The sequence below is a fragment of the Taudactylus pleione genome, unplaced genomic scaffold (genome assembly GCF_031769625.1).
Source record: "Taudactylus pleione unplaced genomic scaffold, aTauple2 ptg000161l, whole genome shotgun sequence".
Taxonomy (NCBI): domain Eukaryota; kingdom Metazoa; phylum Chordata; class Amphibia; order Anura; family Myobatrachidae; genus Taudactylus; species Taudactylus pleione.
Window position 1 is genome coordinate 803,572 of NW_028284563.1, and position 60,948 is coordinate 864,519.

Consider the following 60,948-nt stretch of genomic DNA (forward strand, 5'->3'; position numbering starts at 1 on the left):
TGCATGCAGACAGGCTATAGATAGATGAAGGCAGCACCTGATGGTCTGACATGGAGCTCTCCACTAGTGTATGGTGGCTTCTCAGGTGACGGGAAGGGGTGCCATGTATTGGGCGGGTGTGACGGTACACTCCGGGTACATAGTTACAGCCCTAAGTGGGGTGAATATGTTGTGGACAAGGTGCCCCTTCAGAACCAGACCTCGGCAGCAGGTGCCTCCATTGTCTCCCATAGTTCTGCCCCTGTTCCCGGTAGGCCCTTCATGCCTCAGTCCGACACTGGATACGCCTATGAGTTGGACTTTATAAGTAATGCTTATCCTAAATGTAGGTGAGACCCATTTGTATGAGCCAAACAGACTTGAAAATAAAAGGAAATATGGGGAAGTGCTATGAATAGCTCAGAGGTAAAAGGTACAAGAAGCACAAACAGAGATAGAAGAAAAGAACTAATAAATGTGTTAAATACTTGCCAACATACTGGGTCAGCACAGCAGGGGGAAGTGAGGGGACCCCCCCGCTATACAATGGCGATATTAACATTGTTATTCAGCGGGGAAGGGGCTATGATGACGCAATTCAGCATAGGTTGCGCCGTCAGCCACCCTAGACTGCCCACTTGTGCTTCATAAGTGTCCTGCTATGGGGGGCAGGTGTGGGTGTGGGTGGCTGCATGGGTGGCTCTAGGAGACTTGCCTATTCTTATGGGTGGCAGGTAGCACCACAAGATTTTCGGGAGCCTCCCGGCCGTTCCGGGGGAGTAGGTAAGTATGACGTGTTATATATGAAGTAATAAATTGATTTTGATTTTTCAATGTCTAGTCATAATCAATGATTTCTACTCATATCTTCTTTGCGCACAGAGGACATAGCGATGGTGATTGACTAATTTTTGGTCAGTCAGTTCAGGTGAATCAATAAATGTTTCTTGTGCTTACAAATCAATGTTTTGTCACCAATATTTTAGTGTAAGCAATATTTTGTTTCCATTGATGGGAAAATTGGAACAGTAAATTTTTCCCATTGCATTCCCTTCCCTAGATTGAGCAGTTAAGAGTCCTTTCATCTTGTGCTCCTGTTATTTTCCAATGTACCACTTTCCCTCGGGTTCTTTATGTCCACTCTCTGTACCTGATCGTGCTTGGTCTCATATAACCCATGGACTTAGTCACGGAGCTACCATCTTGCCATGGCCTTAATACAATCTGGGTAGTGGTGGACAGGTTCTCCAAGGTTGCTCACTTTGTTCCATTGAAAGGTCTACCTTCAGCTCCAAAATTGGCTGATGTGTTTATAAAAGAAAGCTGCATGGGTTTCCCAAGGATATTGTTTCAGACCATGGGGTGCAATTTCAAAGTTCTGGAGGTCGTTATGTAAGTGCTTTGTTATCAACTGAAGTTTATCATCTGCTTATCACCCTCAGGGTAGTAGACGGAGCATTTAAACCAAGATGTATGTCTCTGCCAATCAAGAAGACGGGATTGCACTGTTGCCATGAGCCAAATTGCTCACAATAATTTGTATCATGAGGCGTCGGGGTACTCTCCTTTCTTCATTCAATATGGACTGTAACCTGTGATACCAGCCCTAAAGTGGTGGCCGACAGGTAGAGGAGGAAGGGTCCTGTACTGAACTCTTGTGACAAAGGCCCTGATTCAGAGGCGCTCGCTATTTGCGACGGGACCCTTGTGGTAGGGTCTCGTCCACGCAAACCCCAGTGAACGTCCTGCTCTAATAGAGCAGGAAGTTCACTACTGACATCACTGGTGATGTCAGTAGGGCCGACCCACGAATGGCAGGCGTTCCTTCAGGAACGCCTCCGTTTGTCCAGCCACCCCCCCTGCACGCCTTCAAAACGGGGCGAGCTGTCAATCACAATCGACAGCCGCCCCGTCTTGTAGTGAGTCCCGCAGCGAGTGAAAATTCACTCGCTACGGGGCTCGCGCATGTGCAGTGCACATGCTGCGCGTACGATCTGCCCGGCCATCGACCCGCTTGTGAGCGCTATGCGTTTGCGAGCGTGTCTGAATCAGGCCCAAAGTTTGGTTGCCCACTAAGCACTTGCAATTAAAAGTTCCCACAATGAAGTTTGCTCCCAGATTCATTGATCCTTCCAGATCCTCCAGGTAAATAATCCGGTGGCAGTTTGCCTGAAACCTCCTCGTACTCTTAGGATTCCCAACGTATTTCATATTTCTCTCTTCAAACCCTTGGTGCTCAATAGATATTCTATACATTGCAACCCTACCTCTACGATTCCAGTGGACAATCAAGAGGAGTATGAAGTAAATCAGATTATAGATTCCAGAATGTCCCGAGGTACAGTTCAATTCTTGGTGGATTGGAAAGGATATGGTCCAGAGGAACGTTGTTGGGTCAAGGCCACTGATATTCATGCATCTCAACTCCTCCAAAAGTTTAATCAAAAGTTCCCTGGCAGGCCATTTGTGGGGTGTAATGTCACAGCGTAGCCGAACCTGGCAGTCACTTACCGGGTCCGGCTACTGCATGCAGACTGTCGCGGCTCCCATAGGGCACACACCCCACTCTCTTTTACATTTGAAGGGCCAGACACTGCGATTGGGGGAAATTGATTGGTGCCAGAATTGAACCTTGACCTATATAAGGAATTTCCTGGGAGCACTCCCATACCTTGCTCCAGCATAACTTGACCTTGTACTATTGTCTACCTGTCCTCGACCTCGGCCTATCCTAGTGACCCATTTTTGTCTGATCCCTTGTTACTGCATTTGGTGATTCCTGGTTTGATATCGGGTTACGCATGACCAGATTCTGCCTTCTCCCTGGTACTTTGCTATCCGGTTGGTTCTGACCCGGCTATGCCTCAGTACATACTTACAGCAGCTCTCCAGAGCATGCTAGCACCTGTAAGAGGGAACCTGGGCAGAGGGCCGCAACCAGCGTGTCGGGTGTAGCCAAGTCCATGCCTCCTTGCGTGGTTCCCTGGTTAGTACCACCGGCACGTTAGACTCCGCGTCTCTGTTTTGGGTCTTCACCAACATCCAGTACCCATCCGTGAGCTGTTACAAGAATATTTCTACCCTTGTATCACTTGTTTAGCATCCTTTTGATTGGGAGCAATGATCCATTCACTATTTTCAAATTCAGAGGTATCCTTCCTCTCTTGAGTAATAGCTACATAAGCATAGCACACACCCAGTTGTGTCAGCTCTGTTCTACCTCATTGACAACCCATTCAGGTACAGCATAGTATGCAAATGATCCTTTATGACCTCATTGCTGATTGGCCACCAGGGCACTCCAGATTTTCTTTTTATCCTTCTCTGTTTCTTGATTTGCAGGATGGTTAATCTAATTTACGATAAGTCATCATTTGGGCCTTCTCCATAGTTTGGATAAGAGTGGTGGGCTCTGCAGTGCATCTGTAATCACCGGCAGTTTTAACAGACACCCTTATCTTCCAAAGATTCCGCTAGCCGCATCAGGGTTTGCCAGTTGAAGGATGTATTAGGTCCCAGGAGTGGAGCAACCTCTGTTAATATCTTCCTTTTATTCCCTGGCACCTCTGCTACTGGTGCTTGATTTACCATACTTGGTGGCCCAGCCTTTGGCTTCTCCATCGGCGCATTTTTCCTTATTGCTCTATTATTTCCTCAATAACTATAGTCACACTTCAGCCCAGGTATTCGGCTGTCACTTATCGGACGTGGCGGGCAGGGCTCTCCCCCCCTTGTCACTGCCACTTAATATGTTGCCGCCTGCTCTGCCTTTTAGAGTTGTGCATGAAGCACTAACGATTTCATGTAAGCTACAGCAAGCTGACTACAAATATCACCTACGTACTTTGTGCCTGATTCAGACACGCTTGCAAGCGGGTCAATGGTGGGGCATTTCACACGCGCGAGCCCGGAGTGAGTGAGAAAATGGCTCGCTACCAACAGGGCGGCTGTCGATGTTGATCGACAGCTTGCCCCGTTTTGTAGGCGGGGAGGGGGTGGCTGGACAAACTGAGGCGTTCCTGAAGTAACGCCTGCCATTTGTGGGCGGCCCTACTGACATCACTCATGATGTCAGTAGTGAGCTTCCTGCTCTATTAAACCAGGAAGCTCACTGGGGCTTGCGGGAACGAGACCCTACCGCAAAGGGTCTTGTTGCAAGCCCGATGGTCGCGACCATCGTGACCATCACCTGGCCGCTTGCAAAAGCTGTGGGTGGTCACCCATAGCTTAGCAAGCGGCCAGGAGGCCGGTTCAAAAAAAAAAAAGCGTCCGCCCTGATTCAGAGCGAGCGCTCGCTTTCTGTGAGCGCCTCTGAATCAGGCCCTGTATCTGATTCAAATAAGGCATTGCCTATATTTGCTCGACTCTGAGCATGTTTAGTGCCAGAGTATTAGGTCTCCTAGTTCCAGTGTTTCCTGCTTCCCAGTATATTGTGCCTTCCTGTGTTACAAACCCCGGATTTCTTTCAAGACTCCTGATTTGTTCCCTTGTGTGACCTCATTTTTTTTTCACTCCTCCTGACTTCCAACTTGAGATTTCCCAGCATGTCTCAGTGTACCAGACATTGGGGAAGATTTATCAAAGTTTGGATAGGGATAAAGTGCTAACCAATCAGTACGTAACTGTCACTTTACAGGCTGATTGGTTGGCACTTCATCTCTCTCCAAACTTTGATAAATCCCTCCCCATATTGTCCTGCGTGACTTTCCTTCCACCTGCTGATTAGGTACCATGCTTTCCACAGTTAACAACCATTCACATCATTATTAACTTGCTCTATGTATCAAAACTGATTTAATGATCCCCAAGCATGTTCCTCTCACCACCATAAGACAGCTGCAGGCATGTATAGGAAAGGGTCCTAGACTGCACACCCTGAATATTTAATAGGAGGTGCTACCTTTTGAGACTATTTATTTATTTTATTTATTACCAGTTATTTATATAGCGCACATATTCCGCAGCGCTTTACAGAGAATGTTTGGCCATTCACATCAGTCCCTGCCCCAGTGGAGCTTACAATCTATGGGCCTGATTCAGACCCACTCGCGAGCGGCTGTCCGCTCGCAAGTGGGTCGATGTTATGCACTGAGCATGTGCACGACGGAGGGAGCTCCGTCGTGCGCATGCGCCAGACGCGACGAGCGAAGGAAAGTCCTTCGCTCGTTGTGTCCGATCAAAGGGGGCGTGCTGTCAATGTTGATTGACAGCACGCCCCCTTTGGTGGGCGTGCCGGGGGCGTGCCTCCCTGACGGGGGCGTTCCCACGGGAACGCCTCCCGTCAGAAGCCGGCCCACTGACATCACTAGTGATGTCAGTGGGAGTGATTTTGGCTCTGATAGAGCCAAAATAACTCAGGAGCTTGCGGTTGAAAACCTCAACCGCAGGCTCCGGCTCGCAATTTTGATGGTCGCGATGGTCTCGACCATCGCGGCCATCACAAAGCACGCTCGTATAGCCTGTGGGTGGTGACCCAGAGCTATACGAGCGTCCAGGAGGACGCTCCATGAAAATGGAGCCCGGCCCTCATTCAGAGCGTGCGCTCTGCTCAGAGCGTACGGCTCTGAATGAGGGCCTATGTTCCCTATCACATGTACACACACATACACACTAGGGTTAATTTTTTTTTGTTGGGAGCCAATTTACCAGTATATTTTTGGAGTGTGGGAGGAAACCGGAGTACCTGGAGGAAACCCACACAAGTACAGGGAGAATATACAAACTCCACACAGTTAGGGCCGTGGTGGGAATTGAACCCACAACCTCTGTGCTGCCCATAACTATAAATGCAGGCACAGAAAAAGACAAATCACAGATGCTCAACATGGAGTTGAGCACCTGTGATTTGTTTTTTTCTGTGCCTAAAATCTGTGGCAATAAGTAAATAAATGGTATTATCCTGGTGTGCAAAACCAGCTGCCTATGTTTAGCAAAAGAACAGGAGCCACAAACCTGCTCCTACAATATACATGTAACAAATAAATCCATTGTAAGCCATGGCAAAAGGCAATAAAATACAAAAAAAAATTAAAAATCAACCAGACTTCCCTTCAATCTTTAGGAGAAGTTTTCTATCTTCAACCAGAGAGAAAAGGAAACAGATGAAGGGCGCCAAAATGATATTGATATTAATAAATGTAAGTCCCGTAGGACTGCTGCTTCTGGAGAGGTGCTGAACCCCACAGAATAACCCTAATAAAGGCAAAGAAAAGAGAAGGAAGAGCAGTACAACTGACAGGATATATATATATATATATATATATATATATAAATAAGCTATTTAACAATAAATAAATAATAAACTGTAGGAGTCAAGTTCAGAAATAAATAATCCACAGTAATTTGATAAATGAGTATAGAAATAAATAAGTGAAGTCAGAAATTGAGCCAAAAATAAGCAGCTGTATATGCCAAGGATCAGATCCTTACAAAGGAAAATAAGTCATTTATAGTTGCAATCACAATAAAGATCTGATAAAAAACAGTAAACAACGGTGGATACAATGTATCATGGAGTCTCATGAATGAGACTTTGGAGAGTGTATCCACTTGTTGCTATATTCGGATGTAATCCAAGGCACTGAGGACCTCATTCAGAGTCGGCCGAAGCGGCCTCACGGCCGTACGGAAAAAGGGGCCGGATATTCAAATGATTCCCTCGCAAGTTGCGTCCCTAAGTTCGGATCGGTAGTTGGCCGACCAAGGGGAGGAAGCGGTCGGAAGACAAAAAAATACGCCCCCTTCTCGTACGCATTGCACGTCATCTCCGGGCATATAAGGATTAATCGAGACCATCGGCAACCATCGGAACTGGTCGTAGAGCTTAAGGTTGACCATACCCTCTCTTAAGCTCTATGATCATGTCAGTGTAAAAACCTCCCATGTCACATGTGTCATGACGCTACTTTGTTAATTATGCACTCCCATAATCCGTATGCACTCCCATAAAACGCCGTTCGCATAATGAGGCACGCCTGCGTTCGGATCTCCACTCCCCCGTTTTCAAGCACCTTCCACTGTTACCACCCACAAACGCCTCCGTCTGTCACTCAAACTACCGACCTGGCTGTGTTCAAGGAGAGAGAAATTTCTAATCATAGCGGCTAGTTTGCGCACGTGCATTGCGAACTTTACGCATGCGCAGTATAGTGAACATCGGTGGCGTACGACCGTGCGGCCGCTTCGTCCGACTCTGAATGAGGTCCTGAATGTGGTAGATAAATTTGTATATATATCCGTTTTGCACTGATACACCAGTAATTATGAACTCCCAAACCATTAATGAGCAGACAGATTTCCTCTCAATAAAGTCATAATGGTAATGTTAATGAGGGACAAGGACTCACTTGGTCATTCATGAGACCCCATGATACATTGTATCCATCGTTTACTGTTTTTTTTTAAATCAGATCTTTATTGTGATTGCAACTATTACTATAAATGACTTCTTTACCTTTGTAAGGATCTGATCCTTGGCATATACAGCTGCTTATTTTTGGCTCAATTTCTGACCACTTATGTACTGCTCTTCCTTCTCTTTTCTTTTGCTATCTTTAGTCTGGGGCAGTCTGGAAAAGTGTGAAGATGACTCTACCCAGGAGGAAGGGGTGGACCTGTTACGGAGTGAAACTGGGCCCCTTGTACATCTTTTCTGCTACAATCCCTCCATACTCTGGTAGGAGTCACCCCACAACTGAGCTAAAGAATTTGGGTGTTTTCTGCTTTAGGTCAAGTGTGCAAAAAAAAGTTTTTACACTATGGACCTTTTAATGTGGAATCTATCTCCTGAACATGGTGTGAGAGAAGGTGAATCCAAAGCTCTTATTGATCAAGAACAAGGAGAGGAAGGAGGTTCATAACAGGACTGTCCATTATCTCTCATTGGTGAGTGTATAGCAAAGGGAGCATCCCCTTCATCTTTTATACTAGGTAGTGGACTACACACTTGTTTCATTATATATCGCCATATTATATAATGGAAATTGAAGACTCTATTACACTAATATGCATTGTGTTCATTTTACATGCATGTACATCCACTAAGGCTGAAGACAGAAATATTCTCCTATAGATAGCCGGGAAGTCTGGGTGGTGCATAAAACCTGCAGCAGCCTCTGCTGTACCACATCCCTTAGCCACAACCATTTTCAGTTCATGTGCTCGCACTCAGTGAGGGGAAGTGCTACTGTACAGTCACTCAAAGAGTTAGAGGAGATGAGAACTGAGTATATAAATCAGGGAATTGGTATAATAGGCGTCAGCATGGGGAAAAAGAAAAGTGTTCACTGCAACTGTCTATAAGTGGGCCCCCATTTATTAATGAGCGCAATTGCAATGCGATCTGGGCATGACATTACCACCCTATAATCGCATTACAATATGCGATCATAGCACCCGGATGTATTATCCGGCACATGCAGGGAGAGGGGCTCCGAAAGGATGTGCCCAGAGAGCTGCTGGGACTGCTGCCCAATCCCACTGACTGCACATGCACAGCCGCCATTGCTGCGAACTCCCCACCATCTAATTATGCGCAGTGTTGCCCATAGGCTACAGTGGTTAACCACTTGCCTGGCACGGTCGTATCAGATACGACCACACCAGGCTGGGCTTTCCCTGACATGTTTGTATCTGATACGACCAGTCAGAAAAGCCCTGTTAGCTTCCAGCAGCCGCCCTTCTCAGAGAGACCTGTTGGTCCCTCTACACCTGCGGCTCCCCCTCCTTTGTGTCCCGATCACTGCTGGTCACAGTGATCGGGCACCGGCGGCACACCCCACCCGGTGGACTTCCATAGAAGCAGCAGCCATGGCTCATGTAGCCGCGGCTGCTGCTGTGACCCGATCACTGTGGCCAGCAGAGATCAGGCAGCCGGCCCCACCCCCTTCAGTAAGAAGCAGTAATGGTGGCTCTGGTAGCTGCCGCTGCTGCTGCTATGTATCCGGGCCACCAGCAGGACACCCTCCCGCTGCGGCTCCAGAACAACAGTGATCAGTGTGGAGAAGCAGCAGCAACTCATCGGGTTTGCGTACAACAATGAATCAGGGGCCTGATTCAGACGCACTCACTAGGCTGCGTTCGCTCGTAGCTGCCATTGTTTCGCAATGTACGCATGTGTATGCATCGCAGTGCACATGTGCGAACTAGTCCAGGTGATCGGGAAGCATTCACTCGCTGTGCATAGACAGCCCAGCAGAATGAGTGACAAGACAAGCCGGTTGTGGGTGGTGACAGGGATTAGTCGATGAAAATGGGGGAGTGGTGGTGCGAACGCAGGCGTGTCTGAGCATCCTAACGCCGTTTCAGAGGCGTGCATAATTAAGATGGAGCGTCATAGTACACGTCACATGGCTGGTTTTTACACTGAAGTACTCGCAGTGCTTGCAGTAGGGTATGGTCAACCACAAGCGCTGCGTTTGCTTCCGATGGTACTCGATGTTACCGATGGTCGCTTACACTTCGTGGAGATGATGTGCATAAGTGGGCATCTTAAGACAGGCTGGTGGGCATCTTAATACACACAGCGATTGCACGCCAAGACATAGTGGGCATGCTATTGCCTTGGCATGCGATCGCCGGATTTGCATTCTTTGGCAGTGTGCATACGCATCTAGCTAGCGGGTCTGAATCGAGCCCCAGGTAACTTAGGACTTCCTATGTCAGAATGTCCTCAGACCAATCTGTCTCCAAATGGCAAAGCCTTATCAACGAAATATATTAAAATACTTTTCACAATTGCGCACAGCACCAACATTAACTTTCCTTCTCTGCTGCAGAACTGGTCATTAACCATTACATTTAAATAAAACATTATTAAACTTGCATACTGTATACACTGTACTTAAACTAGAGATGAGTGGTTCGGGTTTACCCTGTTAAGTTCGAATCTCAAAAACTGCATCTTATTGGTTAGCCGGCTCTCATGTGTTTTGGATAGCCAATAAGATACATCTAAACCTGAGCTAATTTGGCAAAAAGACCTGAACTGCTCATTTCTAACTTAAAAACACTTTGTATATTCTCAGCTATACATTCCCAGGTTAGATAGAAATTGGAAAGGAACTGTGGAAGCTGCACCGCACTCCTTAGCTAAGTTAATATACATTTATTTAAGGAGAGTTGCAGGGTAACCCTAAACCCAAAAATGTGGGGTCTGCTAATGAGCCCTTTGCATTAGGCCCACTAATTATTTAAAATGCTCTGAACACACAAGTATCATCCTTACACAGTGAAGCCTAACAACATGTGGTTTCACTTTAGGATGATGGTTTTAAGTAGAGATGAGCAGGTTCGGATTTACTCGGTTTTACTCAGATGTACTCGGATCTCAAAATGGCATTTTATTGGCTATCGGCTATCACGTGTTTTGGATAGCCAATAAAATAAATCCGAACTAATCCGAACTTGCGGTAAAATGGCGATAAGAAGCGAGTAAATCTGAACCCGCACATCTCTAGTTTTAAGCCACTTCAGATACAGATATCTGTATATTCCAAATTTGCCAAAAAAATTCACCTGTAATGTCAACATTTAATTTTAAAATAGAATTAACTTGTTCACTAATATTTTTTTTCCTACTATAAAATAGACTTACCTTAGGCTGAGTGATCAAAAGTGGTCAAATCTAGCAGATATACTCACAGAAACACACGCTAACACAGCTGATAACTGACTGCTCGCTGCCAAGCATTGACCTCTCTACCCAAGCTGAGTGACATCACAGAGGCTCTTTGTGACATCAGTCACATGGTCAGCCCAGTCAGTGCTGGAAAATCTCAACTTGGCTGCATTGTGAACAGGCAAACATTATATGTAACTGCCCATAGCATTTTAAGGACACTAGTGATGATTTAAATATCTCATATATGTATATATTTCTATAGATTATTTTACACAGTTCTTACAAGAGACAATGCAGAGTATTACTGTATTATATATTACAGTAAGTGCAATACACAAACTCTACAGTAATTATACAATGTATGCAATACAATACATAAGAAATAAATAAGTATACGAGGTATGTCTATAAAATAACGAGACTGTGATTCCACCTAGCAAACAAAGCAGTCAGAACCGGTTCTAACTGCATACGTAGTAACCTTGAACTTGCATGACAAGCAGCAACTCGCTATGACGTTCAGTTGATGGTGAGTCGTCATTTAATTTGGTCGTGTTTTCTGTAGAGTGCCGAAAAAATGCTAAGTTTAAAAGTTGAACAACGTGTCAATTTGAAATTTTTAGTAAAATTTTTTCGATATCAAGGGTGTAATTTTGCAAGAATGGGTTCCAGAAGGCACAACAGGTAACCAGCATTATTATAAGGATGTTTTGAAAAAGCTGAGAGAAAGAGTCAGAAAGAAACGGCCGCAACTGTGGAAAAATGGTTTCGTTCTTCACCAGGACAATGCGCCTGCTCACCAGGACAATGCGCCTGCTCACCAGGACAATGCGCCTGCTCACCAGGACAATGCGCCTCCTCACAAAGCACTTTCTGGGCAGCAGTTTATGACCGACAATCACATTACTACACTTATACATCCTCCATATTCACCCGATTTAGCACCTTGCGAATTTTATCTTTTCCCAAAAGTTAAATCAGTGCTTAAAGGGACACATTTTGAATCAGTTGATGCTGTAAAGAAGAATATGGCAGATATGTTGAAACAACTAACAGAAATCGATTTGCTCCATGCCTTCCACCAGTGGAAAACAAGACTACAGCGATGTATTAATGCAAATGGGGACAAACATTAAATTTGTAATACCAATAAATAAAGATGAGTTATTTAATGAGTCTCGTTATTTAATAGACACCTCGTAAAAAGTAGAATCAGACAATAAGCGATGAGGTCCCTGTTCTAAAGAGCTTACATTCTAATTATTAGCTGGGATGCACACAGATACAGAAGTTAGAGGAATTTTTGTATGTGACCATAGTAGTTTTATGTCTGATCCTGACTAGTTGAAGGCTAGTTTTTAGGTTAGACTTAGAAGTCAGGAGACGTATTCCAAGGTAGAAAATATTGCATAGATAAGGGGCATAGATGTAGAAGACTGTAAGGTGAGAGACATTAGCGGTAACATTTAGATTAGGGAAATAGCGAAAAATGAAAACAGATATATAGGGAGGAGGAGTAGTGGATCTAGGTTGTAGGTAGGATAGGCAGCCTGGGATCAAAAGTGGAAATGATGGGACATGGAATGAAATTGCTGCAGAATTTGCAGTAGAGAAGATGTGAGGCAGACAGGCCTGTTTGTATGTAATACTTATTGAAACCGTAGAGATTATTATTGTTGGTGATGGACTGGCAGTTGGCCCCCATCTAGACCTTGAGTTATTGGTGATAGGCTGGCAGTTGGACCATACCGAGACCTTCAGTTATTGGTGATAGGCTGGCAACTTGCTCCCATCTAGACCTTGAGTTATTGGTGATAGGCTGGCAGTTTGCTCTCATCTAGACCTTGAGATATTGGTGATAACCTGGCAGTTGGACCCCACCTAGACCTTGAGTTATTGGTGATAGGCTGGCAGTTTGCTCCCATCTAGACCTTGAGTTATTGATGAGAGGTTGGCAGCTTGCTCTCATCTAGACCTTGACTTATTGGTGATAGGTTGGCAGTAGGCTCCCATCTAGGCCAGTTTGGTTTGAGTTTGCAGATGGTCTCAATGAATTCTCAACATTTTTAATTTGCCACCAATTGGCATATTCAATATGGGAGCGAAAAGTCTGTGCTGGACTTTTCGCTCCACATCGGAGGTTTGAGGGGGGATAAAGTATCGGGCCCGTGCTCGCTTATCCCTAATCACTATAGGTACCCCCGATTTGGCCTTCTGCATATTGTCAGGATTTTTAAATAGCCGCAGCAGGTGTTTTTTCCTGACTTTGAAGAAATGATGAAGAATAGCACTTAGGTTTTTTTAGGGACAAAAATTAACTATGCCCATCAAATTTGGGGTACATGAAAATGAGTGCAAGCATATTTTTAAGTCCCTAAAGTGCATTTTGAAAATTCTTCAAAAATGCACATGCTGCTACCACCCGCATTCTTTTAAACACCTGCCGCATACTTGGGAACTCCCCTGAATTAATTTAGTTATTTACAAAATTGTTTCCCTTATTTTTTTTTTTAACCCCAAAATTTAAATAATTTTTTTGGGGTGTCCCTATTTTTTTTTTTACTTTTTTTGACACAGTTAATTTTTAGGGGCTATTCCCAGGGGTACAGGTTATTTTTTTTAAGCCTGCACCCCTAAACCCCAATTCTGCACTTTTTTTTGCCATGTAAAACATGGTGAAAACTTATCCCCGTTATTTTTCAAAGACTTTTCCCACCGGCGACAAGTCTTTGAAATTGAATATGGGGATAATTAAAACAGGCGAAAATGACATCATCGGTGATAAATTATCGCTAATTAAATTATTGCAGATTCCGACATTTCGCTTCAAATTGAATAATGCCCCATACCTTATTTGAATTTGCAAAAATAAAGCTGACCCTTTTCTCTTGCCATTTAAGTCTCCTTTGTCTTAATTTTAGATAAGTTGGGGTTCTGATAAATGCTGGGATGGGCAGGCTGACTTCAGCTGTTACGGTGTTTAACGATAAAATGCCACACAAAAGACCAAAAGTAGCTGAGGACAATGTGAATTGTTTGCTGAGTCTGGTTCTTCCATCAAAAGAACAACTTCTGCAGAAGAAAAGTAACTGGTGAGACATTGAACCTCCTGTTTAATGGGCAACAGAAGTGGCAAACGTAGGATTTCTAGAGGCGGGTTTCTAAATGCTTGATTTTAGAGTGAGTGTGGCCAGTCGATGAGGAGGGCATAATTAGCAGTTATCCAGGTTTAATATGCGTCATACAAAGTGTATTGTGTGTCATAATTCCAGCATATACAGGACCAGCGATCACAGTAAGCCATTAGGTGCGGCAGTAGGTCCATCCTGCCTGAGCTGAATGTTTTTTATTTTAAATGTGGGCACCATTCCAAGAACATGCATATTACTATTTCTATTGTGTTAATGGTGTGGGCTGGGGAGGGGGGTTTCCAGGCAGACGGAAACCCCCCCTGCGTTTGCCTATGAACATGGAACCAAACAGCAAATACCAGCTAGAATGTCGCTGTTCCGTGGTTTTCACATACAATTTACATTAAAAGCACATATTTACCTGAGAATATTTTTGTCCCAGTTGTTAGAATATTTTTCTTTGTAAAACAAATCACAGGGAGTTTTCTCGTCTTTGGTTGTTACATTATTCATGCTGCCTCTGTCAGATTTCTCTTTCTCTCTAACAATGTCATTTGTCAAAGGTACACTTTAATGATAGGATGTTTTTAGCATTTTGTATTTTGAAGTATAGCCTATTGTTCTGTAATTAATATTACAAGACAAACAAGTCCTCTTTAGAAAGTTTGATAAACGTTCCCTGAACAGCCTTTTATGGTACAAAGCTCAAAATCTACTTGGTGATTTCTTTTTTGTTCAGCTCTGTAAGCCTGGCCCAGGTAGCTAGGCGTTAATTAGCTAAATCAGATAATTAATGCTAATGCAGCTATACGTTACCAGCCATTGTGCAATGGGTAAATTGTAAATACTCAAATCCACCTTCCTGTAAATGCAATGTGCCTAAATTGTAATAATAAATTTAGCTCACACCACACAAATATTCCAAGGACTTTCAGAACTTTCTTCAACAAATTCCATATGTTTAGAAAGGGTTTCCCTGAGTAGTTAGACATTTGGAAAGAAACATTAGAAGCGTAAAGGAAAATATGTGTTTTTTTTTACTATACTGCTCTCCTGAGCAAAAATAATAACATTGCTTTTGGGACAGTTACAGGGTATCCCAAAGATGCAAAAACATTTTCATTGTAATGTCAGCATTACTTTGTAAAATGTGAGTAACTTGTTCTTGTACAATTTTTATGTAATATAAAATAAACTTACCTTACACCAGGTGATCCCTTGTGGTCAAATCCAGAAGATATAGTCACAGAAATAAACATTGAATACTCACACACTCACTCACTCACTCACTCACTCACTCACTCACTCACTCACTCACTCACAGACAGCTGCTCTCTGCCAAGCACTGACCTCTATACCCAAGCTGAGTGACATCACAGATTTTTTTGTGACATCAGTCACATGGTCAGCCTAGTCCAGGCCTGGCCAATCTGTGGCTCTCCAACTGTTGTGAAACTACAGTTACATGATCAACCTGCTGGTAAATCTCAACCTGCCTGCACTGCAAACTGGCAAACATACAGTATGTAACACTTATAACATGCTAACATTGAATTTAGTATGTTATATATGTATGTATATCTATACTAATATAATAAGAATGTTGTGCTAGTATGTTTGTTCTAAGTTAAGAGATAAGTGTGGCACTATGCATGCGGCCGGTAAGGGGTGGCGTGGGGACAGGGGCTCTGGGCCTGCGCTCACTTGAATACATAGCAGGATAGGCTACATAGCAGTCTGTGCACAGGGCACACAGTGACATTGGTGTGAGTGGTGGGTGAATAGGAGAGGTTACATAGCAGTCTGTGTACAGGGCACACAGTGACATTGGTGTGAGTGGTGGGTGAATAGGATAGGTTACATAGCAGTCTGTACACAGGGTACACAGTGACATTGGTATGAGTGGTGGGTGAATAGGACAGGCTACATAGCAGTCTGTGCACAGGGCACATAGTGACATTGGTGTGAGTGGTGGGTGAATAGGAGAGGTTACATAGCAGTCTGTGTACAGGGCACACAGTGACATAGGTGTGAGCGGTGGGTGAATAGGAGAGGTTACATAGCAGTCTGTGCACAGAGCACACAGTGACATTGGTGTAAGTGGTGGGTGAATAGGATAGGTTACATAGCAGTCTGTGCACAGGGCACACAGTGACATTGGTGTGAGTGATGGGTGAATAGGGTAGGTTACATAGCAGTCTGTGCACAGGGCACACAGTGACATTGGTGTGAGTGGTGGGTGAATAGAATAGGCTACATAGCAGTCTGTGCACAGAGCACACAGTGACATTGGTGTGAGTGGTGGGTGAATAGGATAGGCTACATAGCAGTCTGTGCACAGGGCACACAGTGACATTGGTATGAGTGGTGGGTGAATAGGAGAGGTTACATAGCAGTCTGTTCACAGGGCACACAGTGACATTGGTGTGAGTGGTGGGTGAATAGGAGAGGTTACATAGCAGTCTGTGCACAGAGCACACAGTGACATTGGTATGAGTGGTGGGTGAATAGGATAGGTTACATAGCAGTCTGTGAATAGGGCACACAGTGACATTGGTGTGAGTGGTGGGTGAATAGGATAGGTTATATAGCAGTCTGTGAATAGGGCACACAGTGACAATGGTGTGAGTGGTGGGTGAATAGGATAGGTTACATAGCAGTCTGTGCACAGGGCACACAGTGACATTGGTGTGAGTGATGGGTGAATAGGATAGGCTACATAGCAGTCTGTGCACAGGGCACACAGTGACATTGGTGTGAGTGGTGGGTGAATAGGATAGGTTACATAGCAGTCTGTGCACAGGGCACACAGTGACAATGGTGTGAGTGGTGGGTGAAGGAGATGCTGTCATCATCAGTCTCTATAGCGCTGCTGGTCATGTGGGCCGCCCCCACGACACGGCCCTATGCAAAGCAATATAACCAGAACATCTCAAATAAAAAAAATGTTGGCAGAAGTGATTTCATCGTGGGTGAAGCAGCGGGCAACAGCTATTATTTATATATAGAGAACAATTTGTACAGGGCAATTGACAAGAGACAACACAGAACATTATAGTATATTAGAGCAACTGCAATCCATAAATTAAACAGTAAGTATACAAATGTGCACAATACAATAAGTATATAGAATGGGATCAGGCTGTAGAGGATGAAGTTCCTGCTTTAATGCAAAGAGAGACAGAAGTTGTAGGAAAATGTGCTGTAGATTGTTGTATTTGACCATAAGCAGTGATCATGTACGCCTGATCCTATTTGACTGTTTTATTCATGAGGTTTGTTCCTAGTGTGCACTAAGAAGTGAAGCAAGAATGTGCTTTATGTATTACAATGAGAGAATTTTCCATAGGTGATGGTTAGAACGGTAGAAGGCTATAAGGTGAGACACAGCAGGAGAGGAGAAGGAGGTGATGCTGGCTTACTGGTCAATATACCGACACCGGAATCTGGAAGGCCTTCAGAATGCTGCCGCTGCCATCCTGAAGAGATGAGGATACCGACGTCGGCATCCCGACCGTCGGCATCCCGATGGTAAGTATGCGGGTTCGCTCGTGGATGGGGGGCTTAGGTTTACGGACCTCCCGGGTGGGCTAGGGTTAGGCACCGACCGGGGAGGGTTAGGCTGCGGGGAGGGGGGTTAGGGTTAGGAACCACCGGGAGGAGGTTAGGGTTAGGCACCACCTGGGGGTGTTTAGGATAAGGGTGTTGGAAGGGGGTGTTAAGTTTAGACACCACCAGGGTGAGGTTAGGTTTAGGCACCACCGGGGGGAGGTTAGGGTCAGGGGAGGAGAGGGGGAGCGTTAGGCTACTTACCGGCCCCTGTCGGGATCCTGAACATTGGGATGCCGGTGTCGGTCTTCTGACCGCCGGCATCCTGACCGCCGGGAAATTATATGTATTCCGACACAGCAGACAATACTGTAGACACCACAGGAGCTGATAAGCAAAATCGTGAGAACTTAACAAATGTGTATGGAGAGCACATGAGTAGAGGACCTGGGTGATGTGCAGCCACACACTTCATAGGGAGCCAGAAGAGGTATTTAAGAAGGACTGTTGAAACCAAATGTGGAAATGATTGGGCATGAAATGGTTCTTGCAAGCCTGCTAATAATAGGTAACTGTTATCCAAAACTGAGAGAATCATAGCGTGAACTAAAGTCTTGACTGTCTTTTTTGAGCTTGAGCCAACTGAGACTAGACTTACGCCAAAATGTAACAGAAATTCAAACTAAAAACATTGCCCGAGCTTTAGGTCTAATCTTAAACTGTCATTAACAGCATTAAAAAGGCTCTAAAATGTGGTACCCAAATCCTAAATGTACAAGAAAATGTCAAAATCATCCTTTGCACCAGCTGTATCACTGTGTACATATGGTTATGGGAACTCACTAAAAGGATCTTTGCTTGACTTTGGGAAAGTGATGTAGGCAGAATTTTATTAATTGTTCAGTAAAGTGTTATTTACATACTACAAGTAATATTGGGAGTTATAATTCTTCCTGTGTAATAAAACGGGTTGGGTATGAATTACCGGCTGTCGGGATGCCGGTGGTCAGAATACAGACAGCAGCATTTCAACAGCCAGAATCCCAACATCAATAAGAAATCAAGGTAAGGATTTTTCTAACCCCCTACCCTAACCCATGATCCCCGGTGCCTAACCCTAACCTCCCCCCATAATGCCTAAACCTAACCTCTCCCTCCCCGCACCCTAATCCTAACACTCCCTACCCGGTGCCTAACCCTAACCCTCCCCCTAGTGCCTAACCCTAATCCCACTAACTAAACCTAACCACCCCCTAACACCCCGATACTTACCTTCAGGATACCGGCAGTCGGGATACTAGTGCCGGGATCCCAACATGTTGGGATTTCGGCGGCCGGAATTCAGAACATCGGCATCCCGCACGCCGGGATGCCAACTACATCCCAATAAAACATTTACTTGCCTTACCAGTGCATTTTATAGAGCTTGTCCACTGTACAGTTTTTGTATTTCCCCCCTCCTTTTGCAGAATGGTGGACGCTCTGGGAAATGTGTATGGATGAAACAGTAAATATGACACATCATAATTCAAACTACTTCCAGAGGTGTCACTTACCTCTTTGACACCCGGTGCGGCAGGACTGAAATGTTTTGCATGCCATAGGCGCACACGCTCAAAAGGGGACGTGGCATCGGCGTGGCTATGCCTGCAAAGCCACGCCCTCTATGTGTGCCGCTCCGGAAGACGTTAATGCCTCCCATTCTCGGCACACAGTGGGCTTCCCCAGCACTCCTGCAGCTGCTGGGGCAGCCCACAATCTCTCCCCTTCCTCTCTCCATGTCACAGTGACACCATCCGATGGGGTGACACAAAAATAGCAGAGGATGGTGAAAATAGCAGAGGATGGTGTCACCAAGTGCGGCCCGCACCCCCTAGTGGTGCCAGTGCCTACTTTCACTTTAGAAACACACCTTACTGTATTAATTTAACCATTTTCTTCTAAAACATTACGGGGTCATTTAAGTCTTAAAACGGGTTGGGTACGGACTGCCGGCTCTTGTGATCCCAGTGGTCAGAATCCCGACACCGCATCCCTACAGGCTTGGGAGACCAACTCTTGTCGGTCATTATCCTAACCCTCCCCCTCTACCTAACTCTAACCCTAACCCTCCCTCCCTGGTGCCTAAACCTAACCTCCTCCTCCTCGCTCCCTAAACCTAACCTTGGACAGATGTGAGAAAGCAGCACTTGGCGTCTTTATGCTGGTTGCGCTTTGGAAAGCATTTAGCAAATTTCTGCCGCTGTGTTCCGTGTGAATTCGCAGCTGCGATGGCAATTGCGATCCATAGGCCCATTTGTTTGTACAAAACAAATGGTACTTAAGATTTTTATTTTTCGGTGGAAAGCCATTCACCTAATCTGACCTGTCCTCTGAAACCATCTGCAGTTTCAAACAGGCAGTGATGTTATCAATGTCCCTCCCACAGTGATGTTATCAATGTCCCTCCCACAGTGATGTTGTCAATGTCCCTCCCACAGTGATGTTGTCAATGCCCCTCCCACTGTGATGTTGTCAATGCTTCTCTCACATGAACTTCACATTCACAAACAATAATGAACAAGTAACATGAGTCCCTACAGCCCAGTGCTATTCCCCTTCCTCTCCAATACACCAAAACAGGGGCTTTAAACTGCCCGTGCACAATTATAATTGTGTCGGCAGTTTGAGCTACCTCCTTCATTGTGCCTGGTGGTATGACAAAAAATAAATGACATTCTGAGCTCCTTGACAATGTAAATATGACACTCCACTAGGGGGCAGTACTTCTATGCATCTCCAGGTTGTGTTTCTGACTGCCTATCACTTTCAGGATGTGTCACTTGAATAGGAAGTAGGTAAGTTGATGGTTAAGTGAGAGGTGTTTTTGAATAATTGGACGTATTCTGTAGATAAAAAATGTTAAAGTTGCTTTTACTAACATATTGATTTAATGTTCTCTTCCAGAATGTTCCAATAAAGGTATGTTACATTCAGTTCTCTTGTTTGATTTTGCTTGTCCGTCAATAGTAGCTTTTTCATAGAGTAAGTGGCGGATAGCACTCCAAAATACTGTATTTAAGACAACTGGAATTGTAAAACAAAGATATTGTAAAAAATACAGAAGTGAATATGGTAAAATACATAAATGGAACTTCAACTTGTGTTTCTTTCAGACATTTCTTTAAATCTTAGTTTTCATATACATGAAAGGAAGACAATAAATAAGTTACAGTATGTACTAAGGCAGGGGTGGCCAACCGGTCAGAGGCAAAGAGCCAAAAAATATCTGTAGTCATGTTAAAGAGCCGATATCATGCGCGCACCAAAGGTGCCCGCGCAAAAATGGGGCGTGACCTAGCTGTCACAAGGCCACGCCCCATTTTTGTGCGCATGCCTTTGGTATGACATTTGCAGAAGCATGACCTTGTCTCGCACCGCCGGTTTTAGTCACGCTGGGGGCGAGCCCAGAACATTAAAAACAAAAGCCAGATCCACATAAAATACACTGAAACAAACCAGAACCGCATAAAATACAATTAAACAAGCCAATTATACAGTTCTGCACTGTATAATTAAGTGCAACACTCTGTTCCTGACACTGTGAGGGAGCCAGCCGGAACTGCACACAGGGCAGTCCGCACCTCCGGCAACCCCCTACCCCCAATAATGAGGGAGCCAGCTGGAACTGCACACAGGGCAGTCCGCACCTCCGGCACCCCCCTACCCCCAATAATAAGCATGGTGACGGGACCATAGGGTTTCGGTTGTGAGGCCACGCCCCTTCCCTTGTGGCCATGCCCCTGTCCATATGGTCACACCCCTTTTTTGGTGGCGAGCAGCTTTTCCGTGCACACAGCATCTCTACCCGCACTGGGCGACACCGCAGGGAGGGACGCCACTGAAGCCACTTCCACATAATATACATTGAAAAAGCCAGAGCCACATAAAATATGTTTTAAAAACCACATAACGTGAAATACATTTTGAAATCCAGAACCACATAAAATACATTGCAAAGCAAGATTCACATAATACACACTTCAGCTCCTCCATGTGTCAATTCAGCCATTCCAGCCCACATTCATGTGTCATTACAGCCCCCCATGCCACTGCAGCGGCCCCTCATATGTCACTCCAGCCAAATCCGCTCTGGAGTTATCTGAACAACTCCACTCGTATGAAACCAGGCATCATCCCCGAGCTCCCAGGCTGCCCCCCCACTGACTCTCAGGCAGTAATGCCCATTATGCTGTGCCCCCTGTAGTTGTCCCCCATATGCAGTACCCCCTGTAGTTATGCCCCATATGCAGTGCCCCGGTAGTTGTGCCCCTTATGCAGTGCCCCCTGTATTTGTGCCCCTTATACAGTGTCCCCTGTAGTTGTGCCGCTTATACAGTGCCCCCTGTAGTTTGGCCCCTTATGCAGTGCCCCGTGTATTTGTGCCCCATATGCAGTGCCCCTATAGTAGTGCCCCTTATGCAGTGCTCCCAGCCTGACGACTTACCTGACAACGCTGGCCCTGGCTCCTGTTGCCGCTGCCTCTGACTGGATCTGACTAGATCCAGCAGGCGCGCAGGGCAGGCTTCTCACATCGCGGGTGACGTCATGACTGTCATTATTCAAACATAGACTTTAAAGTGACAGTTGGGAGCTGATTGGTTGGTTGGTATCTCTCTCCACGACTTAGTAGATCTATCCCATAATAGTGTAATAGATGGTATGGGTGATAAAACAGAATAGTCCTTAAGTCAGCGACATAATTGACAACAGTTTTCAGGGATGTTACGACCCTTAGTTAATGTAATCACTCAAGCAATCCTTTATTACAGGTCTTTGAACTGCACTTGGTAGTGTCAGTCATGTTAGGTGGAAATGTAGATGGTGGTGTCTCTTAATGCAGGATCATTCGCAGTGTGATTTGCGTTACATATATCACAAATAGTGTGATACTGTAAAATCAAACATATTATAACACAAGGATAACATATATCAATAAATAAGGGTTGGGTACGCAATGCCGGCGCTCGGGATCCCAATGCCGGCATGCCGACAGGGTTAGGATACTGACCCTTGTCGGTCAGTATTCTATCCCTACTCCCCTCCCCCTCTCCATAACCCACCCTCCCCGATGCCTAAACCTAACATTCCCCCCTAGTGCCTAAAGGGTATGCAGTCGGGAAGCCGGCGGACCTAATCCCGACAGCCGGCTTCCTGACTGTGATATCCCGGCAAGGGTCTAAAGACAGGCGTCAATATGCTGATGCCTGTCGTTAGATATACGCCGGGGGCCCGACTCCCGGCACCCCGATTCAAGGGACGCGCGGTGCCGAGCGCGGATAGCTGCGCAGGGGGCGGAGGGTTAGTTTTAGGGTTCCCGTGGGGGGACTTAGGGTTAGGCACCCCCCCGGGAGGTTAGGTTTAGGCTAGGGGAAGGGGGGTAGGGTTAGGCACCCCTGGGGGGAGGTTAGGGTTAGGCAACCCCCCGGGGGACTTAGGTTTAGGTAACGGGGAAGGGGGGGTTAGGTTTAGGCACTTAGAGGGGTGATTAGGGTTAGGTACTGGAGGGGAGGTTAGAGTTAGGCACCCTTAAGGGAGGGCTAGGGTTAGGGGGTAGAATTAAGTTAGGTAATACTTACCTGAGGACGATCAGGATTTCCCCATGCATCCGGCGGTAAATCATACCGATTCCTGTATAAAGATAACCTCCTCTCCCCACACACTAAACCTAACCCTCTCCCTAGTACCTAACCATATGCCTCCCCCTAACCCCAATACTTGATATCGGGATGCCGGCACCAGCACCCCAACACATGTCAGAAGCCTGGCGCTGGCATCCTGATGGTAAGTATTGGGGGCATCCAAAGTGCCAGCAACCGATTGTTGGGATTTTAACCGGAAACCATTTTGCATACATCTTTCCTCTGTGCTGGATCAAGTCTTCGGTAATAAAGAGCTTTACAATAAAAGTCGGGAGGTCATGGTGAAGCTGACGCGTTTCAACTCAGTCACACTCTTCCTCAGAGCTTTTTGAGCATAAACACATGAAAAACATAATAATTTACCTTGATGAAGCTGTAATATGCGTCTAACTGATGACAGTTGTTCAGGTACGTGTCGTACAGTAATGGTGGGAGAGACTTACATTCATGTTACTTTTAAACTCATTACTAGCTTGTATTTTTGTCTTATTGATATATACAGGGGCGTATCTATAATGGGTGCAGGGTGTGCGGGGAACAAGGGCCCCTGGGTCCAGGGGGGCCCCGCAACGCACACCCTGCACCCATAGAATTACTTACCTCTCCGGAGTCCCACATCGGCGTGGTGGTCCGGCGCTGTAAAAACGACTGGAAAATGTCCACAGCCATTTTCCCATAGTTTGCGCAGTACAGGGAAAATGGCCACCACGGCCATTTTCCCAATGACCAGCGCATCCTCTATAGACGCTGGGCACACTCTAGTGCCCAGAGTCTATAACTCCGGCACTGGCCATGCACAGAGAGGAGGGGGCCCATGTCGGAGACTGCAAACGCCCCTGAATATATATATCATGTTCCTTTTCTGAACTGTTTTTTGTAAGAGGAAGTGTTTTTTTACATACATACTTATTAAGGCTTTCACATTATTAGATACATCCGCTGCATACAATATACTATTCTTCAGCCACAAGTGATTTCACATGTTTTACAAAGGAGATGGAAATGTGGTCAGTCAATGTCTCAGCCATCTGCCTGATGTTTTTGGCAACTAATTTCATGTCTTCCTTAGGTAAGTATTCACCAGTTATACATACTCCTGTGGCATGGAAAGGTTCATTAAAAATTATGGTGAAGGCTTCAAGCTTTTCTAGCCATATGAATGAGTATTGCTACATTTAAATTTAGCTCATATAAGGAATATATGAAATATGTATCAACTGTGTATTTTTGCATATGATAGGGAATGATCTGTAGTAAAGTTAGAAATCTCTGTGAGGACATTATAAAATCACATTTGGCTATTGATGATTACAGTATAAGGAAATTGGTAGGTGTTTTAGGGTTTAAATTCCAGGTTTACTGCAATAAGTGTGAGCGTTTCTGATGGAGTTAGAACCCTGATATGTCCCTGTTTATATAAACACCTCAACAACTAATAAGGTTCATTGTTTGCTTTCAGCCTCATCATTTTTGTTTGCTTCTGATGTTCTGATGGACTGATAAGACCTGGTTTTTATTAAGCAGTCAGAGACATGGCGGTATATTTACTAAAGTGCCAGTTTACAAAAAAGGGATGTTGCCCATACCAACCAATCAAATTCTACTTATCATTTATCTAGTACCTTCTAGAAAATGATAGCTAAAATCTGATTTTTTGCTATGGGCAACATCACCACTTTTGTAAACCCGCACTTTAGTAAATATACCCCATGTACTAGAAGTTGATAATGACTGTAACATTAATGCAATCATTTCCTGCTTGGGTGCCCCCTGGCAGCCCTGTTGCGTTATTTGTACCCCCAGCTTTTGCAAATCAAGACATTTGTAATGAATATAATTGCTCTTAGACACAATGTTTTATTAATGCCACATATATGTAAGCAATAGACGTGCCACAGACAAGATTGGAAAATAAATAAATAATGACCCAAGTATATTTTTCACATATTACAATTTTGGTAACATATAAAAATGCCAATAAATCTATAGTCCACATATGCTTTCATGTACAGCGATACAGGGATAGACTTTTCGTTATCAGCATCCTGCTGTGATGCATGGTGCTAGATATCCCTAAGACACTGTTTCCCTATGTGTCTAAGGGGTTTATTTACTAAGCCTTGAGTGGAGATAAAATGAATTGAGATAAAGTACCAGCCAATCAGCTCCTAACTGTTATGTTATAGGCTGTGTTTGAAAAATGACAGTTAGGAGCTGGTTGGTCGGTACTTTATTTTCTGTCCACTTTATCTCCATCCAAGGCTTAGTAAATAGACCCCTAATTCCCACCTGTATGTCCAAGCCCATTACAGAACATATATCAGGTACCCCTGAATACCTCAGAGACTACCCCTTGGGGATGCTATTACCCCAGATTGAGAACCATTAGCTTAGTGCAATACCAGGAATTGTCTCTGTAAAACAATGCACTTGCCTTACAGTTTGAGCTTGGACAATATAGCGTTGCTGCAGGCACGCTAAGAATTTGTCTGGATAAATGGTGGACGAGAGCCATCTGTACTGTAATAAACAGGGCTATTTTTATTGTATTCTGACAGCTGTTCCAGAAGGAAACCAATTGCATTTTACGTCTGATCATTTGTGCCCTGAAATGTTGAGAGAGTGATGTAGATGGGACATTTCCTATTCTACTTACAGCATGTTAACCGTGTCGGCAGTATAACTTTAAACTTTAAAAATGATGGCAATGTCCCATTGACACTACACTGTCGTCATGTTGTCTGCTGACAGCGTTAATAATGTAATTACCTCCGGCCATTTAATTACAAAAATATTAAACTAAACAAACTTGAAACTGTTAAGAGACATAGGTAAAAAAAAGGGTTACCGATACATGTTTACATACTGTGCCTTTTATTAATTGTATTAATAAATACCTTATGTGAACATTTATTTGCTTTAAATACAAAAATGCAATGATCAATTATAGTTTAAGCTGCTAACAATAAGCCAATTTGTTTTGGATGAAATTAAAAATGAATAAGATGAAAATTCTCAGCTTTGATATGAAGTATAGTTAAAAAAAACAAATATTTGTTACTCTTGTATTTGTTACTCTTGTATTTGTTACTCTTGTATTTGTTACTCTTGTATTTGTTACTCTTGTATTTGTTACTCTTGTATTTGTTACTCTTGTATTTGTTACTCTTGTATTTGTTACTCTTGTACGCGATTTTCTTCTAAGTTGCAGTACCCCTTTATAAAAGATAAGATAAGGAAATCCTTCACCCATGCATATATTGTATTTTCAACTCAAACACTTTTAAACATTTCTACATGAATTTGTCAATAACTCTTTTACGTTTTAGTCATTTGCCCCTTACAACTTCATAAAACTGATGGTCATTGTCTATCGCAGCTATAGTAATTGCAGGGGGTGCAATAAATACATTTTAAAGGTATTTCAAGTACTACATTGGTGCTTTGTAATATTGCTTTGCATCAGAGGAAGAACTGTTGTATAAACAAATATATTATTTTCAAATTTGTTGTAGTCTTAGTCAGAAAGAGTAATTACAATATGGCAAAAGAAAAGAAAAACAATAAATAAGGGCCGTATTCAATTTGAGGCAAAAAGTCAGTTTTCGCATGTTTTTGCAGAAACTTTTCGCCGATGACGTCATTTTCACCTGTTTTGACTTTACTCTGTATTCAATTTGAAAGACTTTCCGCCTAGGTGGAAACTCAATGCAATCTAATAGGCGGAAAAGTTTCACCTATGAATAGGAGGCAGAAAAAAGTGCAGAATTGGGGTTTTGGGGTGCAACGTTGCGGGAACCCCCGTGCAGTCTACAGACAGTCCCCCAAAGGTAAATTGTGTCAATTTAAAAAAAAAAAAAAAAAACACTTAAGAACACCCTAAAAAATCACTTTGAATTTGGGGGTGAAAAAAAAAAATGTTGGGGGACAAAGTTCAAAACTAACGAACTTGACTCTGGGGGGTCCCCAAGTATGCCTCATGTGTTTTTTTCATTGCAGGGGCTTGAGGCAGGTGGATTTTTCACAATTTTTTCAACTTAAGTTTAGCAACTTTAAAATACACTGGCCCCCATTTTCAAGTACCCCAAATTTGCTGGCATAAGTTATTTTCTGCAAAAAAACCTCCTAAATACTATTCTGTACCCCTTATAAAAACACCCTATTTAGCAGCTATTGAGCCCGTTTAAAAACACCAAATACCTTCAGCAAGTCAAATCGGGAGGTACCATAGCTAACCCCCATGTCAGAGCATCTTTTGGGGGGTGTCAGGCTGATTTCCCCAAATCTGACAGTACTTTCCGCTTGTTTAAGTTTCGCTGGGTCCCGTTTTCGCGTACTTTCAAATTGAATACGGGGTAAAGCAGGCGCGCGATACTTTTCCGCCTACAGAACACGCGATGTAGGCGAAAACTCTGGGAGGCGGAAAAGTATCGCGTGTCCGCTCAAACTGAATACGGCTCTAACTAGTAAAATATTTGCCTATTTGAATTGTGGCAGATTTAAAGACATCTTAATAAATATGATCAAAAATCTAATGAATAACAATGATATATTCCCTTCTGTTAGTCCATTTCTAGACTTCTGTACAATATAATCGGATTTATAGTGAAACATATTTGGAACACTGCACGAGTTGTGTAATGTTTCAAGAAATTGTGTAGACAGAAGACATTCTGGGTCTTCAGCCTTGGAACCAATGATCTCAGTGGAATTGTTTGTAATTATTATATTTGGGATTAGACTTGTTAAAAACAGGTTTCCATATTTCATTGAATTCCGTTGCTTTCTAACTTGCTTTCTCCAGCCTCTGACTATGATGTCACCACATGTGATGTCTACCTCAAAAATATTTCACGACTCGTGCAGACGTTTCATTAGGGCTGTAAGTGTTCCACAAAGAATTTCCCCATCATGTGTGATATTATTTTAATTCCCTGTAATTTTTCCCCTCCTTACTATATGATTGTCCCAGATCTGGTTTGAACAAATATGGATTTGGATTATGTGTCTCTTGACTGCATTGCGCTTGCTCAGAAAATGGGCTCATTTGACTAGGTGAGCGCAGAGTCAAACACATTCTGAATCATACTTACCTAGTTTTAAACCTGGAGAGAAGATGCAGAGAACCACTTCAGGCACCAGGGATTGGCTTTCACGTCATTAGGCCACACCCACTTCACAGCAGAATGCAGTAAATTGCGGGTCTGAGAAGAGGCGGGGATAGAATTATGTAATTCACTGCATTTTGGCCCCACCCCTTCCACATGGTCCAGCGATTCCCAGTATAATCACCCCATCCTGCGCACATCACTAGGAAGGGAGATCTACAGTACCTGTGTTAAACCTGGAAGTTTTAACACTTTCCTGTGGTGCGGGGGACTTCCCAAAAAATCTCTCGCACTTTCTGGGAGAGTATGTGTTCTGAATGCACCTACACTTATGGCCAAAGCGTTAGAACATTATTGTTAAATAACAGTACAGCAACATTGTTGCAACAAAGTAACAAACTAGCACATAAGTGCTTGCTAGGCTGCCAATGCTGCTACTGCTAGTTTGTTGCAACAATGTTGCTGTGTTGTTATTCAACAATAATGCAGCAAAAACTTTAATACCACTTGCAAACCATTTTATGATCTATTTGGGGACACGCATCGCATAAATTGCAAGCGTTGCTTTTAACATGTGTTAGAACTGTATTAAAAAAAATTGCTTCCCTTTAACACTTGACATTCCTAAAATGTTGTCAAAATTATGATTTTTTTTTTAACGTTAGGCTATTTACACATTATTAAAGCCAATTTTCCTTTTTTTTACAGAAATAAAGCAGAGAAAAGTACCCCGTGGGACTGATATCACTCTGACTTGCCCATTTTTAAAAGCAGATGGATCATCGCTTTCTGTTTCTGCTCCTTCAAACAGTAACATAAGACAGTTTTATTATGACGACACCTTGTACATTGTTATTTCAGATTTTTGTCAACATCACAAAGGCCCCTATTTATGTATAAAAGATGACAAAGTGTCCCTTGGAACAGTGTTAGATTTGACTGAATGTGAGTACAACCAATTACAATGTTAAGTACACGAAACCGTTTTCTGACTGGGGATCTGCATTACATATATTGCCGATATTGGGCGGGATGTACTAAGCATCGCATCTGCGATACGGCACATCCCGCCTCTCATCTGGTACATACCGCGGTTTATGTACCTAGAACTGCAATGACAATCACAAAGTCTCCTGATAAGAGCTGTCCTTTGAGAGTCCCTAGTACAGAGGGACTTCCATATTTAACACCCACAAGTCCCTCTGGCATTCTTCTGTGCATGCGCTGAAGGCCATGGGCCGTGGGGGGGGGGGGGGGGGTGAGATGGGAGGCATCTGATTGAATCCCTCTCAGGCAGGGCAGGCCCAAGCCTGAAATTTTTGGTAAGCAAATATAGATTTTGGCGCCCCTTGGTGAAATAAACCCTCATATATCAGTGCGGGGTCGCAATGATGCGATCGTGAGGTTACGCCCCCGGCCCACCCTCAAAACTGACATGCCCTCCAGCTGTACCAAGCTGTCTGCCTCTTCCGGAAGAGGCAGCCAGAAAGTCGGCAAGCCTGGTGTAACCGAGTGCAGTAACTCATGTTGTCACCCCACATGGACTTTTTCCTGCATCAGACCATACAGAATCCTTGGTAATAATAACAATGGCCCCAAAAGGGGGAAAAAGAGACACTGCGTGGGACCCCACATGATAAAACACACACACACACACACACACACACACTCACACACACATACATGTACAAGGTTTTAAACACCGGCAGTTTGGTAGTGGTTTTGCTATCCACAGATTTACTAAGGCCAAAACCACTGCAAAACCGTCGTCAAAACAAATTTTAGAATAGAACAGGGCAGTCATTTAGAACGCGCCATCGAACCGCCACCAAACCGCCGGGGTTTAGAACCCGATGTCTAGTAAATTTTGCCCATAGCCACTGCATGAAAAAAATAAAACGCATTTGCCTCCGTGTGAAAATAAAACACATAGATCTTTGCAGAAAAAAGAAAACACACATAGGCCCCCACATGAAAAATAATAATACACACACATAGGCCCCCACCAGTGAAAAATAATAATACACACATATAGGCCCCCACATGAAAAATAATAACACACACACATAGGTCCCCACCAGTGAAAAATAATAATACACACATATAGGCCCCCACCAGTGAAAATGTATGAAGTGTTATAGGGACATTGGGACCACCCTAGGTGCTATACCGAAAGATCCATACTCAGAGAGAGGGTGACAGCACTGAGTGACAGGGAGAGGGTGACAGCAGTGGGTGACAGGGAGAGGGTGACAGCAGTGGGTGACAGAGAGAGTGACGACAGGAAGAGGGTAACAGCAGTGGGTGACAGGGAAAGGGTGATGAGAGGGAGAGGGTGACTGCAGTGGGTGACGGAGAGATGGGTGACAGCACTGGGTGACAGAGAGTGACAGCACTGGGTGAAAGAGAGTGAGAGCACTGGGTGACAGGAAGAGGGTGACAGCAGTGGGTGATGGAGAGGGTGACAGCAGTGGGTGACGGAGAGGGTGACGACAGGAAGAGGGCTACAGCAGTGGGTGACAGGGAAAGGGTGATGAGAGGGAGAGGGTGACTGCAGTGGGTGACAGAGATGACTGCAGTGGGTGACAGAGAGTGACAGCACTGGTTGACAGGGAGAGAGTGACTGCAGTGGGTGACTGAGAGTGACAGCAATGGGTGACAGGGAGAGGGTGACAGCAGTGGGTGACGGAGAGATGGGTGACAGCACTGGGTGACAGAGAGTGACAGCACTGGGTGACAGGGAGAGGGTGACAGCAGTGGGTGACGGAGAGGGTGACGACAGGAAGAGGATGACAGCAGTGGGTGATGGAGAGATGGGTGATGACAGGGAGAGGGTGATAACTGGGTGACAGGGAGAGGGTGATGACAGGAAGAGGGTGACAGCAGTGGGTGACGGAGAGATGGGTGATGACAGGGAGAGGGTGATAACTGGGTGACATGGAGAGGGTGATAACTGGGTGACAGGGAGAGGGTGATGACAGGAAGAGGGTGACAGAGAGAAGGTGACAGCCAGTGGATGACTATTATACAGTATTTCAATTATCTTACCTGTGCCCAAATGCAGTGCAGCACGTGGATGGCAGCCTCCTTAGCAGCATCTAGATGCCCCTTCAGGTTGTTGCTAGATCCAAGGAGACCCTGACGTCATCAGTTACGTGGCTCCTTGTTGGATGTAACGCCGGCTCCTGTGGGGGACAGCGGCAGGAGATGGCGCCCTTACAGCTAAGAGCCGTATGTGGCTGCGTACTTGGCGTAATGGGCCGGCCGGCCCTGCTCTCAGGGGAGGCGTCCTGAAAAGAAGCCCCGTGAAGAAGCTTTGTGCATGTAAATGGTATTTTTGGGGGGTTACCTCATTTTTCCCTTTAGTACATCCCACACCACGTATGTTGTTACTCTTTAATGACCATAAAACCTAAAATACAAAATGGTTTATTGAAAAGAGCTAATAATAATATTTGCAAATACAGAAATTCCAACATGACACCTTTCATGAGTGAGATATTTGGTTGGTTCAGGATTTCCCATTTATATTTCAATTGAGCAAGCCTGGGTTTAGTTTATTTGTTGGTACTAGGGATGCCTTTTACATCAATTAAGAAATGGAATACATGTTAACCCAGGTGATCATGTGACCAAGCAGAAAAGCGAAACGTACGTCATTCACAAGCAGTCTCAGAGGAGACTGTTCACTCTCCAATCTGTACCTCTCGGGACATTGGTGACCAAGACGCGCCTATCTACAGCGTAACATCGGAGCAACCACATCGGGCAACACACAGCACAGACCAATTTTTGGGGGGTTTCTGATCCCCAGCGGTATTTGTGAGTAACTTGCACTTAGTGGCAGAATATTGGTATGCTCATAACCGCAGGTACTCTTTCATTTTACCGCTGACACATGGGCAGCTTAAACTACAAGGGGGTAATTGTAAATCGAGGATGACTGAGCTGCAGATGATTAGTTAACCTTGAACAGACGGGTCCTATGTAGTACCACTTTAACCTGCATCTGCCTGTGTCAAGTACATAACAAAAATGAATTTCTTCATTGCGATTAACACTGTTACTTACGATAAGGTGTCATTACTATGGGCCTCATTAACGAGATTTATCACCAAAACGAGTGATAAATTTCACTGTGTATGATAAATGATGCTCCAGCCAATCAGCTCCCAACTGTCAACTGTTAGAAAAATGACAGTTGGGAGCTGATTGGCTGGAGCACCATTGATCATACACAGTGACCATAGATGTATGGTATAGATATCATTATAAATATTATTCATTGTGAGTAACATCGTCACTAACGAGCAGGTGTTAATACTACGTGGAATACAGGTATCAACATAGAGAATTACTAACCATGCTGTGTGGCTGCACATACAAGCAGCCATAATTTATGTGCCTTATTACATATTTCTATTGTTTGCAGATACATCAGATTGGCTGGTGTTATTATCACATGTGACACAGATATCACTTTAAGCATTACTCATTATGATTAACACTGTCACTAAATAGCAGATGATTTCTGGATGTGCTGTGCAATACAACCAAACCACACTCAAATCTCACATTCACATGAGAGGCAACACAAAACAAAACATAAAACATACGTAGGGGGGTTGTATATAGCTCCTCCTCCCTAAAAAATGGCAGAGGGGACAACTAAACAGCAATAGAAAGCATCTAAACATCAAATGAGGTGTTATAAAAGTGAGAAATCTCTTGTTAAACCACCATCTTATATATAAAATTAATTGGTCAGTTTTTTTTTCTTTCTGGTTATGCATTCGGACACCCTTGCACCGATTAGGATGAAACCAATGCGAAGTGGTCTAGTTGGATCCTGGCCAGGTTTTAGCGGGGTTAGGGTCCCAGTCGGTTCTCCAGTTGTTATACGCTGAGAAAACTTTGACCCAGGGAGCCAGTTCTGGGCCATCCACTGGATGGATTTGGACGAAATCAAATAATTTGGATGAAAACTTCAAAGACTTGTAACATTGGATCCAAGAAGACATACTAGGGGGTTAAGGTCCCAGTCGGACCTCTGGCTGGTATATGCTGGGCAGAACTTTGACCCGTGGAGCCTGTTCTGAGTTTTCCACTTTATGGATTTGGACAAAAACTTCACAAAGTGGTAACATTGGATACCAGAAGATATACTAGGGGCTTGAGGTCCCGGTTGGACCTCCTGTTGGTGTACGCTGGGCAGAAGTTTGACCCAGGGAGCCTATTCTGAGTCTTCCACTTGATGGATATTTTATGAAAACTTCACAAAGTGGCAACATTGGATACCAGAAGACATACTAGGGGGTTGAGGTCCCGGTTGGACCTTCTGTTGGTGTACGCTGGGCAGAACTTTGACCTGGGGAGCCTGTTCTGGGCCTTCCACTGGATGGATTTGGATGAAAACTTCATAAGGAGGTGGAAATTGATCTGGGATGCCTAATGGATTGGTTGGGGTCCTGGTCAGACCTCACAGCGGAGTGCGCTGGGCAGAACTATGACTCAGGGAGCCTGTTCTGGGCCTTCCACTGGATGGATTTGGATGATCACATCATTTGGACAAAAACTTCTCAGAGTGGTAACATTGGATCTGAGAACACATACTAGGGGGTTGGGGTCCTAGTCGGACCTCCCGTTGGTGTACGCTGGGCAGAACTTTGAGCCGGGGAGACTGTTCTGGGCCTTCCACTAGTTGGATTTGGATGAAAACGTCACAGAGGGGTGGCAATTGGTCTGGGATGCCTAATGGAGTGGCTGGGGTCCCAGTCTGACCTTACAACGGTGTGCGGCGGACAAAACTCTGACCCAGGGATCCTGTTCTGGGCCTTCCACTGGATGGATTTGGACGACATCACATAATAAAACTTAATAACTTGGAGATTTAAACCTGGGCAATGCCGGTTACTTCAGCTACTAACTTATAAATGGTTCCAGCCAAACCACATAATTCAGAAGCCTATGTTCAGTGAATTGTTTTTGGAATTTCCATTTTAGCATTCAGCCAATCTGTACATAGGTTCATTTTAGTCCATATATTCAGCTGGTTACTCTTGTACTACATCCTCAATCTGTTTGGCCGTTCCCCATTTGCAAAGTGAAGTGGGCCTTGCTTGCGATGTGCGGTAGAATGCATGGAATTTACCAATGCAATAATATTTCGAGCCTGTTGTTAACTTGTTATAACATCTGTACTTTGATTGTTTGCAGGGTATATTTCTGGGTAGAGTCATTATGTAAACATATAACTACATTTTAGAACCATTCATGCAGACCAGGTTTTGGGCGTATCTCTCTATTAGCCTTGTCAACCTGTAAATGAGTTAATGCTTCCCTGGAAATAGCCTCAGTAGAAATTGTTGTACGTTCTCAAATCTATCAAAAATGTTCTGTATTTTTAAATGATTAAATGGGAGATGTATCAAAGCTTGGGGACCTATTCATCAACGAGTGCATGCACACGGCTGTAGGTCTTGCAGTGCGGAGATGGAGGAGGGATCTTCACAACCCCAGAACTCCTTCCCATAGGAAGGAGCGGGGCTCTGTTAATCAACGCCATCTGAAAATGGCATTGGTTCCCACAAATTTGCTGAATACTAGCCGGCCTCATTCGGGCCCCTAATAATGAATGGGGCCTATTACTTAAACCATGCAGAAATTAGCATTTCTGCATGTTTAACGGGCCCACTAAGGATCATGAATAGGCCCCTTGGAGAGAGATAATGTTAACAAGTATCATACAATATTGCCTGTTATACTGAGGCTTAATAGAGCTGCTCCAGCTAGTGTTATCTAGTTTGCACACTGTCATTTTTCACAATTTACTGTATTTCCTGACATCATGGAATTAAAATGGTATTGTAAGCAAATAATTGTGACATATGATAGGTGATTATGGAAATACAAGGGGGTACTAAAGTGAGAGTTTTTAGAAGTGGAGATGTCGCCCATAGCAACCAATCAGATTTGAGATTTTACCTTCTAGAAGGTGCAAGTTAATTGTTAAATAGAATCTGATTGGTTGCTATGGGCAACATCTCCATTTCTAAAAACTCTCACTTTAGTAAATATACTAAAAGCAGTATAGCAAAACATTTAAAAAAAAAAAAAAAAAAAGAAACATCAAATTAATAAAGAACAGAGTATAAAAAGGATTACGGTAATCTCAAAACACCTTTTCCGTGCACATAGATAGCAAGGAAAATAAAACAGATGGAATTGGGCAATTCAAAGATAAGCTATACAGAATTAAAGTACAAGATAAAGAGAAAACTTATTGCTTAAATATGTGTATTTTGTCTGAATTCACAAAGGATTTTAGAAAACAAGAAAATAGATTGGGTCACAATAGCCGGTTGCACATCATCACATGAGGAGGTACAGTTAAGCCTAAATAAAATTGCCATGTCTTGCAAGAACTAAGGGCCTGATTCAGACCCACTCGCGAGCGCTATGCGCTCACGAGTGGGTCGATGTTAGGCCACTGCCCATGCGCACGCCAGAGCCGGGTCCGACGTGCACATGCACGAGACCCGGCTAGCGACTGTCGCTCCGTTGCTCCGGGTCTCGCACCAAAAGGGGGCGGCTGTCGATTTTGATCGACAGCTCGCACCGTTTTGGAGGCATGGCATGGAGGTGGCTTCACAAACGGAGGCGTTCTCATGCGAACACCTGCCATTTGTGGGCGGCCCCACTGACATCACCAGTGATGTCAGTGGGAGAGCTTCCGGCTCTATTAGAGCCAGTAGCTGTCTGGGGCTTGCGGCCACGAGACCCTACCACAAGGGTCTTGTCACAAGCCCGATGGTCGCGATGGTCAAGACCATCATCCTGGCCGCTCGCAATAGCTGTGGGTGGGCACCCATAGCTATGCGAGCGGCCAGGAGGCCGCTCCAAAAAAAAACAAAAACGCCCTGATTCAGGGCCTAAGTTCCATCAGCGATATACTGTTATGTTTTATATTTATGGACTTTTTCATGACCAAATCAGTGCTAGAATAGTAGAGGAAAGCAGATAAGCAAGGACACAGTCATACACCCCACACATAGCATCACCCATGACACAAAATGCTTAACTCCCTCTTCCCTGGGGCTGAATGATGATGTGGCGGTGCTGGATAGGAGCGACTGCCAACTTCACTGCTGCCCGGCCCCAGGGCTGGATTAAAGGCCATTTGGCCCTGGGGTTGAAAATATTCAAGGGCCTATATTGAGAAGGGGAGATGCTGTGACCAGTGCTGTGTGGGTGTGGCCAGCACCACGTGGGAGTGTACAGCCCCTACACTTTTAACCTCATGGTCTCCCTAAAAGCATAAAAATGCAAAAATTGCACATTTTTGTGCTCGAAAACAATTTTAATACTAATGATTTATGGCCAACTGTGTGACCAGCTAGGCAGCAGGTCATCATCAAGCTGCCACGATGATGGGTCTATTTTTATGTGGAGGCCTGGGGCTGTAGGTCCATCCATTGTTAATCTGGCCCTTACCGCCCCGCCCCCATGCACATGGTCAGGATCGCCTTCTACAGATCCCAGGGATTACAGTCGGTGCAGGGGCTGCACTTCTAGATGCGGCTGCCTAAGGTGCGCGGACTCATACTCTGCACACTTCATGTGCACATTTATGGGTACTAGCAATGCTGTGTGTCCTGCTGCTACGGCATTACCACCCCGGCTGGTTCAGCTCAGTGCTGCTTATAGGAATATTGGGGGAACCCCCACGCCGGACTTCTGTCTGATCACCCTGATTTTGTTTCTTAATTTTAACCCTATATTTCACCTATAACACAGAAGCACTGCACAGATCATACAGATCTGTGCTGTTCTTCTTCAGAACATGGCGCTGAGGAGGTGGTCTATTTTGGAAACACGATTCTTAGTAAATCTGTGAGTTGTGTTCTAGACAAGGGAAAGTACTTGTGAGTTGGTTCGATGGTCTATTGACTTCTTTTGGCCTGTTTGGCCATCTATTTCTGTATGAATCGTGTTTTTATGTGTGTGTTTGGCTTTAGTAAACCTCCAAGTTGCAAAAACAGGCCACACTGGCACAGGAATGCAATCTCAGCCAGGCGTAATTCTTAGTAAATTCACCCCCCCCCCTAGGCCCAGCGCATAAACAATAAATTTCCTTTGAATTAGGATGATGTAGTTGCTGGTGCTAGAATTCAGAAACAGGTAGGTTCTGATTGTGTTTAAAGGGATATCGTAATCATGTATTTTTATATGACAGCAAGCTCAAATATGTATTATTTGTTGTAATATTTGTATTATTTGCATTATTTATGATAGTTGTATATTTATAATTAGTTTACCTATTATAGTTACACCCGTGAAACTGCTTCTGATAGCTGGCAGTCAATTTACATTGCCTGGAGACTCGATGCCTCTTATCTGATGTGTATTACTTACTGTTTGCGGCCGATAATCTCGCACACCTCCGATGGCTGCAGTAGCAGAGGAGGGAATGTTCAGGTATCATTTTCTCTGCCACTACAGCTATCAGATCCATTTTTACCTATCTAATAGCAACTTGCCTATATACGGAGCAGCTTGTTCATTTCTGACACACAGCGTAATTGAGTGCCGACCACTCGGTCTGACATTTGCACCATTTGCACTTAACCGTTCCATGCACCCATTGTTAAGCCAGTTGTGAATGATAATAATACAGATGGGAGCCCATCATTTGGCATTGTTGGGTGCATATCCCGCAGTTCAGAGGTCAGCTGGTATATACCTCAAGGAACTGAGCTCCATCTGTATAAACTACTATTAGAACCAAATTACACTGGATCTTATAGTGTTGATGTACAGGAGACTGATTAAACAATAATTGCAATTGTCAATAAAAAGTTTTAAAAAATTACATTGCCACGCCTTGTATGTGAAACACGTGAATTCTGCAGTGCACTCGTAAAAATGTGCGAGGACACAGAGTGGCAGTTACCTAATCCCCTCATATTAACCGCAGCCAATTTATATTTATCTTCCTAATCCTGGCCCCATTTCTTTCTTTCTGGGATCCGGTCACATTGTTCACAGTGACGCATCTATTCTAATGAGCTGTCAAAAAAGAGCCATAACTCTCCACTAAACGCCAATGTAAAATTTGAACGAATGGACTAAGAAATACAATTACATATGAATTAATAAATATGCCCATTTCATCGAAAAATAGGAATCTGGGTCTAGTTATAAACTGGCTAAACTTGTCCTCTGTAAACTGGAAACTCTTTGAAGCAGTAAAGTTTGTAAAATTAATACTTATTTTATTATAAACCCTGTGCTACTAATCACTCTAGCATCTATTGGAGGTGAAATTGTGAAGTTCCGGCCTGTTGGGGATGGTCTTTTACTGCTTTGCACAGGGGTCAAGACAGCCCCATATATTAAGTGGCAATGGTCATCATCTGACTAGCTAAATAAAGACACCATAGAAGTGAATTCTGACAAACAAGCTACAAGCACTGGACACTTTTACAATCGTCTTAAGACTTCAGAAGGAACAACATATGCTATCCAAATTTCCCCCGTGAGTTTTATGGACTCTGGTCAATATATGTGTCGTCTTCCCGGAAACACTGTTGGAATTACCGTACATCTTGTTACTGTTGAAGGTATGTTTGCTTTAGAATTTAGTTTTATTATTCTAAAATGTTCCGTTTTCTTATTCTACTATAGAGACACTGATCCAGAATTTGGAAAATGAGCCACCTAATGGTTTCTAGCAAGATTCAGGTTCAGCCAGTGAAAATATTTTTCTACCATTTTGTTGCAGACCCCATAGGTATCAGAGTTAAACTAACATACGGCAGATGTTTTGATTATTTAGGGAACTCATTCTAAGGGTTGTATTTAATTAGAAGCGAAAAGTGCCGTTTGGCGAAAAGTTTCCGCAGATTCGAACTTTCCGCGTGTTTTCAAAGTATCTCCAAATTCGATTCCAGGACGATTTCGCCTCAATGCAATGTAATAAGCGAAAAAGATTTGCCTATGAATAGCAGGTGAAAAGAAGTTCAAAATCTTTATTTTGGGGTGCAAACATGGAGAAACCACCCAGAACCCTCAGGACAGCCCCCCAAAGGACAAATCTACACAAAAATGTAACAAAATTACCTCAGAACACCCCAAAAAGTACTTTCGTTTTGCAGGTGAAATAGTAAAAAGTGGAGGGACAAGCATAAAAACTAGCGAAATAGACTTCTTGGAGGTCTGCAAGGATGGGTGACGTGTTTTTAGGATTGCAGGTGCATGTCCCAGGTGTGTTTCACGTTTTAAAAAAGTTCACTTTAGAGAAATAAGAATATGCTAGCACCCATTTTCAAGTACCTCAAATTTGCCAGGGCTACTTATTTTCCCCCCAAAAAATACAGCTTTATGCCATTTTTCACCATATTTGCAAAGACGCTAATTAGAAGCAATTTAAACTGCTTAGCTACCCAAAACACTTTTATTAGGGCTATTTGTACACAACTACTGTACATTGATTCCCTATGTTAGTGCATCTTTTTTGGGGGTTCAGACTGATTTCCCCACTTTTGACAGTACTTTCCGCCTGTTCCGCATTCGCCGCTTGCCGTTTTCGCGTGGTTTGGAATTGAACAGGACGAAAAGCGGGGGTGCGCCTGAAAATTTTCACATCTGAAACTGGCGATGTAGGCGGATAGTCGGCAGGCGAAACCTTTCCGACTTTTCGCGTCTAATTGAATATGGGCCTAATTTTAAAAGGTTACTTTGAAATGACAGTCATGTCCCTAGTCTTGTATATCCTTGCAGATTTTCTCCTGAGAGTCTTGCATGCCTGTCTATTGCCTCTGTCTCTCTTATTCCCTCCTTTATTTATTGATCTTTCAACACTGGGGCAGATTCGATCCTTCATGATAGTCACGCGGGAACGGTTGGGGAAGGATGGATATTGGGTTTTTGTATTCTACTGTGATGTGCTCAGTTGAACATTGTGGTGGTACATCATGGGGGGATTCAATCTCCCGTCTATGGGGTATATTTAATAAAGTGAGAGGTTTTAGAAGTGCACATGTTGCCCTTCGCAATCATTCAGATTTTATTTAACATTTAACTAGCACCTTCTAGAACAGGGGTGGGGAACCTTTTTTCTGCCGAGGGGTATTTTGATATGTCTATATATTATTTGTGGGCCCGGTGCAGACCACGCCTCCTCTGTGTGATGTCACACAGGGGCGGGGCGACAATCACCGGCGATTACAGCAATACCCGGAGCATCCTGAGGATGCTCTGGGGAGCTGTAAGGGCAGCGGTGTGACCGTATGGAGCATCCTACAGACACTCCAGGTGGCATTGCTGCATAGATTCTGGCTGCAGGGTGCCATTCTAGGCACTCTGCTAGCCAGATGAGGCTAGCAGAAAAAAGCTCTGAGAGCCAAACCAAATGATTTCGGGGGCCTTATATGGCCCCTGGGCCTGAGGTTCCCCATCCCTGTTCTAGAAGATAATAGCTAGAATCTGATTGATCTCCACTTCTAAAAACTCTCACTTTAGTAAATTTACCCCTATGCCTCTTTTCCCTCTGCTGTTATCTTAATTTGCCATTCCAATTCATCTCTTTATTATTTCTTCTTTTATTTCCTAAAGTTTTTATTTTGCCATCTCCCCCTGCTTCTTTTTAACCTTCTAACACTTTCTTTATATAAACAATCCTTACTCTAAGGATCTCTCTTAAGGGTGATAGGTACAGTGATGCCTCTCTTCCCTGTTCAAATTGATGGTGTAGATATCTGATAATATATCAGTGTGGTCACTTACCAATCAGCATTCTCGCTAGTGGCAAAACTTGATGAAACAGCCCACCTGAATGAGGAGGTCAGCAATTCAGATCCTCCCTCCCAAGGACCACCCTCTGCTCTTACTCAGAAGAGATAGGTGGGGATCTCGGTAGGGTGGGCTGGCAGCACAGGGCTCTTCCTTACATTTTGCTATGGGCTTGGTGATGGCATCATCTGCCCATTATTTCTTGTGTGTTTTATTTTTGTGCGGAAGACATTACAGGACAATTCTAAGGTGATGTCCTTGATTAGCCCCAGATCTCTGTGTCAAATTTAAAGTGATAATATTGATATAATGATTGCTGTTTTGGTTATCAGGTCTCTGAAGAACCAATATGTTTACAAACCAACTACAGTATTTAGTGGAGTTGGCAGGTCTAGGTATATCATACCTAAAATTTATCTATACTACAATCTCAGTAGGCTTAATATTAGAGTGAAATCTCGCCCTCCAAAGATGATAAATATGTAAAGGTTGATATATCAAGCAGTGATAACAGTGATAACAGAGGAGATGTGGACCAGTGGAGAAGTAGTTCAACTCAAAAAAGTCCCAGGAACGGGACGGAACGCGTTGCTGCCCATTGTCTGACCACTTTGTCCTGTGCTGTAACCAAGCTCCTGCACGCTTAGTACCCACCGTCCTCCGTCCTGGTGCGGGGAGTTCCTTTAAGCCGCGGCCGCGCTTACCCGTCACAATTGGAACCATCTCCAGCTTCTCCCCCAGCTCCGTTCTCCGGCAGGCATTCTTCACCTTGTAGGCGGACAGAGAGCTACAGCACCGGAGTATCCACAGCTGTTTGAGACCCTAATGCTGGTTAGTAGTACTACTATTCTTTCTACCTCTGTGGTGCCCGATGGGGTAACACCTAGACCACTTTAATACGCTAGCTTCTGTTTCAATCTACAAGCCTCACGCTGCTTATTCCTTTGGATACTTTAAACAGGCACTATTGTTACAGGACAGTGGTTATATTGTTGCCATACAAAGCTATCAATCAATATGTCATGCTAAGTGCTAACACATGATGCACTTGAACTGCCTACAAATGCACTGACTGTTATTTCATGATCTGGAGTACAGCACAGCTCCATTAATCATCTAGCCATCAGCTATTTGCTCCAATTTATTTATCTTTATTTTCAATTGAGAACTACGTTTTTTTATTTTTCTTATATTGTTTACATTTATTTGCTTTGTAATTCGAATGCTAAGTCCACCACATGATTTATTTTATTTTATTTATTAAATATACCTAATTTAACTTTGTTTACCAGCGCTGTATTTTTTCTATTTATGTTTTTTGTGGGGTTGCAATTTGTTCCCCTTTTTTGCCACTTACCACTGCAGGTGTATTATCTAATATTTAGGAATCAGTTTTCAAGCGCTAGGGTTATTCTATCTTTCTCCAGTGGAGAAGTTGCCCATGGCAACCATTTATCGTCTACCTATCATTTTATAGAATGTACTTGTGATCTCAAAGCTGATTGGTTGCTATGGGCAACTTCTTCACTGGTCCACTTCACCACTCTTTTCACTGCTTGATACATCAACCCTATAATCTAAATTCTTTGCAGTTTTGGTATGATAAATTATATTTAGAGACTATTAGAAAGAGACAGTATTAATTTAAGCATTAACGATGGCTAAAGGAATTCAATTAGAAACTAAACAAAAAGCCTTAATTACGTTTTGAGCAATTCACTTGTTCACTTACATATTACCAGATTAATTTATGTGACATATTGGAATTTAAATTGTGATTTTTTTCTTCCTGTTTTTATGCTTCAGTGAAAGCCCAGCCACCATCTTTAGTTGATGATGACAACGTTTTGGCACTTACATGTTCAGTGTCTCATCTTATATCGAATACCAATATTGTGTTAGTGTGGGTGAAAATTAATGGATCTAACTCTGTTCCTGTGAAGAGCGAGACAGTCACTCAAATGTTAAAAGAAAACACACTGTTTATGTTCATAAAGGACATTAATGAACACACAACAAACTTCACGTGTTTGGTGTTTACGGAAAATCGCTTGGTTACTTTACTTCCAGTAAAGTTGAATTATACCAGAAATCCCAAATCAGAGCCAAGCCTTACTGGAACCACAACGTCAAATCTTAGATCTAACTCAAGTTCGGGTATAGTATTTATTTTTTCGTTGATTCATTTGCATGTTAGTTCCTAATTTTTCCAATCTTTAACTGAGCATATTTAATCTCTAGAACAGTGGTTCTCAGCTCCTCAAGCCAAGCCAACAGCTCTCCCAAAAACAGGACGTCTGACGGTGAAAGCGGGTGAGATAATTACTGACCCAGCAAAATACATAGATAAACTCACCTTTACCTGATTAATAAAATTCCTGTTGGGCTATTTGAGGAGTAGAGTTGAGAACCATTGCTCTAGTACTGCCACTGATCCCATATTTATTAGGTTATTAGGGCTAAACTTTTATACCAATTTCATTTTGTGTAGAGCTTAAAAGTAAACTTGTATAAAAAATATGGCTAAACAATCTTCGTCATTCTATTTCCGCTCTATCAGTCTCTTTATTCATTACCAGTATTCTTCCGAATTCAATATAGAATACTTTTACTTGCACATAAGGCTAATAAACAAACTATACATACATCTCTGCGTCTCTCCTCCTCGCACATCACCTGCTCATTCACAGTTCCAGGACTTTTTTTGGGCTGCACCCACTCTGCGGAATGCCCTCCCATACAAAATAAGACTTTCCTCTAGTCTCCAAACCTTCAAGCGTCCCCTGAAAACTTACCTCTTCAGACAGCTTATCAAATTCCAGAACCACCCACATAACCTCAACAAACTATTTTACATAATTAAATCCTCTCTATACAGTCCACACATAACGTTACATATTATCTTTTTCCTCACTTTCATATCCTGCTGACCCCAGGCCAACATTCCTGTGTGACTGAATCATACAGCCCACCAAAAACCTCTGCAATCTGGCGGGACCAATATGCAATATTTAGCACTTATCCTTGTGTCTCAATGCATATTTCCCTATAGATTGTAAGTGTGCGAGCAGGGCCCTCTTACCTCTTTATCTGTCTGTTATAACCCAGTTTTGTTCTATTACTTTATTTGTTCCCAATTGTAAAGAGCCACGGAATATGCTAGCGCTGTATAAGTAACTGTTAATAATAAAAAAATATTTGAGCATTTATAATTAAAGCTTATGCCCCCAATCCCCAAATGAAACTTATTACTAAAATATAAATAAAGACATGGGGGACTTAAGTCTAGTGAAAAACATGTAATAAATTATTATACTGAATTAAGAAGATTAACTAAAATAAACTGAAATAAATGGTGGCACCCAAAGCACGAGGAAACAGGTTACACCAGAACTGAGATTCCACAACCATCACATAGGCAATATCCTTCCAAATGGTACCCCAGCCAACAAAAGCTTCAGCCAATTTGGACCCTATTCTGAGTGCTATCCATAAACCCCCATATTACTGGCATCCCTATGATCTCCCTCCAATAAAAACATGCACTTTCCATCTCTTGAACCCAATATCCCTGTTAGCTTTGCTAAACACCACAGCTGGGTTCCAGCTGGAGCTAAAACCCAGAGAAAAAAACTCATCCAGAAAATGTCAGTCAACAAGCCAACCCCTAACAGTCTCCATAACACTTCTAAACAGTTGCTCCACAGACACTCCCAGATCCTCATCAGTTAAATGAACCCCATTAGGCTAATACAAATATGCATTGTGGTAATGCAGCATGTGATACTGTAATTACCCAGGCTCAATATGAACCTCCCCACAGACATATTCAACATGTAGCTTCATGCATGACAGAACAACATGCAGGACACCTCCATACAGGTCAGAAAACAATGTCTGACAAAATAACCTTCGTCCACTCCCAGCATTCAATCACCTCATGTCATCCTTGGCCGCAATAATCAGATACTCCGACCTTGTTCATACCATCCAAGAGGAAGTGTCAACAGATGGTGCCTACCTTAATGAGCTTCACTTCTCAACAATTAGGCCATCAACCACAAACAACATAAGCCTCCCACACCAAATCATCACGCCATGGAAAATTGAGTTATTTGGTAACGGTGAGGAAGACATTGTTTATGACTAGAGTTATTTTTTCAGCGTTGGGTTTGACCCCCAAAAATATTTCCCAGTTGAAATTAATCTGATGTAATTCCTCACTTCATAACTGATGATATCTACATGTGTTTATAGGTCTTAAAACATGGTCAGGTTGTCCTTTCCACAAGTCAAAGTTTGGGTAATAACCTTTGGGTTGCATTATTCGGTGAAAGCAACTGGGAATAATGAAGCCTTATGGCCTGATTCCGGTTAGGATGGATCTCTATGCACTGGCGCAAATGACAAGTTTTTGCATACAGCGCATGCGCAGATGCAAGTTGATGCAAATCTGTGTCCTATTCTGTTATATGGAAATAGGCCAGATTTGTCTTTCCTCGAAATTGGTTATTAGCGGCAACTGGGCGGCAACACTGCAAGACCACGGAACAGCCCTGTCTCATGGAAGTGTCGTGGTAAAGTCATGGGCATGTATCAAAAGCTCCGGCGACTATGAGTCAGGGAAGAGAAGCCTGTTTCTAATGGATCTCTTGCACCTATCATGGGCCTGGTGCACGTGTCGATACTAATGATAACGGGTGTGGTGGCCGGCGTACAATTGAAGGACAGCCCGGCTTTATGATTGCATGTGCACTAATCCCTCCGTTAGTTGAACGGCTTAGCATAAGTTAGTATGGCATCTACGGCTGCCCGCAACTACAGTCACTTTGAGTGCAACTCAGAATCAGGCCCCTCACTATTTTTGACTGATTTTTTACAATGCTTTTAAGATAAATATTTTTATACATCAAAATTCGACCGAAAAAAGTCATAAAAATAAAAATAAATAAAAGTGTGAAATTCGAGTGTTCACAAAATCCGCAAAACAAAATTAAGCTTGGTTTTACCGACACAGGGCCTGATTCAGACCCGGTCGCTAGATGCGGACGCTCGCACCCAGCATATGCAAATTCATCTAAGTGACGGCATGGCATGCCATTAGCATGCCCACTATGTCTTGGTGAGTGATCACTTCGTGTATGTAGACGCCCATTAGCGTGTCTTGAGACGCCCACTTGCGCACGTCATCTTCAGGAAGTGTCTGTTAACAGTGGTACATCGAGGACCATCGGAAGCGATTGCAGCGTTTGTGGTAGACTCTACCCTCCCGCAAGCACTGCGAGCAGTTCAGTGTGAAATACAACCAAGTGACGTGTACTGTGACGCATCTTTGCTAATTATGCACACCCACAAAACTCCGTTATGACAGCCAGACACGCCTGTGTTCGCTACACCACTCCCCCGTTCACAAGCACCTTCCCCAATTACCACCCACAAACGGCATAAGCTGTCACTCAAAGTAGAGGCCAGCCTGTGTGCTACGAGCGCACGAATCCCCATCGCAGAGACTGGCTTGCGCACGTGCATTGCGAATTATACGCATGCGCAGACGGGAGGCTATTGGTCAGTGCGAGCGTCCGCAGCTTAGTGAGCAGGTCTGAATCAGGTCCACAGAGCGAAACTGTGAAATGTGGTAGAGCCATGACGGAGTTGCAAAGACAGGCACTTTATAATGCATTATTATCTCTGTGTTTTATATTCTAGCCTCACTCGGTGAAGATACACCCTCATCCTCGGGAATCAATGTATTGCGCATAACAGTTCGCTCTGTGATTTCCGTAATGATCTTGGTGCCTTTTATTTTATCCACAATTCAGCTTTCAAGGTATATAGGTATGTCCTTACGCCATTTGTAATACAAGAAAAAAATATATAGTTTAATTATATTCCTACATTATAATCAGAATGTATCTGGGTTGACCACTGTTGCAGTGACTACATCTTGGCAACCCTGTTTTGCCTCTTGCAACAGTTCACTATTTTTTATACTTTCCAAGTGCCAGGGTCTGACCTGAGACAAGGTTATTTTTTATTACTTCCAAAACTTCAAGATGATGATCGAATCAGTGGGGGAGATGCACTAAGTCTTAGGGCCGTATTCAATTTGAGGCGAAAACAAGTTATCGGCGATAATTTATCACACATATTCACCTGTTTGAATTATCCCTGTATTCAATTTCAAAGACTTTTCGCCGGTGCGAAAAGTCTTTGTTAAAAAACGGGGATAACTTTTCACCGGGAAGCAATCGGGAAGCCGACTGCCTAAATACCGGCAGCCGGCTTCCCGACTGTCATTTCCCGGCAAGGGTGAAATGCCGGGCGTCTAAATGTAGACGCCCGCATTTTCCCGACGCCCCCCCCTGGGGGGGACTTAGGGTTAGGCACCCCCCGGGTGACTTAGGTTTAGGCAGCGGGGAAGGGGGTGGTTAGGGTTAGGCACTTGGGGGGGAAGTTAGGGTTAGGCACCCCTAAGGAGGGTTAGGGTTAGGGGGGTTAGGTTAGTATATACTTACCTATCCACGATCGGGATTTCCAGCGCTGTCGGGCTTCCGCTGCTTCGAACTCTGCTCCTGTAGGGCTGCCTTGCTGCCGGCGGTATTTCATACCCGTTCCCTTTTCACCATGTTTTACATGGCAAAACAAAAGTGCAGAATTGGGGTTTAGGAGTGCAGGCTTAAAAAAAATAGCCTGCACCCCTGGGAGTGTCCTTTAAAAGTTATCTGTATCAAAAAATAACAAAAAAAAATTGTCAGGACACCCCCAAAAATTTACTTTCATTTTGGGGGCAAAAAAAAAATGTTGGGGCACAAACTTCTAAACTAGCACAATTTATTCTTGAGGGGTCCCCCTGTATGTGGCAGGTGTTTTCTTCATTGCGGGTGGTAGCGGCAGGTGCATTTTTGAAGAATTTTTAAAAATCATTTAAGGGACTTAAAAATATGCTTACACCCATTTTCATGTATCCCAAATTTGATGGAAGTATTTTTTTTTTTTAGCAAAAAAAAAAGCTCATTGCTATTCTGCACCCCTTCTTCACAGGCGCATTTATGCACCTGCCACAGCTATTTAAAACCCCTGATTACCTTCAGCAGGCAAAAACAGGGGTACCCATAGTGATTTCCCATGTCTGGACTTCTTTAGGGGGGAACATTTCCAGAAAATTCACAAATTTTTTCGATACTTACCTTTCCGCCAGGTACCGTTTTCGCACGATCCTAATTGAATACGGGGATAAAGCGGGCGCGCACCCGATACTTCATCCCCGAAAAACCTGCGATGATGGCGAAAAGTCCGACCTCTGACTTTTTGCCATCAAATTGAATATGGCCCTTAGAGAGAGATAGAGTGAAGAGTGATAAAGCACCAACCAATCAGCTCTTAATTGTCAGTTTACAGGCAGTGGGGGTCTATGTACTAAGCCTTGGAGAGAGATAAAGTGGAGAGAGGTAAAGTACCAACCAATCAGTTCCTAATTGTCATTTTTCAAAAACAGTCAAAGTGACGGTTAGGAGTTGAAAGCTTAGTGCATCACCCCCAATATCTTTTTCAAGGAAAACAAATTTGTGTGTAATGGATGTATGGTAAAAATATATATACTACCACAAAAAAAACAATGTATTTGGAGGTACTTTTTTTTTTACCATATAAGACTGCTTTTCACCAGGGCCGGATTAAGGTCTGTGGGGGCCTCTGGGCAACAAACATGTGGGGGCCCCTATTAAATGTGACGAACTGGGGGTATGCGCAATGGGGACCTTATGCAGAGGCCCTCAGTAGTGTCAGTGCCCAAAGTGGTAGTGCCCCGTATGCAGAGACAGTAGTGGTGCCCTTTATGCAGTGCACCCAGTTGTAGTGACCCCAGTAGTTATGCCCCCAGTAGCAATGCCCCATGTAGTAGTGTCCCCAATAATAATGCCCCTGTATACAGTAAATGCCCCAGTATTAATACCCCTGTAGTTGCGCCCCCAATAGTAATGCCCCCAGTAGTAATGTCCCAGTAGTCATGCCCCCTGTGTGTGCCCAATAGTAATGCCCTAGTAGTAATGCCCCCTGTATAAATGCCCCCAATAGTAATACCCCTGTAGTTGTGCCCCCAGTAGTCATGCCCCCTGTTGTATTGGCCCCAGTAGTAATGCCCCCTGTAGTAGTACCCTCTGTATAGATGCCCCGGCATTTGTGCCTCCAATAGTTATGATCTTTCTGTAGTAGTGCCCCTGAGTAATGCCCCCAGTAGTAATGCCCCCCCCAAGTAATGCACCCAGTAGTAGTAATGCCCCCGAGTAATGCTCCCAGAAGAAAAGCTGCTTGCACCAATAAAAAAAAAGCTAATACTAAACTTATGCCCCGCTCCCGCTGCCGCCCAAGTCCAGTCCGCTCAGCAGCTCCTGGGGTTGTGGGATAGCTGGAGCCAGGGGGAATGGGGGGGTCTGGGGGGGGCCGGGGCGTGGAGCACAGACAAGAGTGTTAATGACCCCTTGTTTCAACGAAGGCTATTGAAGCTGCTATTGATTCATAGTGTTAATGATCCCCTCACGCTGGCTCATCCTCATTCACGATATTTCTAATATCCTTGTTCAGGGGAAGTTTAAGAGAAGAGGCGGACTATATATATATAATTGTCTAGCGACAGTTGGTAGTTTTTAAATAAATAAATAAATAATAAAACACTATTCAACATTAAAAAAACAGATATATTATACTCCAATCCTCAGTGCAACCAAAACTTGTACAAACACAGGCCTTGCAGCTCCTTGAGTGTGCATACAATTGCCTCACACTCTTTTTGATGGAGTACGCCTTGTGCCTTGTGATACTTATAGGGCGGTATGTACTAAAGGGAAAATGCAGACAAAAATGACGAAAACTACAGTTTTAGCCATATGACGCACTCGCAGATTAGCTTCCGCGTCATAAACCCGGAAATCCTGTCATCGCAAAGCTTATTGCAGATTAAGTCCAACGCTGTGTGGCGCGATGTATGCTCTCTTGTATAAGTGCTGAGGGGGAGATATATCACGTCTCAGTGAGATACAGTGGAGAAGTTGCCTAAAGCAACCAATCAGCTTCTGTCATTTATCTCACACAGTCTTTTAAATGACAGTTAGATGCTGACTGGATGCTTTGTGCAACTACTCCATGTTCTCTCTCTCCAAGGCTTGATACATCTCACCCTGAGTCTTTTGTATTTTTACATAGGCTAGCGTCTTAGTCTTACGAAGCAACTGCATGCAATATCAGTCCCAGCGTCTAGGGTACTCGTGCATAGTACTTTTGTCAGAACAAAACTGTGTGACTGGACGCGTGGCGTGGCTTAGTCGCAAAGTCTGTGGTACGCCACGATTGGAGGAGAGGAGTATGTGGCTACATCTATAGTGAGCAGAGAGACTTATGAACACCCCTCTGCTTGCTCTATAAAATCCTCCCCTCCTTCGTTCCCATGTCACATGACCGGCCAAACGTCTGAGGCTGTGCAGGTGACAGGCGTGCTTGTTTTTTTGTTTTTGCCTCCAACAAGATTTTGAATACAGATAATGATTGTTAGAAGGGCAGCTGAGAAAAATGTATGCTCTAGACTAAAGGTAATTAAATTGCTATTTAAAAAAAATAATTCTACAGTATGTGGGATTTCCGCTTTAATAACAAATAACTAATTAAAAAATGCAGTGTTCCAGCAACCAGTCATCACCCAAAGTGATGCAGAAAGACTACTTAGTGATACAGGAAAATATTACACATGTTCTGTTTTTGTATTGTTTATTTAAAGGTGCCATGAATACAGAATCAGCAACATCAACTTCAAACCTTAAAGACGAGCACGAAATATGTGTGAGATTTGAAAAGTGAAAGAAAAGAAAAGAAAGTATGTGAAAGAGATGGAGTGTTGGTTGAATATTGCTGCAGTTTGTGTATATGATCCGTTATCAGGACAGCAATGCTTGAAAAGATATAAGAAAATAATGGTTGCCTTTCGGTAATGACAAACACCCAAACTAGGGCTGACCGCGCCGACAGCGGCTTATCCACTACTGAATTCAGATCCGGATTGGGGTGGGGGGCCACAGCCTGAACACTTTGCTTCAATGTTCACTTCAGTACAGTTTCTAAGAGCTGGCAACGAGTGGGGGCGGGCGGGATATCGAGTGGGTGGGGCGAATGATGAGTGGGGGCAGTGCTGACAAGAGGGGGAGAGCCAGAGGTGTGGGAACGGACCCCCCTGTCTTAAGTGCTTGGGCCCCCTTAAAGCTTAATCAGGCTCTAACTGAATTGCCACTTCACTCTGACACTCGCTAATGATACATGCCCCAGGGTGGTTTTTCCTCAGTAGCAGAGAGATGACTGTTACGTTAGTAACAAACCTACCACCAGTATCTGTTCCTCCTTCCCATGCATGGCTTACAGTAACAATGGCCCTCATTCAGAGCCGCACGTTAACAACAGTACGCTCGTTGCGTTCCGATGTTGACTAACCGCGCATGCATCGGTGTTACACTGCGCATGTGCGTACGGCAGATTGCGAGTTTTTTTTCTCTCGTTCCTAAAATAGCGTACAGGAAGTGACATGTCAAATGTGATTGACAGAACAGGGCGTTTTTGGGTGTTGACGGGGGTGGAGATGAAAAAACGCAGGCGTGGCGAGGCGTTTTTGGGGCGTACATACATTAGCAGATGCGAACGTCAAATGTGTTCGGACCGTCTCATATGTCACTGGAACATCCGCTTTCCCTTCAAAATGCTCGCACAGCTTAGGGTCAGGATTACTCTACCACATTGGCGATGGCCTTCTCCTCTGTCCCGGGACTCAACGATGGTGCTGCGATTAATCGCGGCTGGTCAGTAAAGTAATTAGTGTTGGATTGAAAACCGGCTTGGTATGTGTTTGGAAAGCAGTTTATTGGGATAGCACAAAAGCGTACGCAGGTGGAAATCAGAGCTGCTAATGTCATGATTACACAATCAATTAGCGTACATTTTTGGTGTTTTATTTTGGCCACAATTTGTTGGTTATGGCCTATTGTAACAATAATGTCATCATGTTTTAATTAGCTCCCCTTTTTTTTGGTTTACTGTGGAATTTGCATCGCTATGTGATTTTTTAAACGTTCCTTAAAGAGGCCTTTTTTTTTTTTTAAGAGGGTCAGTTTTTGCCTTTAGGGCCAGGATTAAATGGAACCCATTTGTACAATAATGTCACAATACAATGTCAGTTTTTTGTTTTAAATTTATTGTTTAAACACAAACAAATTGGCCTAATATTTTGTTGCCTTTTTTTTGTGGCAAAGATATTTGGAAAAAAAAAAAAAAAAGCCATAACTGGTAACATAAACGTAAATACCAAATTTAAAAAAATTTCACAAGAAAGGAGAGGGAAGTTTTGACCAGAAAGGAATATGAGCCAAGCACAGAAGGAGTGTGGGAAAAGTCGCCATTGCTGTCACCGTTTTCTCGCCCGTTTGGCTGGGTGAGGGTGGGCGCCAGACCGGGTCCGGGATGCCATCGGGCTGGCCTGTCCAGAGGCAGATGTTGTGGCCTCTGGACTAGGCACAGGGCTAGGCACATTTGGAGGATTGGCTGATGTTGTGCCAGAGGTGGAGGATCCGGATGTTCCGGCAGGAAGGGAGGTCGTCTCCACCATGTGCTGGCGAACGAGCTGCTCCAGGGCATCGGCGATGCGGATGTTGGCCCTGGTATTTTCCGCCAGGGCCTGAGCAATGGTCACGTTGGCCGCAGCATTTTGCTCCAGGGCCTCAGCCACCCGTATCAGACTGGCATCCATCCTCTGCAGAATCTCCGTATGGAAATCCGATTTAAAATTGAGTTCTGTGAGGAGGCCCACTGCCTGCGAGGGGGCACGCCCTGGACTGGCTTCTGCAGGGTCCTCAGCCGGATGTACTGGTTCCTCCCCTGCAGAGCCAGCAGAAATTCTGCGGCCAAGGCTCCCCTCTGGAGCAGACTCATCCGCCTCTGTCTCTGTTAGGAAAAATGCGAAAAGACTCACATTAGAATCTACATATTGGCACAATAGCATTTCAGAGTTGGTGACATCACAAGACTTACCTTGGCCAACATGAGGAGCCGCAAAGTCTGGCATGTCCGTATCCATGTTGGACACGCCAAACACCTCCACAGCCTGCACACACCCCTGTCCCAGCTCTTCTAAGTCTGTCAACTCCAATGACACAGGGGTGGGACCCCCACCTGTCCCCCTTGCATGCCTAGCCCTGTCGGCAAGTTTTTGCTTGAGACGATATTTGAAGTCTGCCCATCTGTGGAATGAAATTGGAACCATTATCCTTTTTTTTTACAATGGGGTTTGTTTATAGGATGGGAAAGTGTTTACTTACCGCCGTTTGACATCCCGGGCTAGACGGACATAATCACCCACCCTATTGACAGCAACGGCGACCTCCTCCCACATTCTCCACTTCTGGCTTTGGCTCATATTCCTGGCTGCCTGGGGCAGGATGTCAACGCACTTCTGGATCAAAACCTCCATCTCCTTGCTTGTGAAATGTGGCTGCCTTTTTTTTTTGGCAGCTTTGGCGGGTTGACTGGGGCCAGCAGTCTCTTCCATGTCATCCTCCTCACCTACTTGGGTAAATATGCAGATTTAGCCACTTCACAACTTGCACAATATTATGTTTTAAAAGAATCATTGAGACAAAATGCATGAAGGCCTTACCGCCGGAATTTTGGCCATTGTTTCCCTGGTCTGAAGCCATGTCTCTGCTTCCAGAATGAAATCAACCAGAAATTAAATGTGATTTCGTGACGTATTTATACATGCGTCCTTAGTTTGCGGCCGCATCATTGATTGTGCGTCCCTATGATTCATCCTTAATTTGTGCGGGAAAATAAACACTATTTATGGCTTGGTGTGTGTGGAGTCGAGGTTGCGTTGTTGGATTGTTGGCGGTTAAGTTGGTTGGATTTGGTTGTTTGCGGTTGGAGGATTTGGCGGTGTTTTTTTTTTTTTTGGTTTGCTACAGTTGTTTTGGTTTTCCGTTCGCATTTTTTTGGTTTATTTTTTGCCATCGTTTCCTGATTTGGTAAGTTTTGTGCAGTCTAATTTGTGGCCAATTGGTGTCTACTTCTGGTTTTTTGTTTTATATTTTTTTTTTTACACTAATTTCATCTATTTTAGTTTGTTTTGGCTTTCGGACCCAAAGACCTTTTTGAGGGAAATCTTATATATTCGATTTTGGTAAGTCCATTATTTTTCTGGCATTTGCGAACTAATTAACGCATTTTTGACTGTTGGTGTAGTGACTTGCATTTGCGAATTAATTAACGCATTTTTGACTGTTGGTGTAGTGACTTGCATTTGCGAATTAATTAACGCATTTTTGACTGTTGGTGTAGTGACTTGCATTTGCGAACTAATTAACGCATTTTTGACTGTTGGTGTAGTGACTTGCATTTGCGAATTAATTAACGCATTTTTGACTGTTGGTGTAGTGACTTGCATTTGCGAACTAATTAACGCATTTTTGACTGTTGGTGTAGTGACTTGCATTTGCGAATTAATTAACGCATTTTTGACTGTTGGTGTAGTGACTTGCATTTGCGAATTAATTAACGCATTTTTGACTGTTGGTGTAGTGACTTGCATTTGCGAACTAATTAACGCATTTTTCGAGGCTTATTCATCATGTAAACCAGTTTTGCTTTTCCCTTTTCCATTTTTGGGGTCCATTTGACCCCTATTTGACGTACGGTGTGCAATGTCGTTTTCATCGATGGCCAAATGTGTGTTTCGCCTATTTTATGTGTTGGCTTGCACCAATTTGACAAACATAAAATGACCCTCTAAATTTTTGATGTCTCATTTTTGGCTTTTTTACAGTTTATACGTATCATAACAATACCCCGGCATGTAAGCAGCTATGGATGGTATCATAAAGCTAAGTTGTTTTATGTTACTTTTGGGGTGGCTCAAAAGCCTTACATTGTAAACTTTGAATTTCAGGTAGATCTGGGGCGAATTGTTCTGGCCCTGCTCCCGGAAGACGACCAACCTCAAACTCGTCCCAGGCGTAGGCATCGTAGGCATGCAAGGCCCCAGATATTTCGAACACGTGTCACCCTTTTTGGAATGCCCGATGATGAGGTTTTAAGACGCTACCGTCTACCTCCCAAAATCATCATAGACACTCTCTCATTAATAGAAAGTGATCTTGAGCGGCAAATTGACAGTCCAACAGCAATACCACCACTGACGCAATTTATGGCGGTGTTACATTTCTGTGCCTCAGGATCGTTTCAAACAACGGTGGGAATAGTGGCGGGCATCTCCCAATCCTCCTTTTCCCGGATCCTGAGGGCAGTGATGGAGGCACTTTTCAAGCACCTCCATCATTTTATTAAAATGCCTTTGGATATGGGTGCCCTTAGTGTGGCCAAGGCCAATTTTTACCAAATAGCTGGCTTCCCACACATCATAGGGGTTGTGGATGGTACTCACATACCACTTCAGCCTCCAGCACGGCTGGAGGCAATATTTAGAAACCGTAAACACTATCACTCCCTGAATGTAATGGTGGTATGTGATGCCTCCCTCCAGATCCTGTCCCTGAATGCTAAATTACCAGGAAGTGCTCATGACTCCTTCGTCATCCGGCAATCAGGGATATGGCAGAAATTAACCAACCTACAAGCTGGTGATGCGTGGCTTCTGGGTAAGTGGAGACCTTTAGTACATAACAATGTTAAGCTTGATACACAGTGTTCCTGATGTTGTCTATTTTTTTTCACAGGAGACAGTGGATACCCTTGCATGTCCTGGCTGCTCACTCCTTATTTGGCTCCCACACCAGGGCCACAAAGTGCGTATAATTCCGCACTTACAGCCACCAGGCAAGTGGTGGAGCGCTGTATCGGCCTTTTAAAAGGCCGATTCAGATGTCTCCACCGCTCTGGTGGCGAGCTCATGTATGTGCCGGATATGGTGTCTAAAATTGTGGTCCTGTGTGGGATATTTCACAACATTGCCATAAGGAGTGGTGTCCCAATGCAGCCAGAGGATGCCTTACCTGAGGATGGCCGCCCCGAGGTTGGTCGGAGGTCAGTATGTGGGGGGGCCATATGCGATGATGTGGTGGCCAGATTTTTTAGGTAAGTTGTAACAAAACTACAGTGTTTATACCTAATGTGTTTGTGTTTGTTTGCGAACATCTAATTTTGTGTTTTTTTTCTCACCATCTTCTGTTTGTTCACATAATCTTTGGCACTCCAACGCTCACTACTTCCTGCTACCCTTACCAAACCTGGATCTGGTCCTTTTGGGCATATATTCTGGAACCCATATCGCAACGCCATGTTTGTGGAATCATGTTGGCATGGTCCTTCGTCAACCAGTTCTTGATTTTTTGTTTTTATTTAATTATTTCTTGGTATGTGTTGTATTTGAATTTATCACTGTGTTCTTTTTTTGGGAGTGACCACTTTGTTTTCTCTGTTATGTTGTGAATAAATGTTTGGAGAGTGAAATGGTCTTCCTTTTTTGGGACGTTAACAGCAAGTGTAACCAGGTTAACACAAGTTACATTTGACTAAGGGGTAATCCAGTACTGACGCCAGTTGAGCTAAACTGAAATATGTTTTCAGCTTCCCAACCCACACCAAAAGGAAGCCTGGCCCAACCTTGGGATTTGTAAGATTGGCCTAAGCAGCTTGCGCACCAACTAGGAACCTGTAAAATGTAGAAATATGTAATTGACACTACACCCAAAAAGGGAAATGACATTGTTACTGTTATGTGTTTCTTGTGTCTGTTTGACATACAAAGACAAAACACAATCTAACTTTTAAAAAAGGGAAATCCTTGCAGGAACAGTCTACTTATGTCATGCTAAACTATCTTGTTTTTGGATTTAAAAAATGAGCCAGAACGTATATTTGTCTGAAAAAATTTATTTAGAAAAGTGAACAAAAATAAAAAAACTACTGGCGAAGGAGGCCAGACAGCCGGTCGAGGGCCACAAGAATGCCAATTACATGTTGGCGCATCTGGCCAACACAATCCGCCACCTCTTGCCGACGCCTCTGTTCCTCTGTGGGTGAGAAAAGTGTGTGGGTTAATACAACAATAGGGAATCCACATTAAAAAAACAAAAACACAACGAAATCACTCCTAAACCTAAAAAAAAAAAAAAAAAGGGGGTGCTGCCAAAAATACAAGGCCTATGTACAAATTCCCACAGGTGTGATATGTGTATGTTGAAATCACCAGGAAGAGGTAAAGGCAAACTGCAAAATCACCAAAAGTCAAGCCACAAAAACACGAAGAAAGGCACGACACATGATTACATACAAACAGTTTGTGCTTTAAAAAAAAACAAAATAAAAACATACCGGGAGCCAAAACGGGAGCTCCGGAAATGCCTCCATGATCCTCCTCGGAGGATCCGTCATTCCCCAAAGAATGGGGAGGAGTTATGATGGACTCCGGGGAGGGGGTAATTGGAAGAGGGGTGGGTGGAGGAGAGGGGGAAGTGGGACGGAGGGGAAGGAGGCCCGACATTTCCGGGAGAGGGTCTGGGAAGGATGGGGAGGAGTGGGGAATAGGGGAAAGATTTGGGGTGGAGTGTTGGCTGGGGGTTGGGGATAGTGGCCGGGAACGCCGTCTGGACGGACGGTGACGGCGGAGTCTTGGCTGTCCCCCTAAAATATGTCAAAGAAATTGCGGTTAGTTTATGGACAAATCCGGGGACCAAAACTAAAAACAAAAAAACCCCCCCAAAAATAAGCCAAATAGGAGTAGAATGAATAAATCAGAAATAGAGGGAAAACATGCACACGCAGATATGAGTACAAATAATAAATAGGACAGACAGGAAAACATGCACACGCAGATATGAGTACAAATAATAAATAGGACAGACAGGAAAACATGCACACGCAGATATGAGTACAAATAATAAATAGGACAGACAGGAAAACATGCACACGCAGATATGAGTACAAATAATAAATAGGACAGACAGGAAAACATGCACACGCAGATATGAGTACAAATAATAAATAGGACAGACAGGAAAACATGCACACGCAGATATGAGTACAAATAATAAATAGGACAGACAGGAAAACATGCACACGCAGTTTGCCCCACAAACACAAACATTAAAACCACAATACATAACACTTACTTTCCTCGATCTGCATGCGAAAGCATGCCAGCAAGCGGGGCGTTCGCCGTTGCAGGTCGGACCACCTGCGCTCCAGCTGCCCGATGTTGCGGCGTGAGCCGAAGGACCGCAGGCGGGACCGTGCCTCCGCATACGCGGAGCGCTTCTGCCGGTTGGTCATGGGTTGAGGTTGGCTGGTGATCCGGCGATCCATGACCTCCGTAAGCACCAGCAGCTCGCGCCTGGTGAATGCGGAGGCTCTCATGATGGCAATGGTGTTTTTCTTAAAAATCATTTTTGATAAAGTGTGTAAAAATTTACTGATTGGCTAATGTATTTTGGAAATTAACAGGAGCAATTTTATTGGTTAGTGTATGAGTCATGTGTTCGACAGGGCCAGAAATCTCTGGAGAGTTATGATAGGCTTGATGCAGTGACATGCGTAAGCAAATTTAAATAAAGAAATTAACCCAGGGAAATATGCGGGGATCCACAGCAATAGAACAATTGTTTAATTGTGGTTCACATGTTTTTTGAACAATAAAAGCGAATGTTTCATCCGTACGTATTCTGCGGGTAAACACAAACACGGACAAGAGTAAAGTTTCTTGCATTGTGTTGAAAAAAAACAAACAATTAAGCTAATTGATACATTGATTGGCATGATACGATTGATGGAGGTAGGCAGAATAAAGGAGCAGGTAATCGACATCTGACAAGGCCACTTCCTGTTTATACTTGTGCGTGCGTTCCTTTCAAGCCATTTCGGGGATGTACGCTCGCTATTTCGTACGCTCGTTAGTTAGAGGAGGGGTCGTCAGAGTTTAGGGAGGAATTTTAGATGCGATCGAAAATACGAGCGAGCCATTGAATTTAAATATTTTTGTACGTACGCCTAACGTACGTGCGCCCGCTTGCGAGTGGGTCTGAATGAGGGCCAATGTCTGTACAGAGGAATATTTCACTACAGTACAGTACAAGCTTTTGCCCATCTGCTCCACGGGAGGTTTCTGTCCTCCCTGAGCTCGCCTTAGGACACCTGCGTTACGGTTTGACAGGTGAACCACCCCTGTCAAACTCCCCAATTGCCACTGTCCCCGGAGCGGACAGTACATTGATTTCAACCTCTTTGCCGCTCAGCATAAAGCTGAATAATAAATTGAGGAGACAAGCTCCTTAATTTTTCCCTTTTTATTTTTATGCAAAGAGGCTATTGATTACATTTCCACTGATATTTCTCCTAAGTGCTGGTTATTATGAGTATATTCATGTTACTGCAATTTAATGATGTTTGGGTGTAGTGACAATATACTGTACATTTATATTCTTCTTTTTTTAACATACTGTATATTTATAAAAACACTGCAAAAGAGTGCAGTGTCAAATTCCTTATCAAACAAAAATCCAACACTTATATTGTTTTTATTAGGTCCTGGACTTATATTTACACATGCATGCTGCGTTTCTATTGTAATTTATTTGTTCTGTGTAGTTTATTTCTTTATACAGTTATTCGTAATAAATAGTTTTTGATAGTAAAGATTAGCACTAGCACTGACCATTTGTTTGTCTGTAATGTCTGGGGGAAGAAACTGCCCCACTTTGGTGGTTAGTGGACAATACAGAAAATATTTTCTGATGGCTAAATGAATAATAGAGATCATGGTCTCTGGTGGCTAGTGAGCATGGTAGACTGTTATAGCCTCTCACTTCTAAAAAAATAAATTGGTCTATTGCCACTGTCTTAACTCTGCTGGTATGTGACTTATATAAGGGAGACAGGCTGGAGTAAAGAGTAGGACATCCAGTACATCTGGCACACTGGTAACTGAAGTTCTTTTAAAATTACCAACACAAATTAATCCCTTATTTGGTCTAAACACTCTGACTGTTGATACAACATTTCTTCAGGGGTAATTATCCCTGAAGAAATGTTTCATTGAGATATGAAACGGATATAACATAAAGCATGTGTGTGTTTTATTTGTGCGGTATTGTCCAAGGGGTATATTTACTAGGCTGGAGGTTTTTAGAAGTGGAGATGTTTCCCATAGCAACCAATCAGATTCTAGCTATTATCTTCTAGAAGGTGCTAGATAAATAAGTGGAATCTGATTGGTTGCTATGGACAACAACTCCACTTCTAAAAACTCGCTTTTAGTAAATGTACCCCTAAGTGTGCCATCCCAAATACCCTACTACTATTACATGAAAATAAATGGGGCACCTTAGCAAGTTGCTTTGCAATAGGGTGAGTGGCGGTCATTGGCACTTATTATATAAATATAAATATATATATGTTTGAATTTATACAAATCTATCTTGCTGATGAATGTACAGTTGCATTTATAAAACACTGAATACATCATATGTATAAATTCTGAATATTAGACAGTACTGTATGTGCATTCCTACCCATATTCAGGATTTAAAATTGTGTATTTTTCCTTTACTTTAGAGATCATCGGATCAAAACTGAATGGCTAAACATTTGAAGAAATTGACACTGAATTTACATGTTCAAGAAAATTTGGTGGGATAGATAGATACAGGGCCATTACTCAGATTAGGCAGGCGTGTAGGGCGCCAGCCAGAAGGGGGCGCCATGTTCCCTACACAGAACTGCCCAGCTAGCTCCACACACCATGCTACCTGCACCTAGCAGTCCAGAAAGCACCACCCACCATGCTCCCTGCTTCTAGAATGCAACCCAGTCAGCACCTGCGTCCCACTCTGGAGTCTGTGTGTGTGTGTGTGTGTGTAGGAGTGGGGGTGGGGAAGTTGGGGTGGCAGGAGCGCTTGAGAGATGTGCTGCTTATCTGATGTAATTGGGTCGGTCTGCCCTTGGATAGATAGATAGATAGATAGTAAGATACTCCATTTGTACCTTGGTGCATTGTGTTAGTGTTCTGTTATCACATTCTGTGGGATATGTCCTCTCAGATTGCGAAATAGATA

At 43.7% G+C, this 60,948-nt stretch overlaps 1 pseudogene; it reads left to right on the forward strand.

The window, feature by feature from the left end:
* Positions 1 to 23,957: 23,957 nt before the first annotated feature.
* LOC148521512 (uncharacterized) lies at positions 23,958 to 60,472 on the forward strand (annotated as a pseudogene).
* Positions 60,473 to 60,948: the final 476 nt, after the last annotated feature.